Here is a 72,089-nt window from a genome sequence, read left to right as displayed (position 1 = left end):
AAACTCTCAAAACATGAAAAAATCGACGAGTTTGCCTATCTAGAGTCATTAAGCTAATCAGATAGGGAATAGAGTCGCTCTTTTCGCAGTCCTTTTCAAACTCTTAAAATATGAAAAGATCGACAAGTTTACTTATTTGGACTCACTAAACTAATCAGACGGGAAAAGTATACTATACAACTGCATTCAGTATTAGAAAGTGTGGTTTGGCAGCAGTCATTCCCTTGAACATGGCACTCCCTCAAATAAACCTTCCTTGTGATGGCCTCTCAATATGAATCCTACCATCCTATGAGTTTAACCTAAATACCCCGATGTTCTTGCATCTCTATATCCTAACACTCTTTGGTGTTCATGATTCTAGTGTTGCATGGTTAAAACCATTGTTGTGCCTTCTATTATTCAAGGGTTAACCATTTGTTTCCTCCATCAAGCCATCAAGCATATCCTTTCATCGTGCCCTCTGTCGTTTAGACCCAATGCTAAAAGATTCCTAAAAAAACAAATCATTCTTGTCTAGTTTCATGTCAATTGATGTAGGACACATTATTGCCTACCTTTTAACAGGTATCTTCCTATTAACTTCAACACTCTATCTAGGAAGACAACCCAGAAACACATTCAGTGCCTTGGTACTTGCAAACATTAGTGGCAAGTCACCTTTTGTTTGAGCAGGGGTTCTCATTATTGGCTCCTAGTTAAGCGATTCTACGAGTGTTTGACGACAAGAACATTTTCCACACTCGCTACATTGTATTGTGCATCTTGGAGACCATCACCATTATTGGTGGCCTTCCTCGCATCTCTTAACGGTCTCCATTATTGACTGGTAATCAGACAATTTCGTGCATGTTCGACATCAACGCATATATTCATATGTATCGGTCTATGTTGTTCGGTGAAGCGGAAATCAAGACCTTGGGCAGAGGCTTGCATCACTCAGCCTTGCTTCCTCTCCCAAGTTGCGTATATTGTTTTTTGGAGACAGCTCATCAGAATGATCCTATTTTGACACTGGATCCACATTGTGCTTATCAGCGGCCAACATCATATCTCTTTTATGAGAAAATCACTCTGACATAGCTACTGAGCGTGGGAATTCCCAACACAGGACACAATTTTAGTCGTTTTATATATATGTGTTGTATCAAGTTTCCCGTACCACCTGAAGCTCCGATCCTCTCTCTCTTTTTGTCAAAGAAGGAAAATTACAGTTAAGTAAAGTATTTCAACCATCGTCGCAGCCTCTAATCTCATACTTTAGGGGGCATCTGTTATACAACAAAATGACCCCCTCATCAGCTTAGAGGGGAAAGACATGATAGTTGAAGCAAAGACTGAGATCACAAACCTTGTTTCCACACTAACATTGGCTAAACACTAACAACATGCTTTATAAAGCTTCTCTGTAAGCCTAAACGAGCGTTAGTGACCCTACTAACTCTATTTGTTAGTTTGGGAACAGCATTAGTGGATCATAATGAGCATCTAGAGGTCAAGGAGCGAATTGACTCATAAATATCTCTATATTCCCTCCTAAATCCACTCAGTAAAGCAAGGAAACATATCAAGTCCGACCTATTTATGGGATTTCTAAATCCTAATGAAGGAGGAAAATGGGAAAGAGCTGAAAAGCATGGTAACATGCTTTTACTTTAAGAGACTCATGGAGGAACTTAGCAACCTTAACTCAATTGCTACATAAGAAAATATAGGGCTATGGTGATGGAGGTCAGATCATTTGAAAGGATAGCTTACTTGATTGTCAAGCATAGTCTAAAATATAAGCATAAGAAGTTGGTGAGAAGGGAGAGAGAGAGAAGCTAGAAGGGTAAGGGAAGGCTGATGCAATAGATGGTTGTAATCACTCTTCTGACATTAATATAGAACTGCAGTTGTATTGTTTACTTCGTGGTGTTGGCACTATCATTCATTTAGTTGTTTGTCCAATACCTTTTAGCATGAGTAGCTTAGTTATGTGTAACTAGATGTATTTTATATATTCATGTATTATTTATCAAGGTTGTATTATGTGATTATGCTTGTCTCTTCTATGTGCAGGACTTGATCTGGAGCCAACTCAGGGGACTTCCACCTAGCTGCATTGCGCTCTCTAGAAAATCTACACGGAGGCTTGAGGTAATCAATCTATTTTGCTTTGATAGTTAGTTATTGTTTATGGACATGCATGTAACTTTGTGACAGCTGCAAATAACCGATCCGGGTATACTATTAACCTTTTGTCGCACTCAATTAACAACTATGACAAAGGGACCACCCTGGAGTCGTTCTTTACGATATTTTCAGACTCTCTAAATATGAAAAGACCACCGAGTTGTCTCGTCTGGACTCATTAAATTAAATAGACAAGACATAGAGACGCTCTTTTTACGATCCTTTTTAGACTCTCAAAACATGAAAAAATCGACGAGTTTGCATGTCTGGACTCATTAAACTAATTAGATAGGGCATAGAGTCGCTCTTTTCGCAGTCCTTTTCGGACTCTTAAAATATGAAAAGATCAACGAGTTTACCCATCTGGACTCACTAAACTAATCAGACAGGGAAAGTGGACAATACAACTGCATTCAGTATTAGAAAGCGTGGTTTGGCAGCAGTCATTCCCTTGAACATGGCACTCCCTCAGATAAACCTTCCTTGTGATGGCCTCTCAATATGAATCCTACCATCCTATGAGTTTAGCCTAAATACCCCAATGTTCTTGCATCTCTGTATCCTAACACTCTTTGGTGTTCATGAGTCCAGTATTGCACGGTTAAAACCATTGTCATGCCTTCTATTGTTCAAGGGTTAATAGTTTGTTTCCTCCATCAACCCATCAAGCATATCCTTTCATCATACCCTCTATCATTTAGACCCAATGCTCAAAGATTCCTAAAAAACAAATCATTCTTGTCCCGTTTCGTGTCGATTGATCTAGGACACATTATTGCCTACCTTTTGATAGGTATCTTCCTATCGACTTCAACACTCTATCTAGGAAGACAACCTAGAAACACATTTAGCGCCTTGGTACTTGCAGACATTAGTGGCAAGTCACCTTGTGTTTAATCATGGGTTCTCATTGTTGGCTCCTGGTTAAGCGATTATATGAGTGTTCGGCGACAAGAACATTTTTCACACTCGCTAGGTTGTACTGTGCATCTTGAAGACCATCACCATTATTGGTGGCCTTCCTTACATCTGTTAGCGGTCTCCATTATTGATTGGTAATCAGACGATTTTGTGCATGTTCGACATCAATGCATATATTCACATGTATCGATCTATGATGTTCGGTGAAGCGGAAATCAAGACCTTGGGCAGAGGCTTGCATCACTCAGCCTTGCTTCCTCTCCCAAGTTGCGTATATTTTTTTTGGAGACAGCTCATCAGAATGATCCTATTATGACACTAGATCCGCATTCTACTTATCGGCGGCCAACATCGTCATATCTCTTTTATGAGAAAATCACTTTGACATAGCTACTGAGCGTGGGAATGCCTGACTCAGGACATGATTTTAGTTGTTTTTATATATATGTGTTGTATCAGGTTTCCCGTACCACCCAAAGCTCCGATCCTCTCTCTCTTTTTGTCAAAGAAGGAAAATTACAATTAAGTAAAGTATTTCAGCCATCGTCGCAGCCTTTGATCTCATACTTTAGGGGGCATCTATTATACAGCAAAATGACCCCCTCATCAGCTCAGAGGGGAAAGACATGATACCTAAAGCAAATACCACATTCACAAGCCTTGTTTCCACACTAACGTTGGCTAAACACTGACAACATGCTTTATAAAGCTTCTTTGTAAGCCTAAAGGAGCATTAGTGAGCCTACTAACTCTAGGTTTTAGTTTGGGAATAGCGTTAGTGGATCCTAATGAGCATCTAGAGGTCAAAGGAGCGAATAGACTCATAAATATCTCTATATTCCCTCCTAAATCCACTCCAAAAAGCAAGGAAACATTTCAAGTTCGACCTATTTGTGGGATTTCTAAATCCTAATGAAGGAGGCAAATGGGAAAGAGCTGGAAAGCATGGCAACATCATTTTTTTTACCTTAAGAGACTCATGGAGGAACTTGGCAACCCTAACTCAATTGCTACATAAGCAAAGCTAGGGCTATGGTGATGGAGGTCAGATCATTTGAAAGGATATCTTACTTGATTGTCGAGCATAGTCTCAAATCTAAGCATAAGAAGTTGGTAAGAAGGGAGATAGAGAGAGAGAAGCTCGAGGGGTAAGGGAAGGTTGATGCAATAGATGGTTGTAATTATTCTTCTGACATTAATATAGAACTACAGTTGTATTGTCTACTCCGTGTTGTTGGTACTATCATTCATTTATTTGTTTGTCCAATACCTTTTAGCATGAGTAGCTTAGTTATGTGTAACTAGATGTATTTTATATATTCATGTATTATTTATCAAGGTTGTATGTTGTGATTATGCTTGTCTCTTCTATGTGTAGGACTCAATCTGGAGCTAGCTCAGGGGACTTCCACCTAGCTACATTGCGCTCTCTAGCAAATCTACACGGAGGCTTGAGGTAATTAATCTGTTTTGGTTTGATAGTTAGTTATTGTTTATGGACAGGCATGTAATTTTGTGACAGCTGCCGATAATCTTACAGTTCGCCAAAGGTCTCGGGAAGACCTTTGAGGGTATCTCTATTATCCATACATTGTGTATTTCATCCTATAGCAATCTCTTCTTCTATTTTGTGAGCCGGTGCACAACATTTGGTATCAGAGCTTTGGATTCTAAGGTTTCACTTCTTTAAACAGGCCATCTTGGAATTTTCGTTATAACTTATTTTATACGGGGCTTCAAAAGCTGAAATCTTTACCATGTGGAGCCGAAATATCATATAACTTCTTATAAAAATTTCATATCTTGGTTCGCTATATTTTTGAATATATGCTCTGGGGAAGATAGGGTTTTTTTCGGGCTCCAGAATTCTGTCTCAAACAGGTCACCTAGGAAAAAGCATTATAACGTTTTTTCTACGAGGCTTCATAAGATGAAATTTTTACCACATGGAGCCACAATTGCAGAAAACGTCGTGAAATTTTTTTAGATCTTGTTTCGCTATATTTTCAGATATATGCTCTAAGGAATTTAGGGTTTTTGTGGGCTCCAGAATTCTGTTGCAAACAGGTGACCTAGGGAAAATCATCATAACTTTCGTTTCAGGCATCAAAATTGAATTATGTAAAAAGTGGATGAAAGTGCCTAGAATGTAGTTTTTCGTGTAGAAATTTCAGGGCCGAAGGTCGAAACAGTGACACATGGAATCCCGTACAACTTCGCTCTACTGAATGACTCAATAATAAGGTCATCATTGGATATTTGGCATAACTCTTTCTTGAAGACTCCAATCTCGATGAGACTTGTGGGGTTGGAAATAGGACTTAGAGAGCTAACACGGGAAGAAATTTTAGAACTTGGAGATCCATTACTAAAGAGTCACAATAGTTTCAAGCTTGAACTCCTAAAAGCAAGAAAAAGGTGTGTATTTGTTTTTAAAATTGCATAACTTTTGTTTGAAAAATCAATTTGAAGTTATTCAAAGGGCATAGTGAAGCATAGTTATCATTGTTTGATTTCAAAATTCCTCAAAGGAAGAAAATGGAAACACCTAGTAAGCAACTAGAAATATCTACTTTGACGCATGAAGAAGAGGAAGAAATGCAACATGATATATCAAAATTACAAGACCAAGTGCAACAAATTTCGCTCTCACAAAGAGTAACCAGAAATGAAATGGAAGCTAATATAGATTGTTTGAATAATGGTGTGGAAGTTAATATGGATGGTATAGAATAAAAATTGACAGGAAACATGGAATAATTGAATAATGGTTTAAAAGCAGACATGGAAGGTTTGAAGGAAGGTTTGACAAAGTTGCTACAAGAAATGTTTCCTAATGGTGAAAAGGTATTAGACGAAACTCATGATGAGAACAAGATAAATGTTAATCATGATTTCATAGATTCTAACATTGGATTGAACACCCACTATATTCCAAAGATCAATATGGGGAAGTTTGATGGCAAGGATTCAGTAACATGGATGTACAAATGGAGCAATATTTTGATCTTCATAACGTGCAACACACACAAAAGGTACGCATTGAAAATATATATTTAGAACCCAATCATTTTGTATGGTATTGATGGATTTGTTCTCGTAGAGCACTTGTCACTTGGTAAATTTTTACGGAGGAAATGATAGCACGTTATGAGGATTAAAAGAGAAACACCTTCTCTATCCAATTGATAGATCTCAAACAAAAGGGTTCAATTGCAGAGCACATTGAGGACTTCCAAAAATTGAATATAAGGGTAAACAATATTCCAGAGGAGCATAGGATTGATGTATTCATAGAGAATTTAAAGGATGACATCCAACATGAGCTTCACCTTTGGGGATCTGATTCATTAGAGAAGGCATTTAGGTTGGAAAGAAAAATTGGAAACAAAATTATGGCAACAAGGAAGCCTACCACTCACAACTATAAAGATGGAAGTGTTGTTGCCCCTAGTCTTCCACAACCTACAACGTTGACACCACAGCAATTGGAAGAAAAAATAGAAAAATGTCTTTGTTACAGTTGTGATAGCAAATACACTAAAGGTCATAAGTTAGGTAAGAAGAAATTAATTTACATAGATTGGGAAGAGGAGGAAGAAAAGGAACAAGAAACATCAAAATAAGAGGATATACACCAACTTGAACAAACCCCAGATAAAGAAGAAATGAATCCGACCATTTCTTGTAATTCATTGATAGGAATTACCACTCCTCAAACTCTCAATATAGAATGACATATCAAGAAGAAAAATGTAATAGTGTTGATTGATTCAGGTAGTAGCCATAATTTTATTCATTGTAAGATAGCCAAGGAATTGAATTGCTTCCTATATCTAGCACCAGAGTGTCAAGTGATGGTTGAAAATGGAGGAACCATAAATTTCTCTGGAAAGTGTCATAATATCAAGCTATCCATGGGAAAATATATATTGAATATTCCAATTCTTTACATTCTAATGGGTGGTACTGATGTTATGTTAGGAGTCCAATTATTACAATCTTCAGGTATGATAGCTTTTAATTTTCAAGAACTTTTCTTGAATTTTTTTTGGGAAGGAAAGGAAGCTGAATTAAGGGGTATCGCAGGGAAACCATGAAATATAATCAATTCTAATGGTGTGACAAAGCTCCTAAAGAAAGAACAACCAGGCATAATGCACAATTATGTTAAGTAGAGGTTCAAACATCGAAATCAGATATTTCTCCAGATCTCCAAAAAGTATTAGACAATCATTCTAAGGTTCAAGTAGTGCAAGTTCACATCAAGCATCAACAACAAGTTCTCTAACTCTTAAAGGATAACCTCACTTTGGCGCAGAATAGAATGAAACAACAAGCATATCAACATCGCAACTAAAGAAGTTTTGATGTACGTGACTGGGCATTTTTACGGCTACAACTATACAAACAAATTTCCCTCAAGCAAGCTAAGAAGGATAATAAATTAAAACCAAAGTATTATGGTCCTTACAAGGTGTTGCAAAAGATTGGTACTATGGCATACAGATTGGAGCTTCCTACATCTTCCTGAGTGCACCCAGTTTTCCATGTTTCATGCTTAAAGAAGGTTATAGGTGACAAGCTCCTAGTTCAAACAATATTTCAAGAACTTGATGAGGAGGGAAAAATCATATTGGAACCTAAAGCAGTCACGGAAACAAGAAATCAACAGCTACGAAATAGATCAATTTCAAAGTATGAGAACTCCACATGTAAGGATGATAATTTTATACAGAAGCATTTGTAACTACTCAAGCGTTGAGGACAACACTTTTTTGAGGGAGAGGGACATGTTAGCTCCCTATAATACTAGTTTATCCCCTCATTGTTATTGTCAGTGTAGCCCCTCATTGTTCTTGTTGGGCCCATGTAGTCCCCATATTGTTATTATTGTGCCCCATAGAAGCCCACTATTATTATCGCTTTGCCCTTATATTATTATTGTTATGTTGGTTTTGATTATATTGTGACCCCTTAGACTCCTATATATAGAAAGGAGGTTTTTTCATTCGAATCATCCAAGAATTCTTCATTTTTGTAATGTAAAGGAGGTTGCCCCCTCGAAGAGGCTAATTTTGAAGTCATTGATCTATCTCTTCTTTTATTTTGTGAGTTGGTTGCATAAAAACAAACATAACTACAACAAAGAGGTAGACACACAAATAATGCTTAATGAAGCAAACAAGTCAACAAAGTTATGGAAAATGGCTCCCTTTATTGACTGATGGTGGTAGATGATGAATACAATAGAAGAATAATAAACACTTGAAGAGAATTCTTTGAGCTATGGTGCTCAAAAATCCTTAGCAAGAAGGTTCCTTTCCTAAATCTTTTTGCAAGCTTATCCTCTCTATCAAAGAAGTATCAAGCCTCTCTAAATGGTGAAATCCTCTCCACACTAGAATGATGGATTATTAAGAAGAAACTCTTCCAACATAATAGTGCTCTAATTCTTCTGCTTCAACAATGAAATGAAGGATTGCTCTGATAGAAATTTTGCGAGCATAACATTATATTCCCTTTGGTTCTCCCATGGCCTATTTATATAGAATTTTTTTAATCTCTCTTCCCTCTCTTAGTTCATGAATGAAAGTGACTTATGAGTAGGACAAGAGGATTCCTTTGAGTGATTCATATCTTCAGGATGACTCGAATTCGCCTATCCTTGACTAGAACATGTCAGGGAATCATCTTCCAAGTGTGGGAAGTGGTCTTGAATTTGTTGAGTCAGCCTTTTCTTCATATGTGCAGCGTTCGAAGGAAATTTCATGCAATTGTAATTTATTCCTAAGAATAAGATGCGTAGTCCAATTTTATATATAAGACCTTAGAAGAAATTAAATTTCTTGAACTTGATAATGTCTTCAGCTAGAAAATCTTCACTTGTACGTTTTGCTAGATGACTTTGGGAATCTTTTGGATTGTACAAATCTGTGTACGATTTTATGGCGTTAACAGTTTCACCGTGATGTATGAGGATAGGAGAAAACGTATAGCCAAAATACATCACATTTTCTTTTTTGACTAAGAATCTGATCAACTTTTTGATAAAGAGAATAACATGTTGCAGAGATGAGTAGGGAAAAAATTGAACTGAGAATAAAAGACAACCATTCTCTGAAAAAAGTGCTTATACAAGTCAGCTATGTCCCATGCTTGTTATGATGACTAGTGATTATTCATTATAGTCAAATACGAATTATTCCTGTCAAATCATTGTTGGAGTGGCTAACATGTTGATGGTTGATGATGATAATTGCTTATGCCCTCAAGGGCACTTCTGACACATAGACGAAGTCAAGTGCCCCCATGCATCAAGAAAAGGTGAAGCACTGCTAGGATGAGGCGCTCATGGATGCATGGTTCTTTGACTAAGGGTACCTCCCACACATCAAAATGTAATAAATATTGTGTGAGGTGCTAAGCGATGCATGGGCCTTCGACAAAATGAGAGTACTACAATGGTCATGAAGTACGATACCTCCTTGACATGAAATCTTATGTTGGTGTCAAATGTCAAGGCGACTGATTACATCAATGGTAAATAGTGACTCCCACTGTGCCACCTAAGGATTTCCCTTAAGGGGGGGAGCACCCAAGGTACTACTTCGATCCTGGAAGATGGGTGTTGAAGTCGATAAGAAAGAAGCATCAATCGCCCAAGATGTTGATTCGAGAAATTAATATGTGGAGTGGAAAAAATTGAAATAAGGTGGATCAACAAAGCATGATAATGAAAGTTGACGATGTGAATGGATATGGTCAACTTACCCGAGGTTGGAGTTGTAATGTGGGTGGTGGCAGTCAAAACAATTCTTCTGAGAGGAGTAGCCCTGGAGTCGGTAGGACATCTAGGGTAGGTGTGAGTATGTTCTGACTGGCGTGAAGAGGGTAAATGAATGTGGATTATGTGTGAAATTTGACCTAGGGCGACTATGGACTGCCACCAGGTACAAGGCATGAAAATATGGGTGGGAACAATTTCCCTAAAAAAAATTGTACGCTTTCCAAAAGAATCTAAAGGTGGTTTGGGATGTACATACACGGAGATAGGTGCCCCTTTAAAATGGTGACCTACATGATGATGGAGGTAAAGTGTTTTTTACGGAGGGCAGAGGCCCCATTGGTTAGTCTCGGTGCTGGGTTGATGAGGCGGATGAAGTGACACAAATGAGCTTATGTTGTATGGAGGGATGATAGGCCCAATGTAGAATGTGGGGGTGTATTCGTCTTCATCCGTTGCAAATGGATGAGGTGGCCTGGGATTAGGGTTGGTTAGCAATAAGTGAAGAAGATAATAATGAGGCTAATCTTCAAGGCATGCAAGTGAGCTGATTCCCAAGCTGGAGTAGATGGTCATGGATTAAAATAGAATGTGGAGGTCTATAATATGATGTGATCCATGAGTAGGGAGGTTCTATCGACCGGTGTGGATGTTTACCACATGCAAGGGGAGGTGGTGGTAAATGTGGTCAAGATGATGGAACCTATGGTGCATTCCAGAAAAATGATGTCAAGATATGCAAAACTTTGTAGGAAGCCTATCATGTTGAGTGACGAATGATAGTTGCTCTATCGATAGCCACTGTGGTACTAATTCTAATGGGAAGTTGCCAATGTACCTGCAACCTCAACAACCAATAACCCAAGTGAAATCATCTTGATGAAAATATATATAAGCTGAAATCGGTTGAACAAGATGAATCAAAAAACAAGAGAAGGTGCACCTGAAGTGGTACTCTGAGTGTGCAACGGGCCCAAAAATGAGTTTGGGGTTGAAATGGAATGGAGGGTACCATGAAGAAGATTATGTGTTCCTAATCCTTGTGTCTCTTATGGTTTTGAAATCGGAGGTCTTGAATTCCTATACTGGTCTCCTGAAGATGAAAACAAGGGTGATATATAAGGCAGAGTGGGCCATATGCCACCTCATTTGTACTTACTATTTTGCGATATCAGAGCTATTCCAGGAGCTATTTTCTACCATTGTGTTCAGCTTGTGCACCTGGTAAGCACGCGAGGAGAGATAGGTTAGAGCACATAACCCCAACTTTGTGATTTTGGTAGACTAGGTTAGGTAGGTCATATAGGGGTGACCTATACGGACTATTTTAGGGTAGAAAAATTAACTGCATGGGCTACCGAAATTTAGTCATGCGATACCCATGGGTTTCTTAGGTACACCCATGGATCCTCCACGTGGTTCAACTAAGCAACTGCATAGACAGTGCATCTTAGGGGGGAAGCTAGGGTCGTCAAAGACCAAAAATTCGCAATTTGTGCACCTATAATGAAAACAGTTCTGTGAACTACGCGTTTGTTCAAAGAACAGACACACAACTTATGGACCTGTGTCTCTATGTCTTAGTGACAAACATACACATAGATTATGCATCTGTTCAAGAAAAAGACACATAGAATGCGTGCTTGTTATGAGAATAAGCATGCGGATGAGAAAAAAGGGATTCTTTGAGCATAAGAGGCTGATTTTTAATTTTGGACATCCTTATTGGTAGGACGGGTATGATGTGGAGAGAGCATGATTGGGGGCCTCTTCATGCAGCTATTGCTGGATATGTTGTAGCTAGTGCTACATTAGTAGGATGGGGGTTACTAAAGTTTGTTCATAACCCCATTCTGAGGTCACGAGATGCATTCCTACATTTCTTGATCTGATGTTGGGATGTGGAGCAAGAGGTGTTCTGCATCAGAGGTATAGATCTATGTATTTCCACTACTGTAGATTTATATTTTGTTACTGGATTAGTGGCTCGTGGGGAGGTCTTGCAAATGCCCCTTCCGGCGGGGCAGGTGGATATTCATGTATGGGGAGGAGTCACTTTGGACCCAACATAATTGATGAGGGTAGCATCTAGGTTGGGGCTATTTTGGATCTCACCATGATGATTGTACGATTTGTTGGTTCAGATACCCCTCACCGAGTGTCAGCGCCTCATATTGTACTTTTGGATAGGCTACAGGTTAGCCACTTCTTTGACTAGGCTGGCTTTTTTTACAGAGGGATGTTGTCACAGCTAACATAGGTGTGTTATGGCCAGTCACAGAGTTTTTCCTATGCAATCATTTTGTGTAACATTTTGTATGAGAGGGTAGTGATGTTATGTCCATTTGTGGCAGTGCCACCAAGTCCCACTAGAGACCCATGGATTAGGTGGTGGGCTCCAGTGATGCCACGAGATGGTGGCAGTGATTTGGGGCAATACTGGAACACCATGGTGGAGGGTTGGTTCAGACCCAACCCTCAAACAATCCTAGAGTACCCGTACCATGGTGTGGACTTCAGGGGTGATCTGGACACGGGGATTCTTCCTGGAAATGCTTGGGGGCCAGTAGGTACTTAATTTGTGTGTTCTTACATGTATATATATTGTATATTTATTATGATGTTGATATCATGTATGTTTTCTTGTAGATGTTGGTCCATGTAGACAATCGTTGGCCTACCTAGTAGGAAACGACCCTTGAAGGATGGGGATAGCTGGTGTGATGGTTGTACTGCAATGATGGAGAGATGTCAAGGCTCAGGAGGAGCCTGAGAGGTCAGCGCAGAGCCATCAGATAGAGATCAGTGGTCCCTATAGAGAGGGAGGCAACTCCTCTGCCTTAGTGGAGATGACCAGGTTGTGGGAGCGTACAGATGTGGCAGAGGCTCGAGCAAAGCTTATAGAGGCACAAATAATGGATTCAGAGGATGCAAGGGGTCGAGCAGTCACCTCGTGCGAGGGATGCCTGAGGAGGGGTGGGATGGACTGGGGGAGGAGAAAATATGGGTGGTTATGTCACGTGACAGAGCACAACACCTGACTCTTCATCACCTCACCATGGAAGTAGTGACTGTACATCCCATTCTAGCACCAAATGAGGCAATTGGACCTCTAGGAGGGGGCATAGGGGGTGGAGGTACACAACCCTATATATTGTTGTTGTATGTACCAGAGAAAGCACCCATTATGAGGATGCTCCCATGTTTGATGACTTACTTTTTTGGCCTTGAGCCAGCGGATGTATATTTTTGTACACAAATATGTATATGTATGTATATATATATATATATATATATATATATATATATATATATATATATATATAGATATAGATATATATATGATGTGATTTTTGTGGCTCTTATGATGTGTCCTTATGTGCATGCTTCTATACATGTGATGTATTTCTACATTTATGTGATGGATATTATGTTCATGATTTATGTTTCTTGATGGCGATATATATGTGATACATGCCAGTCTAGGATTTGATTAGTTATGCGATCAGTGATATGATTTTGATTTCTTGGTATATGTTTAAATGTGATATGAGAAAAGCCACAAGCTAACCTTTGTGCATGTAGATATTTCCAAAAAAGACATGGATCATGAACTTTGAAGGTTTTGTTCAACTGCGATACAACAAGCTAGGAATCAAGGAATACATGTAGGTGATTGATACCTAGAAGGGAGGCATCTACCAAGAGACTTATGATAGAGTCGTATTCAACTTGATTGTTGATGGCTGACCCAATACATAGTCCATTAGTGAGACATGGTGTGAGGTCAAGAGAGTATATGGCTAGGCTACTGTAGCACGGTTTTGTGACCATTGAGAAGCACCATTAGTGAACCCATGATGATAGGTTGGTGGATGATCCATTTGTGACACATGATGAAAGAGAGGTTTAAGTGTGTATCCATGATGAAGTGATCATCATAAAAATAAGTTATGTTGCATACAATTACGTTCTAGGGCTACTTGTAATGTTGTGGATGTAATTTTTTAAGATATAGCCCATTGACAGGATCTTTAAGGCAAGTCCCATCGGGCTCTACTAAGATGTATGCCCCCTTGAGGAGGCAATGTTTGACAATGTACGGGCCCTTCCATAATGTCTCGAATTTCCCTGGTCCTGTCACTTCTTTGAAAACATCGTAACGAAGTACTAACTCCAACTCAGTAAAGGCCCAGGGGGTGACATTGTGGTCAAAAGAGGCTTTAGTCCGCTTTTTGTGTGCTTCTTTATGTTGGAGAGACTCTCGCCAACTTTTGTTGACATGTTCCAGCTGCACCAACCTTTTCTCTAAAGGTGTAGTGTCGGTGAGAATTTCAATGGCCGAGTGCAAGGTAGGGATATCACACTCAATGGGGAGGACATCTTTGAAACCATAAACTAATTGGAATGGTGTGAATCCTATAGATGTTTTGACCATAGTGTGGTACGACCACAGAGATGAAAACACCATGTGTTTCCAATTGGTTTTTTGATTATTCACCATACGCTGCAACATTTTTTAAGGACTTTGTTGACAGCTTCTACCTGGCCATTAGACTAGGGGTAGTATGGGGAAGTAAACTCGTGAGAGAAACCAAGGTGTTGGGATAACTCCTGAAATATTACATTCTTGAAATGTTTGTCGTCATCAGATACCAACTCCTTGGGAACACTGAACCATAACATGGTTAAATAAAATCGTGCAATGGTTTATACGGTGTTATTATATGTGCGCATGGCCTTTGCCCAAATGGTGAAGTAGTCAACGACAACCACAATGTACTTATGGTTTCCTGATGATGGGGGGTTACAGGTCATGAAGTTTATGCCCCATTTGCAGAAGGGGTAGGCGATGATGACCAGATGTAGGGGAGTTGGTGGGTCTCGCGCATTATGAGTGTATCTTTGGCACCGCTCACATCTCTTGACTGCCTAAATATAGTCACCGAAAAAGGTGGACTAGAAATAACTGGTACGAAGGACTTTCTGAGCAGTTTCCATCACTGAGAGGTGACCACCACAAGCCCCGTTGTGACAATCATGTAAGACCTACTCGTCATGTTCATGAGTGAGGCATCAACGGAGGATGGTGTCGATGCCCCGTCAATAGAGGAAATCACCTAGAAGGAGGTAACAGGGGGCTTGTTGGTGTATGTGCCTCTGGTCATCTTGAGTAAGCTGAGGTTTTAACTTTTGAGTTCGTAAAAAGATGAGGATGTCTTCATACCAGGGGTCATCTGTTGATACCAAGAACAGATGTTCATTAGGGAAAGCATCATTAACGGGGGATCCTTGGGTCTCTATTGGGATATCAGTGATGAACTCAGTGAGGATAACGGTCTTATTTCTCTTGGGGAAGGCAAACTGAAGATCGAATTCTTGTAGAATAATGACCCATCGAGTCTATTTGTGGTACATCATACGAAAACTAAGAAAATATCGCATAGGGTTGATATTTTCTACTACGATGGTGGTTCGTAAGATTATGTAATGTCGAAGCTTCTATACAGAGTGTGCAAGGGCTAAGGTCTTCTTTTCCGCTGGCTCATACTTCAATGCAAGCCCGAAGAGGTTCTTGTTGGTGTAATAAATTACGTGCTCTCTATTATCAAGTCCTTATTATACCAATACCCCAGCAATGTCTATGTCAGCTATTGATAGGTATAGGGTATAGTCATTGTTGTGGTTAGGAGGGATAATCAAAGGTGTCTAAGATAATGTGTCTTTTAGGGCTTCAAATGAGTTGTGTGCCTCCTAATCCTAGTGGAAATGGAGATCCTGACGAAGCATGTGCAAGAAGCCTTGTGCACAAGTAGCGTAGTCAGGAAAAAAGTGATGTATGAAGTTGGCCTTACCCTACAAGCTTTGGAGTTTCTTTAAAGTTTTGGGAGGGGGTATTTCCTTGATGGCCTAGAATTTGAGAGGGTTGAATGTAATACCTTGCTATGAAACAACAAATCCCAGTAGTCATCCTGCGTTGACGTAGAAGACACACTTGAGGGGGTTCAAGCAAAGGTTATATTGTTGACATCTTTGAAACACCAGGTGAAGGTCCTCCAAATGGTCATCACGCTTTTAGATCGTACAGTGAGGTGGTCCAAATAGGCGAGAATGAGATGAGCCAGATCATATAAGATATATTCATGGCTCACTAGAAGGTGGAACCAACATTTTTAAGGCCAAATGGCATCACTTGGTATGCAAATGTGCCCCATGGGGTTGTGAATTATTTCTTATGTTGATCTGTGGCGAATCTGAATCTGATTATACCCATAGAACCCGTCCATGAAGGATAGGGATTCATGACCAGCACAAGTGACGATGACTTGGTTGATTAATGGTGTAGGTTAATTGTCCTTGGGACATGCTCCATTCAGATATTGAAAATTGGTACAAACACAAATGGTGCTCTGTTTTTTCTTGATGGGTACAGGGTTAGAAACCCAAGAAGTGTAAGCAATAGGATAGATGAAACAAGGTTTGTGGAGTTTCTCAATTTCCTTCTTGACCACTTATGCCTTAGAGGGATGTAGTTGACATTATTTCTGCCTAACAGGGTGGGCGTCAGGCCAAGTGTCAATATGGTGTTCCATAATGGTGGGACTGATACTTGGAATCCCAGAGTAAGCCCATGCAAATATATCCCTATATTCTTGGAACATGGCAGTGTATGAGGCCACCTCTTCTTGAGAGCAAGCTTCCCTTAGCAATATCTCTTCAACTATGCCAGGTTTGTTTGAAATATTGCGCTTAATGGTAGGTGAAATATTCGACATTTTCCCTTCCTCGAGTGCATTTGGTGTCGAGATGGGATTCTTAAACCAATCTACCTATCCTAGGGGTAGGAAATCTTTTGATTCTATGGTGCAAATATCAACGCTAGGTGCGTCAGTAGGTACAAACTCTTTTTCAGGTAGAAATAACAAATGATGGTGCATGACGTCCCATGGACATTTGGATTTCGTCATCGCCTCTAGAATATATTTGTCTGAGTGAAAAAGATTATCTAATGCTGAATTGGGTTGCGTGAGGCTGTGAGGGTGGAGTTCAAGCCTAGTTGTGCTAGTCGACAAGAAATAATATGATTTGGTGGTTGATGTCGTAGAACCTAGCGAAGTTGACAATGTGCAAACGGGATGGGTATGCGTCGTCGGTGGTGGTACCACCAGTGTGGTGGGTTTAGTAGTCTTGACACCAAAAAATGATGAGAAGACAACACAAATCATGGTTCCTATGGACGAGGAAATGAATCATATGTGATGTTGTGTGTCATCAGCATTAGGTGGTGGTAGAATTTCTATAATGGTAGGTTGATAATGAGTGGGAGGAAGTTCTTACAACCTGGTTGGTGTCTGAGGGGAAAAAGTGTCTTCCTCAATAAGAGGTTGAAGCTGAATCGTAATATGTCTAAATGTTTGTAACATATGAGATGTATCAGAACTATGAGAGTTACTGGTGCAAATATTGCACAGATAAATAGTGCTAACATAATAAATGGTGTGTCTGTCAATATAATCCATAGTGTGTGACGATGACACCTGGTTGGTGTCATGAGGTGGGGCATTCTTGGGTGTTGGCAGCCTCTAGATCTTATTATCTGTATGAGGTGTGCCCCCAATGTGAGGTTGTGAAAATATTTCTTTGTTGAGAGAAGATGTGACACTGATGGCACGAATGTCTAGCACGGGTAGGTCACAAAATATGGACCAACAAGCGAAAGATGACTTGAATCTTTCCCAATTCCTGGCATTGATTTACCAGGTGGTTGGGTCTATCGCATAGGGCGCACGTGTGGGGTGATTTTGACAAAGTGGCTTGAGGTCGTTTTGTCTTTCTTCTAGATCCAGACTGATGGTGGTGGGGGTTGACACATTGATGGGTGCATGACTTTGTCTCAGACAATGTTTTTTCCTAGAATACACAAAATATAGACCTAGATCTGTCACCCCTACTGATGTGTTGTTATCATGGAATTAGGTAACTGGTTCAACCAAATCTGAGTTCTCAAGGATCAACTGACGCATGAAAACTAACAATTCTAGGAATTGGGGTAGGTGTGGGAAACATCGTATGATGGTTTCATACACAAATGTGGCAACTATGACATCTACATCTGGGTATGTTGCTCGGGTTGATGTGTAGGTTAGAGTAATACCTCCTAAATTCTCGTAACTTGGGATATTGGTTTATGAAATGGTCTAGTTCATCGCATAAAGTGCACATGGAGGTATGTTGGAGTGTAACTGATTCTGGTGGTCTCTGTGTATAGTGAGAGGTTGGGTGATTAGAAGAGGGATATGAGCATGAAGCTTCTTTCCTCGTGACGTAAAAAATAGTTTTAGATCCATCATCTTCCATTGGTGTGGCTGGTAGTGATGGTGTCACGGTATTGGCTTGGGCGAGTGTACCTAAAGAAGCTCAATATCAATGGATTTCAGGGCAATGATGAGTGTAGTACATGTATTACATGCATATGGTGCATGCATGGGTGGTGTGAAATGCCTTATTACACACAGGTGTGGTATTTTCTCCAGTAGTTGGAGGAGGGTTCACTGGCATTTTTGGGGCATGTAGAAGATATTTTAACATAGGGCACATATTAGTAGGGTTCCCAACTACTTCACACAAAGCACAGGGTGGAGGTACCCTAGAGGAGGAAGTGTTTGAAGCTTCTACCTTCTTTCCTTTTTGCTTATCCCTTTTTGTGGCACCGGTTGGTATCGATGTAGGCATTTCTTGTTGTGGGGGGTTATCCTGAGGAGGCGCTATACGAATGACATCTATCGATGTGATACCTGAGTTTGTCGACATGGCTTGAGGATCCAGATACCAAACCGGTATCACCAGAGCCGTATTGGGAAACATGAGTGTTGTAATGACTCGGTGCGAGACAAAACCAGGTGGAGAGAATAAGAATGATCCGTAAACTATCATGTATATCCCACTAGACAGTTCATCACAACATATTTGATAATAATATATCTAAAATCTGAGATTCTACACTATTATAGTTTCATTAAACGTTAAGTTATATATATTTAATTATAATTATTACATGCATGTGAATGGGAATTATGCATAAAAGTAGAGAACGAAAAAATAAGCACACACACACACACACACACAAGACACAAGATATGCTCTCTAGGAAGCCCTTTCGAGACAAAAACCCATCTGGAAGGTGAGGTTGCTTCACTCTCTTTCTTTGTCTAGAAATATGGCTGTCGGTACAAAGAAGTCAATTATATGGCCCGTGGGATGATATAATTCACAGATCCTCTTTGTGTGCTCTACCTCCTATCTCTTCTGGCTATCTATGCTCAACTATGGAATAAAATTCTCTCGAAAGAATGGAATGCCTCTTCCTCATAGTGGCCCGGTTATAACACAGACTGATAGCCTACTAGTGGTTAATTTTGACTACATCAACTCTTAAATATAGTTATAATATAGAATCTTATATAGAATTTTACATCATAATCACATCGCTAACCTCTTTTTCCATCAATAATGGGGGCTTATGCGGCATCCTCCTAAACTATAGATGTGAAAATAGGAAGGCCAACTTCTGAGTGGCGTAACTTTTGCATATGGACTCTGATTGATGCTCTTCTTATGTCATTGGAAACATCTCCTTGTGTAGAACAACATGAAATTGTTCAACATTGAGGAGGAAAATTTTTAGCCACAAAAAATGTTGTTTGATGCCTCAAAATTCTCCCAAAAGGTTTTAGACCTTGTTTTGCCAAACTAGGTCCCGCTAGTAAAAACAGTCCCATGAGATTATTCCTCCACTTTTTCCACTCCAAATGCATCGATATGGATGAAAAATAATATAATGATCCAATCTAGATCAAAGAAGGGTGTTTGGGTGATAGCATATGATAAGAATGAAGGATCAGCAACTACATTATTGTTGGTATATGGATTGGTTCTTGATCGTAATGGGTGTTTGATGAACTCATCATGCACACCAGGGATCTTGTGGCTAGAGGAGTATCCTCTATCATTAGTAATTCTCTTGGGAATGTTTTGAGGAGCATCGATGATTTAAATTTTCTAGGGTCTAATTCAGTGTAAGTTGTGATCAACTCGGGAGAAGATCCAAAGATCAGGGGAATTTAATGTCTTCTTCTCATAGTATGTGAGTTGGTCAATTGGAATAATTTTCCTGTCATGGGGGAACATCATTAGACTAAATACAGAATATTCTATTGCTTACATTACATACCTATAACTTCGTCCAAGAATATTATAATCCAACTGTGCATGCAACACTTCGATGTCTATGAGCACAGTTTTACGTGAAACTGGTACTGGAATGCCTTGGTATAGACCTATGTGAATAGAAGGGCACTCATCGTATTCTCTAAGAGTGATGTTAGATGGTTTGAGTTTAGGAGATCCAAGTTTTTCCCAAACTATTTTGGACATAATACATGTGGATTCCCCCTCATCGACTATGCAATGGTGGATGGTGATATTCTAGATTGAGACCCAAATTCAAAAAGCGACAGTTGATGGAAGATGTGGGGTGGATTTATCCAAGTCAAATACCATTAAAGAGAATTGACAGTATATATCGCTCCTAATGTGAAAAGTAAGGCTTTTCGTTGGGTTAGTCATGATTGCAAAACTTCCAATGCTAACACATTTGAAGGAGTTTGAGCTAAGTCATCAACTATGTTATAGTTGTGAGCATCCTTTGAGTTCTTTCCAGCTCATCGTAAAGGACCTTTAACCATCTTTTGGATGGGTTCCATGGCGTATCGATGGATTTTCAATGGTGTTGTAGGTGCGGAAATAGTCTAGGTGGAAGGATTGGTTTCGGGTGGTGTTATGTATTCTCAGTTGCACGTCTGCAGGAGAACTTCTTCCCCGGCCATGTAAATGTCATAGTTTGAGTTACTTTGGGAACTTCCTCTAGGAGAGATTTAATAGTTCCGGGAGGGTTACTGTTGGGTATTTACCACTCCTTGATGGGGGAAGGGATGTTGCAATATTGCAGGTTGTTGGTCCGCCTCCCCCATCCCCCATTGGCTTTCATCCTTTTCAACTCAGGGAGTTGAGGACAATGATGGGTGTAATGACCATATTCCCCGCAAATGGAATAAGCATGATTATTCGTAGACTCGAGTTCCTGTATTTCCTTTGTTGGTTGGTATTGGTGTGTCCCTAGTTTTGATTTAGGTTAGAGTTGCCCCCGATCGGTGCCCGCGGAGGTTGTTGTTGGTTGTTTCCCCCCTCGCCAGGCTCTCCCTTTGGCTTGCTCTTTGATTTTTTCTTAGAAGCGTTAGGTGAGTTAGATGGGTTCAGTTGTTCAACCAATTTTTGTTGTTGAGCGAGATAGGGTTGCTCTAGATTAACCCTTGCATTAGTCCGTGCTAGTGGGTTATTATGTTGAGGTGCGGGGAAAGGGAAACACTGATTCATTTGTCCCTGACTGGCATATGATTTATGGGAAGGGGGAATTGATTCCACATTCCTATGGGGGTATTTATCGCCCTATGTGTGAGGATATGGGCCACCCTGCATCGTAGGGTATTGGCCACCCTACGTAGGCTAGTATTGGTTGACCTGTATAGCAAGATTATGCATAGGCATAGGCTGGCCAGGGTAATGCCCTGTATGATGTGGTGGTGGTGTTGTAGCACCGAATGGTTGGCCACTATAAGTGTATCCAGGCTACTAGAAGGTGTTGCCAAGTTGGTTCTGGGCTATGGTCCCAATCAACCCATCGGTAGCATTTGGATGTGCCTCGTGTCTCTTATTTAAAAGTTTTCAGGTGGGGGGCATCTGGAAGAACATGAAAACGTTATCCAGACTGTCTGTAGATGAGCTCTAATTGTTGAGATTTGATAATGGCCTATTCCTCATTTTGTGGGGATGAATTTGCCATATATTTTGAGATTTCCAATGTGAGGGATATCCAAAACAGGTCAAGGAGGATTTTGTCTTCCAAATGTGCTTTGCACAAGCTACAATGTTTCCGCCATTCATGGATTTGATCTGATATGTGTGTAGTAGGTGTTTATTTGAAATGGGTAAGGAGTTCCAAGCCCGAGTCCTGACAGATCGAGAACTAGAAGAACGTAAGGAATGTTGTCGCTAGGGAACTAAATTTCCCATGCGACCTAGAAGGTTGGTCTATGTACTATTTTGTTGTAGGCCCTATGAGGAGGTATTGAAACAGTCGCAATCGAATAGTATCGTTTGTAAAACTATTGGATGAACACCAGTAAAAGGTCATGAAATGATTTCTTAGGTCTTCTCCTTGTTTCCCTTCTAATTTTGGAACATCCAAAGGGAGCTTGGTGGGCATGGATGGCCAATTTTGGTCATGTGCAATTGATTCATTGGTTAACTTGCTTAAATCAGGAAGATTTAAAGATGCTAAAAATGAGATTTGTATGTTGTCCGTCATCACAAAATGATTTTGAACAGTTGTAATTAAAGGGGTTTCCTAACGAGAATGGTTACCTTAGTGAGTATCGTGTGGACTCCTAGGATGGGAGTTGTGTGGCCTCCTCTCAGGTGTTGCGTGAGGGGTCCCCTGAGGGGTGGTGAATGGGGTGCGTTGACGATGAGGGGTCGCAATTAAAGTTGCACCAGTAAAGGAATATCTTATAACAATGGTTGTGTGGTTTCTTCTATGCCTAAATGGTGAGAGACCACGCACACCTCCTGGTAATGAAGGGAGGTTTTGAAAAAGTTTAGTTCGATGAGGAGCCAAGGGGTCACTTATGGTGTCGAGTAGAGTGTGTGTTACTTTGTGTGATTGAGGGAAGGAGATAAATATCAAAATAAAGTGAAAATAAAATGATTACTTTCCCTTTAGCTTATGTTATGTGATCAATCAAACAAAAAATGGTTTTCATTTGTTTTTTTCATATGATAAAAGATCCTTTATAGACCTATTCATCCTTGCCACTCTCAAAGTAATTGAGCCTTGCAGAGATATCTTCTGATGGGTACTGGGGCAACGTCTCGAAAGAAGCGGCGACACTTTCTAGCAACTGAAGAATCAACCAAGGTAACAGATGAGGCTTTAGTGTTGTCCGCGCCTCCACCTATAGGGATGGATGCCCTATATTTTGGCCACTAAAGAACCTTCGTCCCATGTGTTATCACAATAAACTTTGTTTTTAAATGTTTTTTCATAAAAGGCTAACAGTTTTAGTGTCAACTCTTTTGATGTAATAAACAAGGAAATTATTGATAGTGGGGATATCAACGTTTTAGTAATATGATATCGTCTACTATAGAAATTTGCTGACAATGGGCTCATCAACAATTTCATTTTGACTGACAGGCCAATTTTCAGCACCAAAACCAAAGTTTAAATTTAAAAGTAGCGATTATGATGACCACATCACCGTCAGCGATATCATTAAAACATGTCGTTATCCTATTCGAAGGGGTAAAAAAGTACTAGTTAATAAATTTTCTCCGTCGCTATGAGTGAATGTTATTATAATGAGTTTACCATACAATACAAATTCTATTCGTAATCATCACCTCAAGCTTTGGAATCATTCACTTGCACAACTATAATATTCCACTCCACGTGTCAAGATATTTTACCATGTCCCGTCAATAAATTTTGTTTTTCACTTCGGAGTTAATCACACTTGGCATTGAACCCATTTTACTCACATGGATTCAGGATCGAATCCTGAGAATACCATACAACGTGATGAGAAAGGGAGGTAAAGTAAATCGTTATGAGCCCAAAGCACCGATTTGCTAGACATATACCCTTATATCTAGCAATTGTTTTAGCAAACTAGTTGGAGTGAGTTTTTCCATGGCTGTACCGAATACCACGATGCAGTGGCTCGGTCTTTTGCTCAGGGATTTGATGGAAATTGTGTGGAAGTTGGAGGTCTATCGTTTTTAGTTACAGAGTAGTCAATTGTTGAGGCCACGACTTTACCAGCGAATGGAGAAAGGATTTTTCACAGTCACGTGTTGGCAGGGATCGATGTCCCTTTGTTTTTCAAAGAAGAGTTCAAGGGGAAAAACTGGAGGGCCAAAATTTAGAAGGAATGGTTACAAGACAAATGGAACGTCCCTCTTCACCTTTGTCAACAATACTTTAGTTGCGAATGGAGATTCAATCAGGTAAACTTCTACCACTTCTACTTCCTTACACATCTAGCTGGTCAAATTATAATTAATACCTATTTTTATCTACTAAAAAGTATTAGGCATATGGAAGCTAGGTTTAGGGCTCGAACAGAACCCTCCTCCCATTTTATATATCACAAAGTTCTTATCAAAATCCTAATCGAAAACCAACTAGCCAGGGCAGAAAGGACTTGGAGCCACTTCCTTTTTTTGGGAGTTTTTCAACCCCAACCCCTTAAAAGGCAAGGAGGAAGACCAAACACTGCTAAAAGGGGGGGAAATCCCAAAGGAAAAGCCCCTATTGAGCCAACTCCTAGCCAAGAAAACATAGAGGTCCCATCTACATCCTCTAGCCCTAAAATCCCCAAAGTCTACTAGAGAAAAAGTGTCAGGCTCAGTAAACTAGACCCTGCATCCCCTATAAACCTACCTACTGATATCAACCCTCCCCAGGTTGTGAGTCCACCTATTGAAGCCTCCCCTGCAGACACAGCTAAACCAGAAGTTATTAAAGGCAAAGAAGTAGAGATTGAGACCCAAGAGGATGAAATGTTGTTTGAAGTTTTTAAAGGTGGAAAAAGACCCCATACAAGGCCAACAAACAAATTACGATACAAAATTAAACTTAGAAATAACACAAAGTTGTCCAAAGAGGTTATTGATATTGACAATATGCCACTGAAGGACCTTATCATCAACAGGAAGAAGGCTATAGGATCTAAGAAGAGCAGAGACAAAGAGACTGTGAAGAAGGGTCCTATGGAGATAAGATAAAGTAAAAAACAAAGACTGGAGAAGGTGGATGTACTTCTCAGGGAAGTTAGTACCCTCAACTAGGAGGCTTGGGGGAGTAAACTTGAAATTTTGTTTATATATTTCACAAAACAAGGTTATTTTTTATCGCTGACAGTCAGCCTAATAATTTTTTACATACAACGAAATAATCGGGAAGCTGACATTTCCATTGTCAGCGTTTTTTATGAAGCTGAAAGGTCCATTGTCAATTATTTTGAAACGAAATTGTATATCCACTGATAGAAGATGATACAGGGACGAAATATGACATTCAATCTGTCAGCGATTTTGAAGCAAATATGGAGCGCTAAAATCTCCGTTGTTAGCGAAATTCAAACAAAAGGAAATGCTGACATTCACACTATCAACAATTTTGAAATTGACAGAAAAGAAATGTTGACAGACAGTTTGTCAGCGAAAGCTACAATTTAGAAAACTAATGAAGCTGACAACGACGATATTAGTGATTTTCACCAGGAGATTTGAATGAAAGAAAGGATAAACAGAAAGGTAGTTTTGGTGGAAACTTGATCCAATTTTGCAGGGGGGCTGTTTTTCCAGTTAGGATGTTGTGCTATCAATTAGGGACCTATTTCTATTTTTGAGGAAGATAGTTTGAAAGATATTTCACTTGACCTATATATCAACATATTTTCCAGCAGATATTTTTAGGAAAAAACTAAATGTATTTAAGTTTTTATTCACATGCATGAACTTGAAGATATTTAGATATTTTTAGATTATTGTAATTAATCTGAAGACTATTATTTTGTAATCATTTGATGTAAGGTCTATAAAGACAGTTTATGAAGAATGAAGAAGGGTTGGATTTTACTGAAAACATTTGCATTCTGGTATATTTGAGCAGTCTTAAATATATTACAGTTTTTTATGAGCATTTTATAGGAAATTCATGTGTTGTAGTTCCTTGTCAGTTTTCTCTTTGTTATAAAAACTTTCTTTCATGTTTGAAAAATGTTAGTATCTGAGATTGGGATTCATTGATGCTCCTTTCTCATATTTATCAGCCATTAGTATTTGTTACCTCAATCAGCTATAAACCTTGTCTCACTTCAGTTATTTTCTTCCAAACTCTCAATTTGTCAAAGGATTTGCTGCTATCATGCTTTTTGTAGCTTGCTCATTAGATTTGTAGCATTATTTGTTGGAACTGGACTCCATGCCCAATGGTGTGCTTTATAAACAGTCCAACCAGTTTAATCATATGAACTAAATCTGGCCACAGAAATCAATTGCAAAACCTACTATTATAGTGACCTAGTGTAGTTGAGTTTTAGGGAGAGATCCCTCTCCAGGTTGAAGGGTCGGCTTTCAACCTAAAAGAGGTTCGAGGTTATCTTGGAGGTTTTATCGTAGTCAAGTTTAATCTAAGTGATAACACCACGTGAGCATTCGAGTCTTTAGCTTCTTGGTGTTCAGTTATTAGTACCGAGCACTAGACAGGTCAGGTAGCCCCAAATAGTACCGCACGCACTGGACCTAAGTCGAACCCCCTCTGAATCAGGTCTCTTCCATGCTCAGGTATTCTTTTCCGTGGGATGATTGAAGGATTTTAAGCACCCTAAAATTCAACTTCTATGTTTCAAAGATGTAACATGACCATGGCATCTTATGGGATTCCTACCCCCAATGATCCTAACCTAAACTATTAATTCTTTTGTGGCCCTTGTGGGGAATTTAGTTGGTTCAATTTATGGTTTCTTTTAAGGGTCTTGATTCTCTTAGGGTGTGAGATGTAAGCCAAAGCAAGATAAGTACAAAAAGCTTCAGAAATTGGATGCCTTCTTATACAAAGCTTATATAAGCTTAGTGTGTAATGTGTAATTGTGTGCAAGTGGGGAAGTGAACATACAAAGTGTGATAAGATGTGGATATGTGATGATCATTTTCAATATCCTCCTAATTTCACTAAGTTTTGATTGTTCCTCGCATGAAAAAGAAATAATCCATGGATAATGAGCCACTTACTCTTTTTCCTATTACAATATTTGAGTTTCAACAAATGGAGATGGAAACTTAAGTGCTTTAAGAAAGTTTTCATATGAAAGCCCAGGTTCGTCTAGGAGATGCAAGGGAAGCAGAGATTACTTACTTTCTATAATAACACTTAATCGTAGTCCCAAAAATGAAGAAAAATAAATGCTTTGGTTTGTAACAAGATTTATGGATGATGGGCCACTTACTCCTTTACTAATTAAGATATGAGAAAGATGTAAAAAAGAGAAAAGATAATCTAATTAACCTACTAATTGTGATTAGTAAAGGGGCTACGTAATCTAAACTGATTGGGGAAAAAAATTGTAGAGGTGAAGGAAATTCACTAAAGGTTGAAAATCACCTGAGAAAAGTGAAATTACAATTATTTTTATGCTTTTTGGAGACTACGCGGGTTTTACTGTGCACAAATGCGCCTATGCGTATATCTAAACAAAATTCACAGCTACGTGTCTATCTGAAAGAAAGTCGTGTGGTCAACAACAAAAAAAGTGAACAGACAAGTTTTTTAGACGACAACAAGTCCAAAAGGTCTGGCAAATATTCAAGAGAGAAGTTGAACACCCAGTGAAGTGATAATGTGCAAAGAGGGTCCTGCAAACATAACAGTTAGAGTAAATAAAAGAAATTAGTGGAGTCGCCAATTACTGTAGTAGTGTTTTTGTGGCAATTAGGTACCAAAAGACACCTTCTTAGCAGTTGGTTGTTCCCTGCAAAGAAATACAAACAATTTGGTTGTTGTTAGTGGACAAGCATGAAGAAACAAAGCATTACAAATGGTGATAACAATGCATATACAAATATAAACTAGAACAAAGAGGTAAACACACAAATAATGCTTAATGAGTAAAACAAGTCAAAAAAATTATGGAAAATGGCTCCCTTTAGTGACTGCTATTGGTAGAAGATGAATATTAAATACTTGAAGAGAATTCATTAAGCTATGGTGCTCAAAAATCCTCAGCAAGGAGGTTCCTTTCCTCAATCTCTTTGCAAGCTTCTCCTCTCTATCAAAGAAGTATCAAGGCTCTCTCAGTGGTGAAATCCTCTCCACACTAGAATGATGGATTGCGAAGAAGAAACTTTGCTGACACAATAGTTCTCTACTTCTTTTGCTTCAACATTGAAATGAAGGATTTCTCTAATAGCAATTTTTCCAGCATAACATCATCTTCCCTTTGGTTCTCCCATGGCCTGTTTATATAGAATTTTTTGAATCTCTCTTCCCTCTCTTCGTTCATGAATGAAAGTGATATATGAGTTGAACAAGAGGATTCCTTTGAGGGCTACATATCTTCAGGGCGACTTGAATTCGGTTATCCTTGATTGGAACATGTCAGAGAATCATCTTCCAAATGTGGGAAGTGGTCCCAAATTTGTTGAGTCAACCTTTTCTTCAACCGTGTGACTTTCAAAGGAAATGTCACACAATTATAATTTATTCCTGAGCATAATCCGCGCAGTCCAATTTTATACATAAGACCTTAGGAGAAATTATATTTTTTGAACTTCATAATGTCTTCAGCTAGAAAATCTTCACTTGTACATTTTGCTGGAAAACTTTGGGCATCTTTTGGACTGTACAAATATGTGTACGATTTTCCGGTGTTAACACTAGTATAGGCTTATTATTTTAATGGTACTAATAGATGTGTGTTATTTTAGCACATAATACATTCTAGAAGTGAAAAGAAAGATAAGGATGTCCGGTAGAAAGACGCAACTTAGAAGAGGGAACATCTCCTAACCTTATTGAGATGGTGAAGAGTTTGAAGCAACACGTTCAGAGTTGCAAAGAAGAAAATGAAAGGTTGATCAAAGAATAAGAAAGATAGGTAGAATTGAATGTAGTTTTCTTGCAAAGTTTGTCTAAAATTCAAACGCAGTTGCAACATGGACCAAATGTTGTTAATGATGGAAAAGACCCATCATATAAACGTGATATCCCTTCACAAAACCAGAAGCATGAATTGACTATCAGTGATACAACAAAGAGTGCATTGAATAAAATACATGAAATTAGGAATGTGGTTATTTCCAATGAAAACTCCTCCTTTGATTCCTCTCATGATGGGACAACTAACTCAGATGAGATGAGTCATAAAAACTCACATAAGGAAAATAATAATAATCACTATAAAGTTGCATTGTATGAAGTATTCAAGAAGGAAAAACCACCCACCCTCAATGGTGAGATCAAGAAAAGTGAAAAAGTTGAAGCATGGCTATTACAATTGAAGAAATACTTCCATGTGCATGATTATTTAGTAAACATTAAGGCAAAAGTAGCAATATTTAACATGCATGGAAAGGCATCCATATGGAGGGAAGATCTGAAGAATGTGAAAGGAATATAAGAGAAGGGCATCTCTTGGAAGTAGTTCAAAAATTCCTTCAAAAAGAAGTACCTATCAGAAAGTTACTATGATGAAAACATCAAAGAATTTCACAATTTAAAGATTGGACAACTCACTATAGAAGACTATGTGAATATAATTTTGGAGTTGTTACACTATGTTCCCTATATCAAGGATAAGAAAATGAAGATTTAAATATTTCCTCAATATTACTAAGACCAGATAGATTTTGATGAGCCAAAGACTATGGAGGACACCATAAGAAAAGCTAAGTTCTATTATGAACATTCAAAGCATAAAGAAAATTATAAAAAGTATTGGAAGAGGAAAAACAAAGATGGTATGAAGAAAAAGAAGTCAAGATTTCAACTTCATAAAGTTTATGATATCCCTTCACAAAACCAGAAGCATGAATTGACTATCAGTGATACAACAAAGAGTGCATTGAATTAAATACATGAAATTAGGAATGTGGCTATTTCCAATGAAAACTCCTCCTTTGATTCCTCTCGTGATGGGACAACTAACTCAGATGAGATGAGTCACAAAAACTCACATAAGGAAAATAATAATAATCACTATATAGTTGCATTGTATGAAGTATTCAAGAAGGAAAAACCACCCACCTTCAATGGTGAGATCAAGAAAAGTGAAAAAGTTGAAGCATGGCTATTACAATTGAAGAAATACTTCCATGTTAATGATTATTTAGTAAACATTAAGGCAAAAGTAGCAATATTTAACATGCATGGAAAGGCATCCATATGGAGGGAAGATCTGAAGAATGTGAAAGGAATATAAGAGAAGGGCATCTCTTGGAAGTAGTTCAAAAATTCCTTCAAAAAGAAGTACCTATCAGAAAGTTACTATGATGAAAAAATCAAAGAATTTCACAATTTAAAGATTGGACAACTCACTATAGAAGACTATGTGAATATTTTTGGAGTTGTTACACTATGTTCCCTATATCAAGGATAAGAAAATGAAAGATTTAAATATTTCCTCAATATTACTAAGACCAGATAGATTTTGATGAGCCAAAGACTATGGAGGACACCATAAGAAAAGCTTAGTGCTATTATGAACATTCAAAGCATAAAGAAAATTATAAAAAGTATTGGAAGAGGAAAAACAAAGATGGTATGAAGAAAAAGAAGTCAAGATTTCAACTTCATAAAGTTTATGGAAAGAGTTCAATTAAGACTTTTCAAGCAAGAAGTAAGCTTCTGTGGAACTATCCTCTGCAAAGTGAGATGAAGCCAAGAAAAAGTGTGGAAGGAAAGATAGGGGATCATAAAAGGATTCCTTTGGAATGTTGGGGTTGTGGAGGAGAGTAATTACTCCAAGATTGCCCCCATAGGCAAGAGGAAAACAAGAGAAAGGTGTACCAAGTACAAAAGGCCAGTATAGTCCATGATGTAGCAAGAAAAACCTCTAGGATTCATGCACCCTTGGGCAATTGACAAGCAGATCATCAAGCATTTGTGGTTGACATAGAAGGTACAATTGCTCATCACCCTATTTCCATCTTGATTCATTTTAGAACTAATCTTAGCTATATTTCACCTCAAGATGTTGATGCAAGTGTTCTTCATAGAAGTAAGCATAAGAAATCATGGCTAGTTCAGCTAGTTACAATCATAAAAAGGAAGGTAATTGAAATGGTGGAAGCATACCCAATTGTTACGAATGGGTATCAAACCCAAGTAACTTCAAACATATTTTCTTTAGGGGCATATGATGTTTTAATTTGCATGGATTAGTTAGAGGAATATCAGGTTAGGTTGAACTATTGTCATAAGACATTGGAATCTATGGATAGGAATGGGTAGCCCATAACTCTGAAAGGCATAGAAAAAACAATGACTATAAGAGAAGTATCAACAATACAATTAAATAAATGTTACTGAAAATGATGTTAGTTGTATATCATACATGTGTTGGAATTAGGAGGCAATGCAAAAGAAACACTTAAAGACATCAAAATTTTGCATGAATTTTAGGATGTATTTCTAGAGAAATACCAAGACTACCACCTAAAAAAGAAGTAAATTTCTCCATATATCTTATTCTAGGAGAAGTGCTAGTGTCCAAAGTACCTTACAAGATGAGTACTCATTAATTGATAGATTAAAGCTTCGGTTGAAGGAAATGTTGGACAAAGGGTATATCAGACCTAGTGTCTCCTTGGGGAGCACCATCTTTATTTGGGAAGAAGAAAGATGGCACTCTTAGTAAGTATCTAGACATTTTTTTTGTTTTCATTGATGATATCCTTATTTATTCAAAGACAAAAGAAGGGAATGAGAAGCACCTTCGAATGTTATTATAAAGGCTATGAGAGCACAAGTTATATGCCAAGTTTAGCAAGTGTGATTCCTATCAAAATGAAATCCCTTATTTGGGACATATAATTTTAGAGCAAGGAGTTTTGTGGATACTAATAAGATAAAGGCCATTAGAGATTGTCCTACCCTAAGAAATATCACGGAAGTGATATCAATCATGGGACTTGCTACTTTATGTTTGAAAAATTCTACTTTACTCATTGGGATAGAATATATTTCAATATAGAATATATTTCAACATAGAATATGTTCTCAATAAAAAAGCAGATTTCTTGCATTGCTTAAATATGAATACATTCGCATATTCTTGTTATATCTGATTTAGTGTTGAAAGTATATTATACAACAGATTGTTTAAAGTGTTGTGTGTATAGTTGTAAAAAATAAAAGTTTGTGTCACTTAAGATGAAACATAGAGTGCATTTTAAATTTGGTATTAAAATTAAACATAAAATGTATTGTAAATTTGGTAATGAATTAGATTTGAAAATAGAGCTACAATTAAATACTAATCTCAGAATTTTAATGTGATTGTATAGCAGTGAAAAATAAAATTTTGTGTCACTTAAGATGAAACATAGAGTGCATTGTAAATTTGGTATTAAAATTAAACATAAAATGTATAATAAATTTGGTAATAAATTAGATTTGAAAATAGAGCTACAATTAAATACTAACCTCAAAATCTTAATGTGGTGATTGTACTCCCAGAGACATGAAATTGAATTTAATTTATGTAGAGTACTTACATAAATGAAAGTTGTGTGCTATAAAGTCTCATATTTATTGGAATCAGAATGGTTGAATTTGTGACCTTGAAGCCTTTCCTAGCACTTTGAGGAGAAGTAAGGCCAAAATAGCTAAGGCAGTGAAAATAGAGAGTCTGATAGAAGGCTTCAATGTGCAAATCCAAGAGGAGAACCAACACTTGGAGGGGGTAGTGGAGTTAAAAAGGGAACTTGAGACAATGGGCAAGTTACTTATATTTGTTCAAAAGACCAAGGAAGTGCAAACACTTTTCATTGCTATTATATAAGGTAGCACCACAGAGAGTCTGATAGAAGGCTTCAATGTGCAAATCCAAGAGGAGAACCAACACTTGGAGGGGGTAGTGGAGTTAAAAAGGGAACTTGAGACAATGGACAAGTTACTTATATTTGTTCAAAAGACCAAGGAAGTGCAAACACTTTTCATTGCTATTATATAAGGTAGCACCACAACAGTGACATGCATGTTAAACTCACTTTCTATGGATCTTTCTCAATTTTGAATAACATACCAAAGACACTTGAAGGAGAGGATTGGGATAAGTACCTAGTTGTCCAACAGACCAAGGAAATGCAAATGCATTCCATTGCTATTGTATAGTCTAACACTGCAACTTGACAAGCATGGTAAGCTCATTCAACATAAATCTTTGTCAGAATATATCAAAACCATAGATTCCAAACTTATATGGCAAATTGGCTACAATGATAAGAGCTAAGCAAGAGAAACCAAAAGATTGTAAACCCCCTTATATTTAAGCATAGACTCAAGCATGAAAGCCTACGTAAACCAAAGGATTGTAAACCCCCTTATATTTAAGCATAGACTCAAGCATGAAAGCCTACGTTTGAGTGGACGAGAGAAAGCAAGTAAAATCTCAGCTCAAACTAGGGGCATCAATATAACTTTGGTCAAGACAAGAGAAACCAAAGAAAAATCTATTTCGAGTGAAGAGAAAAGAAGTGAAAATTAGAGTGCACAATCGACCATTTCAGTGTGTTTCTAGAAGCTTGAATGAGCACTGTACAGGGATGTTTTTGCCACCTAAATCTACACCCACACTTGGAAGACCAAGCAAAAGCATTGACGAACACAAACCCAGACCAAAGAGGTATGTCAACACATGTTTGGTTGGTTTGTTTCTGCTACAAGAAGAAAGACCACGAACACTGATGTTTAATGGTTTATTGGCATTATAGTTTATGTTCCTTCAATAAGTAGAATGGGAAGAAACTTTGCCAAGGCAACAGCAAGTTTAGAATAACACAGATAAGAAGAGAATGCTAAGCAAACCTTGCATTAACAAGATTTTTTTTGCTAAAACTAAAAGTTCACTGGACATTAGTGAGCCAGCCAAGTTTTGGAGAATTCATCAGAAACTTCATCCCAAGTACTACACATCCCCAGAGAAGAAAATTTGGAGAGCTGGTGGTAAGGAAAAGGAACAAGGAGCAATCACATCATCTCCACCAATGAAATGGACAACAAACTTATGCCAAATGTAGTACCCACTCGATGAAATGTAGTATATACTCAATGTTTATGTGCCATTCTGCAGTGGAAGCATCCACCAATGAAATGGACAACAAACTTATGCCAAATGCAGTATCCCCTCAATGAAATGTAGTATATACTCAATGTTTATCTTCCATTCTGCAGTGGAAGCATCCACCAATGAAATGGACAACAAACTTATGCCAAATGTAGTATCTACTCAATGAAATGTAGTATATACTCAATGTTTATCTTCCATTCTGCAGTGGAAGCATCCACCAATGAAATGGATAACAAACTTATGCCAAATGTAGTATCTACTCTATCTTTATCTTCCATTCTGCAGTGGAAGCAACCATTCTTGGAGATTTGTCAAAACGTGAAAAAAACAGATAACAGGTTTTGGTTTTTTAAAACTCCATAAGAGCCAAGAGACAGCTTTGATCTGCAATAAGAGAGGAGGCAAATATGCCGGTAGAAAAAAGAAGAATGAAATTTGAATTGAAGTTTTTGGGGACCAAAAGTTTGTAAATGGGGAGGTGTAATCCAAAATGGTTCCACAATATGCTTTTATTCCAAATTTCATAATTAAATTTTCACAAAGTTTGAATTGGCAAAGAGATGAGAAGATGAAACCACCTAATTTGATTATTGGTCTTCCAAGCAATGCTATTAAGAAAAAAACAGTCGGAATTGATGGGCAGTGAAAAGGAAAGAAAGAGCACAAAGAGGAAATGAAAAAGAAAAACAGTACAGAAGCATGAGGAGCTTGGGAGAAAACATTTGATTAAAAATTGAAGGTTGTCTCTCAGCGCATTGAATGTTAGTTTTCCTATTTGAGAACATGATAAAATCTGCATTGAATGTTAGTTTTCCTATTTGAGAATTTAATAAATAAATTGAATGTTAGTTTTCCTATGTGATAACTTAATAAAATTTGCATTGAATGTTAATTTTCCTATTTGAGTTTCCATATTAGTGAGAAGGAAGGAAAGAGAGCGAAAGAGAAAACGAAAAAGTAAAAAAGAAAAGCAATTATAGAAGCATGAGGAACTTGGGAGAAAAGATCGATGGTTGTCCCTGAGCCAAAGCAATCTACAGTCTGCAATTTTGTGGATTTGACAATACACAGAATTTGCATATGACTCACCTTAATAACTATTTCTTGAACTTAATAAAATCTGCATTGAATGTCAGTTAAACAAGCTTTCCTGAACTTAATAAAGTCTGCAGTGAATGTTTCATATTATCTAATACGTTTGAGCATACATGTGTCTGCATTTTCAATTAAAACGCCCTCCAAGTCTTTGTGATTTGAATGCTTCCTCCAATATATTAATGAATGGGTAGAAATTTTTTATTACTAGTAATTAGAAGGAATTCTATGTAGGCACGTTCAAACAGCAGAAATGCTTAGACAAACAGGTCGGCACACTGGTCACCATCCTCTTTTAGATGGCCGAAGATTTTCAGGCATATTTTAAAAGATAACATTTTGTCAACAGAACATCTAAATGCAAGAATGGTGACTTGATAAATTAGAAAGGAAATATAGATTTTAATTACAATTCAGCATTTCCAAGCCTATTCTCATACAAAGCCAGACAGTGCTGGGAGAAATTCAGCTTTGAGGAGTTTTAAAAAAGACCGCTGGAAAACTCACAGAATGGTAGCATGCAACAAATAATGCATATAAAAATCTTCCCCCGTCTCTCCCTTTATGGGCGACAATTTCTCTGCTCCAAATAGGACAATTGCAAAATGATGCAACAGTCTCTTCAATCCCTCGCCTACATAAGCCAAATACTGGCCTGAATTCATATCATAATTTAACAACTGATCAATCGAGATAAAGTTCTGCAGTATTACCAGTTTTATATTCCGGTCCATGACAACTAACATAGTACAAATACTTCACATACAAAGAAATACAAATCAGGGAAAAGATACTGTCTACATCGATTGCATCGGCTTCTCCATTAAGTTTAACTCATCTGTCAATCCTATGACCCACGATACCTCTCATCAGGTCTCTGCAATGCCAATTCTCCAGCCTGACAAAATAATGGACATCCACGGAATAGGTTTCTGCAAGGCCAATTCTCCAGCCTGACAAAATAATGGATATCCAGGGAATGAGGTAAAGCATCGTTGTATTTCTGCAACACGAGGGTACAACACTAATTCCGTACAGGTATCTGCATATTCTCATACAACTCATACATGAACTTTGTCAAATCATCTCACTGCCTTTCAGTCAGTAGCGGTTGGATGATTGATCCTGCGTTACAGAGATAGGAGGGTATTAGGTAACTCAGTGTTTAATGTCCAATAAACATTGACTAATGGGGCAGGTTTTTAGATAAAAAAATAATACACTACAAGGAAATCCCTGCAACAATATCTCATGTGTACTCTATGAAATCGAACATTGCGACTCCACAAACTATTTAGATGATATACAGATCTAAAGAGCCTGTGTATTAGATGATATATAGATCTAAAGAGTGTGTATTACCTGCAATCTCTCGTTGTGCAGTCCTTTCTTTTGCCTTGGCAATCTTGTCCACAAACTCTGCCACAACCAAGCGGGTCAAAAGAAGGCCAGAAATTAAAGATGAAAGCGTGAGCATAATGAATACACCAGTCCATCCATCTGTAGAGATAAAGCCAGTTAGAAGTGGCCCCAAGGCAGCCCCAACAGACCCAGTACCATCTATAATAGCCGTAACGGTTGCCAAAGCTCTCGAATTGCCCCTAAGCGAGCTGTGTGTACCGAGATCAGCTGAAACGGCCGTGGTAATTAGTGCATAAGGTCCATTAACAAACAGTCCGGCCATCATCATCAACATAATATTGGCAAACATTGAGACACCTCCATAAACCCGATATAAAATGAGAGCTGGAATTGCACAGTACATGAAACTAGCTGCCGTGATAGCCCTGGCATCAAGTCTATCAGAAATATGGCCTGCGAGAATTCCACCCACTACTCCTCCCAAATCGAATAAAGTTGAAAGGTTTCCAGATGACTTAACAGACAAATACTCGCCTCCTATAGCTGCAATATCCGGAAAAAATCAAAAGAAATTAGAAAAGATTCAATAATTTAATAAACTCCTAGAAGATCTTCCTCTCCCAGATCATTTCCAAGAAAGAGCTTAGTAAAGTAAAAGGTTATCATAATGCCCTACTTGTTTATGAAATTTCCAATAATATATTTGAAACAGAAAGTGTCACATAGACGGGTTGAAGATGAGATGCGACTAACATGCTAACCATTTTGCAGATTTAGTCAAAATAGGTTAGAGATAATAATTGCACAGATTTAGACAAGAGAGGTTAGAGATAATAATTGCACAGGGTTAGTCAAGAGAGGTTAGAGATGATAATTGCGATTTCGGTGCTTTGCAGATATGATACAGGAAAGTCTCACATAGATAGGTTGAGGATTAGGTGCAACAAAAACTTTTCTAGTAGTTTAGCCTTCAGGTGATTTCTCCAACTAATGGAAGATGGTTAATTCATATCCAGGAGATGTGTTGACTACAAATGCAATTAGAACAACTCCAATGAATCAGGCAGAGACTAGAGCTGCTAAGGAATCTCGGCGGTTAACCACAATGGGAATTCAATTATGTGTTTCTCTTCTAAGGTAGAACAATTTCAATTAGAACCAAAACATCATTTGGAAAAATTGAGTAATTAGTTTAAAGTTCTAGCCTTCAGTAACCTCTTAAAATGCTCAGAAGAGTCAGTAACTGACTAAAATTTCACCTGTATTACTGATGTAAAATGGTAACCAGTATAAAAATGTGTAAGCTACAAGCTTAGCAAAAAAGAGACAAAGAGCAAATGGGGCCACTCCAGGTATCTTCCATGCCTCGATGAATCCAACGGCGTTAGATGCAGTTGAATCTGTTTCGTTCATCTGATCCTCTGTCTTGGGTCCTTCACCGTCCTGAGAATCTGCTTCAAAAACGATGGCCGTTTTCTCAGTAGGGCCAACTTCCACGTCCTCGGTAACGACTTGTTTCTTTTTCCTCCTTGGGTCATAAGTTGAAAGGAGCCCAATGTCCTCAGGAGTGACAACCAAGAACAAGAACACTATAATGCCTACAGAGGCAATAAGGGCACCAGGAAGAATGAATGACCATCCCCAACCATACTGTAAAACACCCGCTGCAATGAGGGAACCACAAATGTTACCAACAGAAGTATGGGCATTCCAGATACCCATTATCAGTCCCCTTTTCCGCTTTCCGAACCAATTTCCAACCACTGCAACAACAGAGGGCCATCCTGTCGCCTGAAACATCCCTGCCACCATTTGCGTGAACAAGTAATAGTAGAAATTGTGTATGTTCCAGAAATAACCCATACCAAATAGCGCGACAAACAAGCCACTGCCAACCATTCCCACTGTTAAAAACACCCGGAGATCAACCCTGTCTCCAAGATGTCCAGCAAAATACATACCCAATGCGTACACAGATAGAAAAGCTACATCAATTTCTCCAAGCAAGGCTGTTCCATCCTTTCCATTGAAAGGAGCCCATCCTTCAGAGCTAGAATAAGCTTTTCTGCTTGAATTAGTGGGATGTTTAACAAATATCATATTAAGCAGCCATGACTGGCTGTGATCACTAATTCCATAAGGCAAGTTGTCACTAGTGCTGTCTGGATCCAAAACACTCTTTACTATGCTATTAGGCTTACGCGAGGCATGATAACTAGCATAGGCAATGAAAGTTATAAAAAGTACAGAGTATCTATATGTCCGGCGGCTTGCATCCCTGCCTCTCAGTGCTCTTATCAGCTTAATACCCGGCGGAGGACTTCTAGACCTTTCCCCTTCTTCTGAACCCATGGCTACCTAATATCTGTCAAATTTATAAAATTATGTGCTGAAAAAAAGCTTCAAGCTCACCCTCGCTTCTAGGTTTATATCCGCTCACAGGCACACAGAAGAAGACCTGATGAAAACAAAGCATTCATTTGCATTAAAATTTGTCCGGAATCACACAAATTGAACGATAAATTGTCCGCTTTCGGTTAAAGCTCAGCATCATGTACATTATTACTTTTTTCAAATATATGCAAAATACCAACCTTTCATGAAGATAGTCCTCCGCATACAACCAAATATCTTTTGCCGGATCAAAACTCGGTTTTCTTCAAATTCTAAACCCTTAATAGTTTGTAGATGCATTTTCTTCAAAATCAACATAATATTGGCCTCTCATGAACAGTTTCCTCCGCATACAAGAATACATTTCCTTGACGGTCATCAAATATCAGTCCTCTTCAAATTCCTAAACCCTCAACAGCTTGCAGATGTATTTTCTTCAAAGTCTACAGAATGCTGGCGTTTCATGAACAATCCCCTCCGTATACAATGAAAACACAACACATATCAGTGTCCTTCAAATCCTATACCCTCAAAATCGATTGAGTACTAGCCTTTCCTGAACAATCTCCTCCGTATACAACCAAAAATACATCAGATATGAGTTTTTCAGATCATAAACTCTCAGCGTTTTGTAGATGTATTTTCTTCAAAATCAACAGAATACCTGTCTTTCATGAACAATCCCCTCAGCAGAGAATCAAAACACATCAAATTTCCGTCCTATTTAAAGCCTAATCCCTCAACAGCTTCAAGATATGTTTTTCATAAAACACCGTAGCACTAGCCTTTCATCAACAATCCCCCCGAATACAACCAAAACACATCAAAAACTAGCATTCTTCAAAGCCTATATGCTTAACACCCCATATATCAGCATTTTCTTCAAAAATCAAGCAAATACTAACCTTTCATCCATAATTTCCAATTTCCTCCCCCCAACAAACCAAATATCTCCTTCAATTTCATATACTATGAATTTTCTTCACAACTGGAAAAGAAATCGCAGCCTCTTTTAATATCGGCGATCTTGAGAGCTACTCTGCTCGCTCTCAGCTCAAAAATCATTCTTGACTCGACTCTTCACACGAACACCCGCGTACCTCAATCTTTGGATAAATTCCCCGTAAATCGGCAAAAAAAGCACACCTCTGCAAGAATTTTCCAGCCCTTGAGGTTCCGTGATCGATCCTTTAAAAGATAAAAAAAAATGAACAAAACTTTGAAAAAACAAAATCTTTTTCAAACTGGCCCCCCAAACTGCACTCGCACACCTCGAACACATAAAGATCGCTTCAAACATGCATATTTTCAAAAAATAAAATAAATGCAGGACAAGACGCCTGACGAACTGCAGATTTTCACAATCTCTCCACGACGAGACTCCGGAAAACCGCCAAAAATTACAGAGCGAGCAATCCAGAGCCAGACCGCTCAAAAGTCGACAAAAACACAATAAAATCACAGATAGGGATCGAGTCACGAGTGCAACATCAGCGAGTTTCCATACAAGCCAGAAATTCACAGATTTCAATCAAATCGGTGCACTAAATGCAGGAAAAAGAACCCAAAACTTCGAATTTTTTAATACTTATACGTCTCAGACCCGGTCGAGCTGCTTACAACCGATACACCTCGTTTCAGCGTGCAGTTGACACCCGGCTTCCTCGTCGACGTGTCAGTCGGTCCATCTCGGAAATTGCTTCTAAATTACTCCCCCTGTCCTCCTGCGTCGCATCTCCAGGATGTTTAATTCAACGTGAAACCTTCATATTCATATGCTGAAGGTCATGGATTTGGTAACGAGGGGAAAATTCGCAGCCGCTGAGTATATTCCTAAAGAATATTACAACAGGGGGGACCATGCTGTGTCAACGGCTGCCTCTTTTTCACGTCATTTTATAATTAAATATAAAAGATTCTAATATTGGAATGCCAGAAGCATATTCCTTGAGTACATTCCGTATCTAATACGAAACCGTGGTTAAACTCGTGTTAAGTCCTTAATCACGCCATGCATTTTATGGGTAAAGGGAGTTACGAAAGTTTGATTTGGGGTCGCGTTTCTGATTTCAAATTTATATTAATTTGTTTTAAAAAGTTAGTTTAATTTTAATATTGTTGTACGTTTACTAATATTATAAATATTTTTATATTGTATGTTATATTGATATATTTTTAATCTCAATTGAATATTAATTTTTTTATATTTTTTGTTTAATTTGTTTTAAAAAGTTAGTTTAATTTTAATATTGTTGTACATTTACTAATATTATAAATATTTTTATATTGTATGTTATATTTAATTTATAATTTCAATGATGATATATTTTTAATCTCAATTGAATATTAATTTTTTATATTTTTTGTAATGGTAATTGAATATTATTTTTTAATGGTAATTAAATATAGTTTTGATGGTTATAATTAGAGTTGTTATTTTTTAATTTAAATTTAAACTTCATTTTATGATATATTTATTTTTAATGAGTTTTTTTTTAATTTGGAATTTAATAAGTATTTAGGAAATTTTTCATAATCTAGATTTTAATAAAAAATTATAACATTAATAAAATTTTATTAATAAGGGTGATGATTAACACTTATTAAAATCGAAATAGTTTTTTAAATTTTAAGAAAGCAAGAAATTACTTCGAAATTTTTTTAGTTAGAAATGGATTAAAGACGCATTCCAAGATTATTTTAGTTTCGCTACTTCAAGAAGGTTGAGATTGGTAGTGTGAAATATTTTGAAATTTAGATTTAATGTAAGTATGACCCTGACACTCTAAAACATTGTTTTTCATTTTTTACTTTTTTCAGTGTCACAAAGGTTACAAACTCTTTCATCGTATGGAATTATCTAATGCTCAATTTATTCTTTAAAATAATTAAGACAAAAAGGTATTTTTTGATTTCAAGATTTGGGTTCATCACTTCTTTATAATATCTTAGCTTCATTTTTCTCTATAACTTATCGCCCTGCAATTTCTTTTTAAATTTTGATGTAATAATATTTTTAATATTATTTTTATTTTACAAAACGATCTCCTTTATATCTCAATAATCTAGCTAAAATTTAGTATCCATACGCTCTCTATTTGAATTTAAAATGATGATTTTAGTTAGAGATGAAAACAATGGTAAGAACTTCTTGCCTTTTATATATTTTTATATGGTGGAAAAACCTATCATAACTAAGTTGTCAAACCAATAGTGAGGACAGCCATCTTTGGGTGTTAACCGCTAATGCAAGGTGACTCATAACCATTATTCAAGGAAAACTACGCCACTTGGAATAACCCCTTGTCAACCATCTCTGGTTGTTAACTGCTAATGCATGCTGACTCATAACCGTTATTCAAGGAAAACCACTCCACCTGGAATAACCCCCTAATAGTTCCTAATGGGGTTGGCTTTCACTCGTGCCATAACCCCCTTTTCAACCATCTCTGGTTGTTAACCACTAATCCAAGCTGACTCATAATCGTTATTCAAGGAAAACCACTCCACCTGGAATAACCCCCTGATGGTTCGTAATGGGGTTGGTTTTCACTTGTGCCAGATGTCTCTGGGTCTTGGGCCATTAACTTGAGCCCCTAATGGTAATAGAGTTGGCTTTCACTCGTGCCAGATACCTCTGGGTCTTAGGCCATTAACTTGAGTTCTTAACCAAACAAAAACAATTTTAAAACATATTAATTATTCTTATTTTGATTTTATTTTTTAAATTAGTTAACTGTAATATAACAATAAAAAAAATTAATTTAATTTCATAAACTATTAATATATTTTTTTCCTCCCATAACCAAAAAAAAATCCTATTTTATTAAATAGATAAAAGGAAAATCCAATCAAGATTGTCCAATACTTATTACAAACTCCTTTAACCACTACAATTGAATCAACCCCTGATGGTAGTGAAGAAGCCAGTGACCCTTACTATATCTCAAAAGGTACTCCCTTCTCATTGGATCCCATGCACAAAAGTCTCTTTTAAATGATGATCCATATTCCAATACAAGTCAACATAGTACAATGTATTTATTCCAGCCAAAAGAAAAATTATTATGCTTCTGCTCAATGGATTTAATTTTTGTCATGACCGTATTAAAGAAAAACAGAGTATTATATTATTAAGGAAAAACAGATTATTGAATAACTAAGCAAGGAAAAAAACACAAATAAAATACTTGATTTATTATTCTCCTGCTTAATGGGTTTAAATTTTTTTAATTGACCATATTAAAAAAACAAATCACTAAATAACTAAACAATCATAATTAAGAAAAATAAAACAGAAAAGAAAAGAAAGAATGAAAATATATACTGTAAACAAAAACATTATAGTGGAAACCCATGCGAAGTAAAAACTTTGATGATCTTATTCATGGTTTACAGAACAATTATATGCCTCTTCTTTGATGTTTTGGATTTCATAGGGCTACAAGAATATTAATATTTAAATGTTGGGTTTATAAGGTTTTTTAATTTTGGGCTCTTTTATATAATAATTTATCATTATTTTTTTATTTAAAAACATGGGAATCAATTATTTGATGTTTTTTTATTATAATTAATTTTTTTATTTGGAATTTTTATTAAATGTTTTTTATTTTTGAGAAATAGTGATGTTAGAATGATAATTGTATGAACTTAATCAATTTAGTTTCTTAATTTTTCAATTTTATTTTGCATACATAATGAGTTTGTGTAATGAGTTTTATGGAATTTATGTAGTAGCTAAGTATTGTTGGTTTTTGATCTTACTTGACCATGGTAAGTGTTTCACAAGAGTGGATTCTCATGTTCAATAAAATATTGTCAACAACTTTGTTGCTTGTGTCATATTTGTTGATGTCTTTGTTATTAATGCCATGCTATGTTCAAAGTTACTTTGTTTAAGGGAATCTTGTCATAACCTTCGTTGTTAAGAGAGGTTTTATTGATGAACCTTTCATTAAAAACTATTGTATCGAGAGATAGGTATTGACAGCATGCTTTGCCGAAATCTCTATTGGTGATGGCAAGCTTGTTGATAACACACTTTATGTCAAATGCTTCTATTGCTAACCATGTTTTTCCTACTCTAGAAGTAGTACCAATTTCACACACAATGAATAATGTGTTTTCACTATCAAAGCATTGTCTCTATGCCAATGTGCCTTACTAAGATCAATCCTCTTATGCTTAATGATTCACCCCTTATCCAATGTTTCCTATGTCCTTAATTCTCTTGCTTAACAAACCTCTTCCTTTGTTTAACAAGTTGCATATTTCCTCAATAAGAGTGTCTTTCAATGCATTTCAATCGATGTCCTTATTCTCAATCTAAATTTTAGATCAAATGATAAAGAATATACATCAATTAGATTCCTCAAATCATGCAAGGAATCTAGTGCTTTATATTTGACTAATACAAAGAAGCAATTCATAGTTATCAGTATGTCCACATTGAACATCTTAGAAGCTAATTACACCACAGTTAGGAAAATTCAAAGGAAAAGTGCAAGCATGGAGAAGTGTAACTTTTAATTTTTTTAAATGTAAATATATGGTCTTATTATTCAAACAAAGACAAACAAAATATTATACCTTAAATAATTATAACTTTAGGTTAGGCAAAGGGGTCACAAAAAATGAAAATCAAACCATGAATCAATAGTGGTCAAATCAATGATGTTGAATATATCAATGGTTTTGAATGTATTCCTCATGCAGTACCACCTTTTATGAAGGGATATGAAATTTTAGATATGTATCTTGTCATAGTAGATTTATCTATATATTATTTTTTCAAAAAAGAAATATTCTTTAATATTGAAATATTTGTATTAATGTGTGGAAGATATATATGTACTTAAATTTTAGGCTTTGTGACTATGTCAATATTCACAAATTTCATTTTATATTTATAAATATTTGATAATATCGATTTATGATAGAGATTCATAATAAAAATACACTCTTATTCCTTGATGTCCTTATAACTAGAAACAGTCAAATCAATGATGTTGAATAAACCAATGGTTTTCAATATATATCTCATGTAGTACCACGTTTTATGAAGGGATATGAAATTTTGGATATGTGTGTGTCTTGTTATAGTAAATTTATGCATATAGCATTTTTTCAATATATATATATATATATATATATATATATATATATATATATATATCTTTAATATTGGTATATTGGTATCAATTTGTGGACGACATGTATGTACTTAAATTTTAGGTTTGATGACTATGTCAATATTCACAAATTTCATTTTATATTTTTAAGGATTTGATGATATCCATTTATGATAGAGATTCATATTAAAAATACACTCTATTCTTTAATGTTCTTATAACTAGAAATATAAGTGATTCACTTTATATTCATATCTAATTGTGCTACCACAAAACAAATTTATAATTTTCATTAATATTTTAGTTAAGTTTAGAACTTTTCATCACTTTAATGAAAACCATCTAAATTAACCCAAAAATATAAAATCTCAAAAAAAATATATTAAATAACACTTAAATTAATAAATTCTTCAACAAAACAATTTATATAAATGGTCACTATCACTACCAATCCCAAACCACTAGTGCCAATGTCCACTTTTCCTTTATCCAAAAGCTCACCAACAAAATTGTTAAAGATTTTATCAAAATGAACTTTTAAACTATAACCATATTTCACATAATTCTCAACACTCCCAAACCACTGCTGCCAATGTCCACTTTTCCTTTATCCAAAAGCTCACCAATAAAATTATTAAATATTTTATCAAATTAAACTTTTAAACCATAACCATATTTCACGTAATTCTCCGCACTTTCAATGATGATGAAAATAAATTGAAAATATTCTTTTATTGAAAAGTATATAAAATATTTTATTCATATATTAGCCAAAGTCCCAAACGATTTTGATACATTAAAAAACAATAATCATAATTTTACTTTTAAATTAATAATTATTAAAATTTAATTAACCATTAAAACAAAATCCTAACCTAACCTTATTTTATTAAATTTTGCACAAACTTCTAAAATTGAAAAAATTCTAATCACATTAATCGTAATTATAGTTTCAAATCAATAATTAATAAAATTTAATTAACCATTATCCAAACAAAATCCTAACCTAACACTATTTTATTAAACTTTTCAAAAAATAGAAATTAAAAAATTATAATCACATTAATTGGGTAGAATGGCAGGGATGTGTATATTGGATATGATTATATCATGGTTTTGCGGGAGAATAACATTATTGCTACATCCATCATTATGGCTTTTCATCGAAAAGGAATCTTCACATGGAGTCAACTAATTGCAGAATGGCAGGGAGGCATTCCTATATGGAAGGACCTACAAGCTTTGGGTCTTAGTGAAGAACTAGCTCAGCAATGGGACAATATCATGATGTCTATGAGAAGCTCTGGCATATGCAGATCTGAAGGAAAGGACTATCTCACATGGAGGGGGATAAAGGGGTGGGATGATATACAGGTAAAAGATATCTATTTAGTTCTAGTAAAAGAAATACCTCTCCCTTTCCAAAACATCTTTCTGTTGTCTCTGTGGAAAACAGGGGTGCCAAATAAAATTATTCATTTCTCCTGGCTTGTTTTTCACAACAAAAATCTTACTTGGGAGAATCTACAAAAAAGGAACTGGTCAGGCCCAAGTATATGCCTATTATGCAAAAAAGAGGAAGAAAATAATAATCACATATTCCTCACCTGCAGCTTCACTTATCAGTTATGGAGGGATCTAGCAGTTTTCATTGGTTTCAGTTTGGTGGATCACACAGCTATACAAGAGGCTTTATGCTGGTGGAGCTCGCAGAATGCATCTTTTAGATCAATTCCTCTTCTCCTCTTATGGACAGTTTGGAAGCAAAGAAATAAAATAATATTCCAAGACGGGAGAGAAGATCAAAAGCCTGTTTTTGAGCAGATCATAACGTTGTATAATTCTATCCCTAAGAAGTTGTCCTCAAGCAAATCCAAAATTTCAGAGTATTAGAGGAAGATTTTGATGGTTTATCCGTGAGCTTTTTTTGACGGAGCTGCACAACAGGGTTTGTGTGCTTGTGGTTATTTCATATCTATGAATGAAGATCAACACTTCTCTATTTATTGGAATGGTGGTAATGGTTCAAACAATAAGGCCGAAGCTATGGCATTGGCGGGCCTCCTTCAGTTCAGCTCCTTTCTGAATATTCAAATCCTTCAGATATATGGGGATTCCGCAACCATAATAGAACAGGCTTCAAGGAATTATCCATTAAGAATCCTTTGTTATCTGGATGGATGAACATGATTAAAATGTTATGGAAAAAAGGATTACTCAATCAATCATGTGGACAGGTCACAGAATTCTCGGGCGGATGTACTGTCAAAGAAGGGCCTCGCAATTCAGCCTGGTTCATGGAAAATGGAGATACAAATGGAATCTACAACATATCAGATAGAAGATTTCTCCCTTCCGGGTACCTAGTTTACTTTTTGTTTTTTTTGTCTTCCTATGTTCCATGGTCTATTTCCACTTCATAAAAGGTATGTCGGTTTTTCCTCCTTGATTCTCTTTTTTGATGGGATGGCTAATTCTGGGATGGTCCAGTACATATATCCATGAGTTTTTGGCTGAACATTATCTGTCTATGCTATTGATATCTTCTTTATCTAGAGAGTTTAGATACTATGCTTTCTGCTATGTTCTGGTTACAGCTAAAATCCTACATATGTCTGCTATAACACTTATTAGTTTTTTCCTCTATGTAAATATCTTTTACATGAACATAACTCATGTTTTTTTTCATACTGAGGAAAAAAAAAAAATTACAAATTCATCAAACCCTAAAACTTAAATATAAAAAAATGATCACCATTATAAAAACTCATCATTTAATTTCAAATATTTTTTTAATAAAATATTGATCTCCGTCATCATACTTTCCTTTTTTCCACTCCTTTTTCTTCTTTCACCTTTTGATTCCCTTCTTCTCCCTCCCTCTCATATATATATATATGGTAGAGATTTTAAGATAATGAAAGGACAATGTATATTGTGCATATATAGAGTGAGTAAATATTTTAACATAGAATCAAAGACAACCAATTATGTATATATAGATATTGTAAAGGTGAAGATATAGATACTATAAATGTGAATGAGATTTTTTAATATAATTATATTGTAATGGTAAATATTGTAAAAATGAAGTTTTTTTTAGCTTAATTATCTATCATATATATATTGATAGAGAGAGTAAAGGTAAATATTGTAAAGGTGTAAAGGTGAAGATATAGATACTATAAATGTGGAGTTATATATATATAAAAAGGCAAAAGAGTTTGTAGAATTTAAGTACATAAATTTATATGTAATATTTTATTAAGAATTTGGTTAGGTTAAATATTTATTATATATTTTTTAATAAAGTTAAATTATAGTTAAAATTAATATTTTGTTTTATAGAGATTTTAGGGTAAAATGGAGTATTATGTATTACAAGATTGGAGGTTCAAATTCTCTCAACTTACTCATGTTTTTGCAAGGGGCATACGTAGGCACCTAGAGGTTATGGTGGTAGCAATCAAAATCAACCTCATGTCATGCAAGTATGAACTGACCTAATTGTCGATTCCTCCAGTCTAAAAAAAAAAACTCATTTTATAGATGAAATTAAAGTTAAATATTATTGATCTTAAATGGAGTGTTTGGCACATGACGGGTGGAGGTGCATTGTCATCGTCCCAACAAGGCACTCAGGAGGATGGATGTTGCAATGTGTCCCCCCAAAGACATTTATGAATCATTACTTCCCTCACATGGTTCATTATGTCACATAACCATCCTTTGATGGTGAAGGCACTTCATTTCAACATTGGTTTAATGCTCAACATCATGTGGAGATTCATCAAATCTTGGTTGGGAATGTTAAATCATCCTCGACCACGAACAATTCAGTCTAACCAGACCTTCCCATGCACATTGATCATCTCTAGAGGTGGAGGGTACTCATTCCACTTAGTGCTACCACCCTTCACATGTACATTGATCATCTCTAGAGGTGGAGGGCACTCATCACACATAGTGCTACCAACCTGCATGAGAGGAAAATTGATTGGAACCTACAAGGAGAATTACGACAAGATTTATGGTTCTTCATGGTAAGGTTCAGCTTAATCTAACTAGTACCAAATCATGTAGCGACTTGAGTTTCTTTCATGCATCTTCCAATTGTAATTTTTTTACTATATAGTCTATCTAACTCTTCAGCTAGTCAATCAACCCTTCTACTATTTATTTTCCTCTATTGAGCAAGTTACGCTGGCTAGATTTGGACTCTTATTCCTACTACTCTCTTTCCTCGATTGTGCTTCTTATTGTGCCCACCTCCTTAGGCTTCTTATGTGACATAGGCTTCTTATTCAAGTTAGTTATTTGTATTATGGATAAACATCGGAAATTTTTTTATTTGGCTACTGCTAAAATTTAAGTTTTGTCTCTGGTCTAGTTTCCTCGATGGCAGACCAAGACAGACTTCCCACTGTTATAATGTATATTTTTGAATTCCATAAATAGAAACTTATCCTTGCAAAAAATATGGTTAAATATTATCAAAAAGTCTACGGTTCCAGTAAAGGTAGTTTCAATGATGACCATAAGGGGTAATGATTTTGTTTTTTTAAACTCGAATGAGTAGAATTTATATATATAAAGATGTGCCCATTCACATGCAAAATCGAAATCTTACAAGGTATTTTCAAACCTACTAAGAGTTGTTGATACAAAATTTGTTCTGCGTTCCTTCTATATGAGTTTTCACTATGGTTTTCACAAAAATTCCTCACTCCGGAGAGCCTTTAACTATATATTCGACAAACTGGAACCGTAAATATTTACATTTGAAGTGTGTCATTCAAAAACAGTAAGTAAAATGAGAGGGAGTACAGAATAAACATCCATCGGCGGTGGATTGTTCAGATCCAGGCCAGTGGAAACTTCTTCATTGCTCCTGTTTAGATCCATCCTGATGGAGTCTGCTTCGTTACTCTTGTTGCTTTCCTCCACCTTGAGCTTCAACAGTTCAATTTGATGATGTAGAGCATCCTCATCTTCTAATTGGAAAATTTTTCATTCTTCTCCAATTGTCGCTCCTGCATGGCCAGATTCTCAAGTTGTTGATGATGGATGCAACGTTGCAGCCCAACCAACCCTTCTCGAATCTCCAAGTGATCTTGCACACATTTGTTGCAGGTTTTCCTATTGCTACCTCCATCCAGAGAGTTTCCCACTCACAGCCCTCTTGTCCTCGACCTGCGACGGCCCCATGATCCCGACAAGGAGCTATCTGCAACGTTGTGCACTTTTTTATCCATCTTCAGACTACCTCCAACTAGATTCTCCAGAATGCCACAAACCCCACTATCGTGCCCTCTCGACTCCAGGATACCCGTGACCCACGGCTCCAGGAACCCACCGTCCTCCAAACCGGCCTCCAAATCTAAAGAGTCCCCGAGGTTCTATTCCAAAACCCCCTCCCAGTCAAGCAGAGTATCAGCACTTACACCCGTAGCCTTCACACTAGAGGTCGCACTCAGACAGGCATCCCTCTAGATTTCAACACTTGAATTGTCCCCGAGGTTTTGTTCCAGAACCCCCTCCTAGTCAAGCAAACTAACAACACTCAACCCAACAACCCTCACCCAAGAAGTCGCACTCAGATAGGCAACCCCCTAAAGTTTAATACTCAAATACTCAGGCACACCATAAATCGCCTTGAGATCCTGCACTACAACCCAGACCCAAAAGTTGACCCTCAAAGACCTTAGCTTTAGCCACCTGGCCTTCGCAGAGGCCACCTTATCAGAAAAGAACCTTAAACCATAAAAACTGAACATATTGTTATTCCTTAAATAGCAAATGTAGGACTGTGTGATGATGCAGTATAGTGGAGAGGTACATCTAGAGTTTTAATCCCGACGAACTTCCATAAATTCCAAACGGTCCGCCATTATTTCCCAGCTCTACTCCTGGTCCGTCATTCTCATCCAAACTTTCCTCCCACGAGCGATCAGAATGTTTCTTGATGCTCTGATTATGGCCTAGGGCAACCCTTCCTTCCAGACTTGGTCCAAAATCTAAAAAACAGTGTTTTATTCACTATACACTACTTTGCCCTGTGATAAAAGAGTGTACTCGTGGGTCAGTATATACCCAACTAACGTACATGTGTTAAAACACTTTTAAAAAATAAATTTCCTTAATTTTGAGCGGAGTTCATGGGTTTTACCTGTTACTCACCTCCTATAGCTAGTGGCCCAACTATTTCCCAACTAAAGAAACTAATTTGGAGAAGTCTAAATAAACCTCCATGGGAAGGCCTTAAGGGAGAAGAGATGAGATATTGATACTATAGTGAGATTATTCATGATCGAGTCTAACAAAATCCATGTGCCTCTTGCACTCCCCAAAGTTTCAGGAAACCCTTGTTTCCTTGTTGGAGATATCCTTCATCTTTCTTGAGATATCCTTGTGTTGGTGATGGAGGAAGATTGTTGAAGCCGGGAAAGGACAAGCGAACAGGGTGTTTCTGAGCAATAGAATTGATTGTTGATCTAAATTCCCCATTAACTTGCAATCACCCGAGATGGTGTGATGGCCTTTGCACCATGATCCAGGGCGTGGGAGTTGGGTACTCGCCCTTTGAAATCTACCAGGCACAAGTGTTGTACCAAGGTGACGAACACAAACACCTCGCGACTGCAAGCAAAGGAATCCCATGCCATGAGGCCCAAGGATAGGCCAGGTCCCACATGGTGTGATGTAACAGGGACCAAGGTCCAAGGGAATGAAGGAGTTGGGAGAGGGGAACATGGCGGAAAGGAGGGAAGGAGGGACGAAACAGAAGAAGGGAGCAGCAGGAGAGAGGGAGGAGAATGGTAGGGGATAGGGATGGGAGGATTAAATAGGAAAAAGGGAAAATGGAGGGAGGGGAATGGGGGAGCAAAAAGAGAGGGAGGGTGAAGTGTGGGAGGCGAACCAATAGGCTAACTTCAGAAACCAAATTGCATAGTCCCAATTGCTAATATTTGCTAACTTCTTAGCAAGACCAAGAATGTCATCCTCAACCCAGAACTTGAATCTCATTAATGCAATTAGGGGATGCAAATCGTTCCCTCAACCTCGTTCACAATTCGATTATCAAAATTTTATGGGGAAAGAAACAATCGTTTTTTGTGATGCAACTCATGCTACTTCCTGGTCTTCCTGATTATCGGCTTCTTGATTATTCCCTCTGAGAATATGAAAAAAAGACACTAAATCAAAGGAGGGGATCAACCCTTGGGATCTCTTGATAATTTGATTTAGGATAATGTTTTTTGCTGATGAAGTATAGTTCATATGCCTAATGATCAACATGGAGTCCCCTAAGACCTATATTATTTTAATGCCCTTCTTTTGAGCCAATGTTAGACCTAGAAACAAGTCATAAGCTTATGCTTGGTTGTTTGTATTCCTTCCAAGCCCCCAAACATATCTATCTTCTATGATTCCTTAGGGATTTATGAGGATCCCCCCCCATCCCCCCCCCCCCCCCCCCCCCAACCCCTCGCTCCTACCACCCAGGGTAATGATTTCGTTATAAATAGTATTTAGTATGGAATTTTTTTTTTTTTTTGGATTAAGATCTAAAATTGTTTCGATTTATTACGAGCACAACTTCCTTGGATGTAAGGAAATAAAGTAAGAAGCCAAACTTAAAGGCATTTTGGTAAAAAATGAGATCTTCACATTACAAATTACTAACAAGTTCACATTTTCCTTGAATAATGATCATAAATAAATCTACATTTATTGCACGCGAGTGCATGATACGATGCTTGGGGCTGTCAGTTGCCACGCGCCCCACCAGGTTTCGATCCCCAACGCTGCGCAGCAGCATATATTTGCTACAATGTGGTTTGTAATGTGAATGTAAATATGAAGTGACAGTTGTCAGCTTGTCTGACACGTATATGTACTAAAAAGAGGGCCCATAATGCTTCTTCTGGGAATTAACCCCTCCCATTTTAAAATTAAAAATAAATCTACATTTATAAATAACCATTTAAAATAATTATCCTTATTATTAATGAAAGTTAAATTATAATAAATTTTATTATTTGAAAAAACTAAATGTCTCTATGTGATTTATTTTATATTTTTAATAAAATTTAAAATTTTATCTTTATTTAAAATTGTTAAATCTAAACATCAAAAAACTTTTCTTAAATTTAATTATTTAAATTTTATAATTCAATAATCACTTATAACATTGCTTCATTCAGAAAAGCCATGAAAAAAGGAAATAGGAAAACGTGAAGGTTCACTTTTCGCTTGCGCTGATGGGATTACTCACTATCATTTTTAAATATTTGAAAGTTGTTCATGTTTTGAGGAGAATTTTTTTTCCTTTTAAATTCGTCAATTGTTTTTTTTTTTTTTAATTGATATCCAAAACCATATTACATATAATTAACGATTACACGTGCAAAATGCATTCAGCAAAACATAAGTCTTTTTCTTTGAATAAAGTTTTGCAGCTAGAAACTAGAGGGATAGGAAATAAAATGAGGCTTACTCTTAAAGAGTAGCCATTCAAAAAGTTGTTATCTTCTATTAGTAATAAACCTTTCTTAACATAATAATGGTGGAGCACAATATGATAATCAAGTAAAATGAATAAAATGAGATTGTCTATGTCTAATTTTCTATCATAAAATCAGATTGGCAGACTGTTGGAAAGAAAAGTAAATTAAAGTAGTGTTTGAAAAATTATTAGAAACCACTTAGTCCAATATTATCACTGGCGAGGACGCAGATGAGTTCGCTTGAGGAGTTGCCTAAGTTGGTGCATTGATGACCCCCAGTATCTCTTATCACTCATTTAATTTTGTATCATAATTGGAGACAAGGTAACGTTTAATGTTGGACAATTGAACTACAATGTCATCTAGGTTATATATGATGTCTCGAAGGATAAGCTTAGTGTCTTCTTGACCTGCAAAGAGTTTATAATTGTCAATATGTTTATCTCTTATTACCATACTGAGCAATGTTTCCATTTTCCTGTGATGAGTGATAGAGTGGAGGAAGTGTATCTGTCTCCTACGATAGTTCCCTGGGTCAAGGACCCATTTGAGACTACTCCCTTCAATGTCTGTATTGGAGAAGTAAGCTCTATCACCAAACTCCTTTGCTTCTAGCTGGAGAATCTCTCTACGAACTTCCAAAGGTGCTGCATCAAAATAGTTTGCTATAGATTCCCATCCAGAGAGTCTTCTATGATGCAACGATGAAGGCCTCGAAGATCTTCCCCAACGACTAGAAGCTCGTAAGCGAGGTGCCATTGGAATGTAAAACCTGCAAACGAAGAATAGAAATGAGAGACGACAACAGATTTGAGACACGACAACGCAAGCAAGAATGTGAGAGTTGGGCGAGAAGAGTGAGACGGGAACTAGAACGAGCCCTTTTAAAACCAAATTGAAAAGGTACCAGAATACCATATCCCCCCCACCAAGACTAGACAATAGAAAGAGATACCAACGGTGTCCAAATTGTTAGGGGTAGCTGAAGGGAGAACTGACGAGTTCAAAAGATGGACCAGACTCCGAGTTATGAATGAACAATACGAAGAACATTGACCTTGTCAAAGGTTATTCTCCTAAGTATGAGGTTTTCATTAAAATGGAAGAGGAGGAATTGAACTGAGGTCTTGAGGAGAAACCTCAACATCAAAATATAAGCATCCTTGCACAAAGCTTTCCTCTCAATTTTAATTACACATTATTCTTCTATGTTTTCTTTCCATTATATTTGTTTTACTCATTGTTCTTCTATGTTTTCTCTCCATTATCTTTTACTTTAGGGTCACTTTCATGTGTGGTTTAGCTAGTTAACTTTATTATCACTTTCATGCATGGGCTTGGCTTCTTATGAGGAGAGTTTGTAATGTAGTTATAATGTTATAGTTTTTTAAAAGAATTTAAATTTTAAAAATAAATGGTAATGTAATTAAAATGTTTTTAGATTAAATTTTATGCTTTTATATTTTAAAATTCCAACGAATATTCTCAAAAAAGATATTAAAAAAGAAGAATAATTATTTGGAACAAATTTTATGAAGAAATGAAGCTTTAATAAAGAAAGTATGTTACAACCTAAATTTCCACGCACAACCAAAAATAAAATAAAAAATGTAATTCTTCTGATCCTAAACCATCCTATCTAAATAACCATCATCCAATTATCAACCATAAAAAACATCACTATTGTTTCACAATAAATCATGTTCTTAATTTATAACTTACATAATAAATATACAACCAAATTATAATTATATATATATAGATATGGATAGATATATAATTAATTAATTTCCTTAATTATATTTTTATTCTTAATTTTTAATCACTTTTTGTTTATCTTGTATACATTTTTCGCTCAGAAAAAAACTTAAGGCTACAACCCTGGATCTAGAAGGATCAACATCATTACCATTTAAAAAACTATGAGAAGGCACTGAACTATGAATAAATAGACATTGCCATTTCTCCGTATCGAGACACCCAAACTGACAAGGAAAACAAACTCTAATGCCTGAAAAGGGAACTTGAGGAGAAGATAAAAAGCTCAATCAACCATTCATAAGCATAATAAAACTTTGATAATGTGTTAATAAAGCAATGACAAAGATAATCCTCTCTAATATATTTGTAATGCTTTAGCTATAATTAAAAGTAGCTAAAAATGTTTTAAATGGCATAAAAATATCGTGCAAAATTGATAAAATTATACTGCAGGTTTATGGTATATTATTAAAATTATGAAGAGTTAATTTTTTATTATATTTTGTTTAAAGGGAAAAAATTGGAAGTAACTTTATTTGGATTATTCTCCTGATGAGTAGTGTTTGGTTGAAAATCATTCACACAATAAAACGAAAAAGAAGTAGCAATATATCTAATTGCAAGAGCTTTTATATTAAAAATAAATTAATTAAAAAATTATTTAAAGTTTTAAGAAAATTTGGTAAATAATTTAAATTAGTAGCATTAAATATAGGAGTTTTTATATTTAAAAAAAAATAAAAAGTTATTTAAAGTTTTAGAAAATATGTTGAATTGATTTAGATTTAGGAAGGAATGAAATAAAATATATATTTAAAGAAAAATATAGAGATATAGTGAAACAAAATTTTAATTAGTAAATAATAATTGTTGAAAATTGTTTACATACAAAATAAACAAACTAGTTGAAGTGATGCTAGTCTATCTTTGAGAAGAGATGTGACGGTTACATGCATTCTAAACTAAGTTACAATAAGGCTCTGATGCCTTTTTATCATGAAGAAACAATGAGAAATCCTAAACATATAAAAACCTAACCTAGGACATGAGGCGCTAAAAGTTTGTGGGCTCTAATGGGTTTAGTTGGAATGTCAACTTCCCGGGGTCGCAACTTTGGCATACGATCTTCGTTTGGTGTGCACAATACCAAGTTAGAAATACCTATCTGAGGACAACAATTTTCAACCGCAAAGGGTCAATCATTGGCTTCTATTTACCTGTTATCCCAAAAAACGTCATTTAGGGCCTCAAACGACTTCGGAAGTTCAGGACCCGAAATACTGCTAAAAATATAAAGTATGCTAGAAAATAGCAAATTGGTAGGAAACAGTGTTGGGGTCCAAGTGGAATAGGCGAATGGCCACCATTATCCACCTAGATGATAAATAATTTGAATTATGAGCATTATAGAGAGATATATGGAAACACACTCTTTACTGCCCAACATAAATGGAGGTATCTTGCTATTCGGATATAAAAAGATCACATTTTTAAAAAACACCTCAAATACAAGAGAAAAAATTGTAGCATGATGATTGATTATGAGGGGTAAAAATGTTGAATCTATAACCTAAACCTTAGAGGATGACTATGGATACAAATGCACACCCTTACTCTAGGTGTGCATTTGTGTATTGCCTGTCAGCTAACATAATGGAGGCACTCTAATATCCAAATTGAAACAACTCTTACAAAAAGGATAATTCAAATAAATGAGAGAGCATGTTATCACATGATAATAAATTGATCACCTAAATCTTCAAACTCTTCAAAGATTGCTAGGGACACACATAAATGCCTTCATCTCGTACCACCCACCCTCTAAGAAAATGAAGATGTACATTTATATACCTATGAAATATTTTTAAAAACCTATAAGATAAACTTGTGAAATTTTGATAAAGGATTGATCATGACATAAATAATCCTACCAATAGTGAAACATGATGTCTAGAATTAATCGTAGGAAATTTTAGTATTTGACCAACCTAGATCTATTTTAATCATGATTTATCAATCATTGAATGTGATCCACTAAATACAATTCATAACTCGTAACACATATAATTTTAGATATATGAACACAGAATTTTGATTATTGTTAAGATACTTCTCTCAATCAAGGTTGGCAAGTGCAAGGGTTATTTTTTATCTTGATGAAAAACAAGAAAAACCTTTGAAGGGGGGTTGGATCTAGCCACTAATAATTGGGATGAGGCTCTTGCTTTATATCTGAAACATTATAACAATTTAATTCTAGGAAAAATAGAAACATCAGTGATCGGAGATTATTAGGCTTATGCATAAGTCATCCATTTCAACTGATGGAAAGCTTGTACACGTATACATAGAGTTCAAAAAGAGCTTCATCATTTGAGACATCAAAATTCTATCATGTTTTAAAGGAGTATAACAAGTTCATTGATCAATTACCTTACTCATCATCTTGTTTAGATGAAGTCTTAAGAGAAAAAGTAAGGTATCCACCAAACCCATTCCTTAGGTTTATTTAATGGTTTTGCTAATCAATAACATGCTCTCCACATAACACTAAATAAGATAGCATGAACGAATTTGCATGATCAAGTACTAATGGAAGGCTTGAAGGTGCTACCCTTGCATACTTTGTTCATAGCCATGAATTGGCCTTTTGAAATGTGGAAGGACATAAGTCTGTATGCAATTAGGATTAGAAGCATTGATGTGAGGTTTGTCAACTTAACAGTTGACTTCTATGTTTGTGACCCTTCTTGGATGTTTTTCTTCCCGTATTAGAGGAAATTTCAGCCTAAAAGTGGTCTCTTAAGGAAAAGTAATAAAATAAGAGTTATGAATTTTGAAGGGAAAAGAAGAAAACTATTTTTTTAATTGTAGTTTTGGCCCTATCTCCTTATAGGTTTACTCAATTTTCAAAGGTAGACACTCATTGGATGCAGAATTTAATTTTGCATCCAACAAGTGTCTACACTTGAAATTTGAGTAAACCTATTTAAGAAAATAAGCAAAAAAAACAATTAAAAAAAAAAATAGTTTTACTTTCTCTCAAAAACATTTACATGTACCTCATTTTAAATTTAAAAAATTTTCACTGGTTTACATATCATGACATGGAAATTACATGAAAATTTCATGGGCACTTTCAGGCTGAAATTTCCTCTAATGTTTTTCTTTGTCACCTAGTAAGTATTAGCAACTTTAGATCCTATCCCTTTGAGATTTGTAGTATTCTTCTTGAACTGAAGTGGTTATTAAAATACAACTAGGTCGAGAATATGAATTAAGGGGAGCAATCCTACCTAGATGGTTTGGTCATCCTAGTCATTGTTGGTTATTTATTTGGGTGCCTTTGGGTGTGTTGTGCTCATTTATGGTTTTGATGAATTTAATTTCCTTTGAATCCCTATTTGTGGTGATTAAGGAAATGTCTCTATGGAAATGCTCCAAGATTGTTTTGTGTTGTTTCTATTCGAATAGGATTATAGGTAAGTGTATTTGTTATTTGGGCTACATGAATACTTCTAGTAACTTTCCCTTCCAACAAAACAACACTCTTCACAAAATTCTCCTATTGATGCAAAAGATTCTCAACTTGTATGAGAGTCTTATCACTAACAACAAGGTTCTTTTGTTCTTTTTCACATGTAAATTACATGGGCATGAGGTAATACATAATAAGAATTATGCACTATTAATGAACAATGTTTTATATCAAAGCAAGAAAATATAGGCTTTTGAAATTGAGTGTAAAATGCTTAGACAATAGGTTTCTCTTCATAATATGTCTTTGTGATTTGTCGCTTCAAATATTGGATTATTTATGGGGTCGACTTTGAGGGAGTTTAAGGAAGGAATAGTTCATCAAGTATGAAGATGTGGAAATGGGTGTGCAAGAATCATAACCTTTTTATGTTGGGTATGATGACAGTGATAACAACCATGTGTTTCAATAAATTCCAATCTTGTTAATGTTTTGCAAAGTAGCATTGATATTAGGATTTTTTATAGAAGACCATCTTTTAATTTCGTTAAAACAATTATCACTACTCTACTTAACTTCAAAAAATATTTGTGTTATATAATGCATTTTCATATTTTGTTATTGACCAATGAGACCACATTTCCATTTTCAATTTGTGTATATATATATATATATATATATATATATATATATATATATATATATATATATATATATATATATATATATGTATGTATGTATATATGTTTATTTATTTATTTATTTCGCAATGGGGGTAGTAAGTGTGGTAGATCGAGGTGTTGGGGGGTGATCCTACCACCCCACCACCTTAGGCAACATTTAAAAGGGGGGTGGCATGGTCTGCCCCCACATGCACAATGCATGTGAGTGTTTAAGTGTGTATTAAGATGCCTATTACTATTTGTGTTTGGAATTTTGTCACCAGGTAATTGAGGTGAGGGTCTAGCAGTATATAGTCTTCTCCTCTCTAACGCAGGCAAGTTTGTGGCCAGAGAATTGCAATGGAAAGTTTCCATTCAAAGGGAATTATCTTGTAGTTTCATTCCAAGTTAACATTGCAATTCCAATTTTGGTTCAGTGTAAAATCATTTGTGGCACTCTAGCAGTAATGTTCTATTCTCAAGGAACTCGTAGACCTAGTGTCTGTAACTATGTGGCCAGATAATTGCAACGACAAGTTTCCACTAAGATGGCATTATCTTGTAGTTTCATTCCAGGTTAACATTGCAATTCCAATTTTGGTTCAATGTAAAACCGTTTGTGGCACTCTAGCAGTAATGTTCTATTCTCAAGGAATTCATGGACCTAGTGTTCTCCTCATTGTGGGAGGAGTCTGAGATTAAGTTGCATTGTTAGTCCTTTGCGTGTTGGAGGGTTGGTTGAGTATTGGTCTCCTTCTTCAACTAGTGTAATGACGACCTCAGAAGTCTACCTCAATTTGTTTCCTGGAGTACATTGTGTGCCCCTCTTGGCAATATTGTCTACATCCATAATTTTGATTCCTCTTGCTTCTAGAAGTTTTTGTATCAGTTTTTTCATAATTAGAGGTTCTATGGTTGTTAAACCTTGTGGCCAAGAAGGAAGGCTTGCATCTATTTTATTGAGGTTTGGAGTGTTGTCCTCTCTCCTCCTATTTGCCTCCATCCGCTAGTCATGCTCTATTTGCATTCTTGTTTGTGTCTATCTCATGTGCATGCCTCTATTTTACCCTTGTGTTTTCTCTTTTCTTGTTGGTTATTTTGTGTGTATTTCATCCCTAGTTTCTGCCCATTATATGTGCCTAACCCCGACAACTTATGTGCAGCTACCAAGGGTGGTAGGGTGAATGTGGAAGTGAGGGTGGCCATGGATCTCAAATTCAAACCCACGCCTAAGCACAAGCTCATGAGGCTATGGACATCTATCATGCAATTCTTCCACCAAAGATTTGAGTTGAGATTAGACATCTTGAGACCTTGTTTGCTGACGAACATATTGTTTATTTGTATTCTAATATCATTGAAGAGGTTTCCCACAAGGTTCTCAACTGTGGTCATACCAGGGGAAGACATAAATAATATATTAACTCTATGACTCTTCACTTGCAACTCAAAAATATACTTGGAAGGGTACTAAAGGCGAAGCAAGAGGAACAATATAAGACTTATGTTGCCTCGAATGACATCAAGTGTGCTTAGAGGCTTTAGCGTTCATATCTAGAAAGCTTGGATACTTGGATAGCTCACCTTGAGAGCCACCTCTAGTGCATGCCTAAGATTGTGCTCCTATAGGTTCCAACACCAAAGATTTTGCATTGTGACCACCTCAGATTCATGAGCTCTCATGATCTTCAAAGATATTTATCTTTTTTGTGCTCTAGTTGATAGGTTGGTTAACTTTCAGTTACTTTCATACATATTTGTCTTTTTATTGAAAGGTGGTCAATAAATCTAGTTTCCCTAATAGCAGATTGAGACCACCTTCAAAATACTTCAAAAAGCATGGACAAATGGCATATGTATAACGAATTTTTATTTTCTAAAATAATACAATCGTAAACTTACAAAAATATATATATTTTTTATTGAGAAAATTTTGATTATTATTAGTCCTTTCACTATATTAAATATAGTTTTAGCATCTATGTCAAACCACACTAGCTTTTTCATTTGAAAAAGGAAAAATCCAAATTTCGTTTAAAAAATAAATAAAAAATCCAAGTTTTATAAAAACAAATTGTTAAATGTATTTAATTCAATAATTTAAAGATAAAATTTTATGTTATGTTATTTTAAATACTATAATCTTAATTTTTTAATTGGTTATGGAGGTTGATATGACAAATAACCCTTAGTTTAGCACAATTGTAAAATTATATATATACACTATTAGAAAATGCCATGTAATCTTTCACATTAATTTTGGAAGTTATGTCTATTAACTTGGGAAGTTATGTTTATATCCTCATTTCATGTGTTGATAGTCCGTAGTGATCTACTCACTCATTCGCTTCAAGCATAAATCATTCAAATTGATATGCTCAGTTTGTGCATTGATCTTATGAGCATCAAACTTATGTTTTTTTAGCATCAATTATGTCCATTTCACATGCTACCTAGAAGAATTCTCTCAATTCCATTATATGTGATGTTGAGTTCTACATCATCAATTGCATCTTTGCTTGTTATCCACCTAGCATTTGTTGCAAGGGGCAGCTATGCCCAAATTACAACTTATTTAATTTTCTTAGAAAGTCCAACAATATTTAATTTTGAATTTAAGTATTACGGGTTTACGCAGTGCATTATATTAGATATCGTTTTTTTTTGGGATTCAACTGTGTTAAGTAAGTCATTAACGTATGACCATTTCCATGAGAGGAAGTCGTAACTGACTAATTTCTCATGATTTTTGAATTGTTCACTTAGCACTCATTGCATCGGGTGATGCTCACAGGGGTGAAGAAGTGGGATTGAAACTAGTGAAATGAATCACATAGCATCAATCGTCACCTCCGGGGCTTGCACCCGGTAACCAGGACTTCCCGGGACTTCAAAGCTGCCAAACTTTTGATGTGAAACATTAAAAAAAATATTTGCAGATGGAGGAAGGCTACAAGGAGAAGAGAAGTAAGGCATCTTTAACAGGACAATTTATAAGATCTGAGGGGAATGACATTTTCAATAGGAAAGTTTATTGGAACCATTCTTATTGATTTCCATAGGTAGGTTTTGATAGTAATAAAGTACTTAACCATGAGTTCAAAGCATGGAGTTGGTTGAGGGAGGTGAAAATTTGGGAAAAAAAAATATGATGGAAACATGTTATATTGGGAGGCTAGGAAGAGATCAAATTGTGGGGATTTCACATTATTTTCTAGTGAAAGTTATGGTGGCACTAAGCATGATATGTAGGAAATTCCAAGAATTGATGCAATCTAACTTTGTCTGGGCATGGATTTGTAGATGGGAATAGAGATGTTAGGTTGTGAATATCATCAGTAGACAAAAATTGGTTTGGAACTAGAAGCACCTCTATCAATAGATGTGTGCTTTGAGCATTGGATTTTGCCATCAATTGACACAAAAAGGGAAGGTTGCAGCTTTGGCCAAAGCTTCTCACTAATAATATGTCATCTCTAGTACATTGGTTCTCTTTGGAGGACGTTGTTAAAGAGGTTTGTCTCATGAAAACAATTATCATTCATTTACCCTTCCCTTGTATTTAATTGCTTATTATTATGATTAATGAATGGAACAATGGTAGGGGTGGCAAGTGCTAAGGGATATCAATAATCCTATGGGAACAAAAATGTATACCTTTTCTTAGAGCTTAAGGGTCGCCATTAATAACATGACAAAAGTATATGTTAGGTTGCAAGGGATAAAACTTAAGAAAGAATCCAAAGTTTCAAATATGTTAGTGATTAGGGGCTTTGTTCGTTCTTGACAACCTTACTTCCCATGACTACCAAGCAGAATCCATCCTTGAACAAATCGAATGAGAGAAAGACTCTCTGGTCTCAATCTCTTGCTTCTAGGTTCTCAAGCACCAAAACAAAGAGGCGAAAGGGCTAGAAAACTTAGCAACAACTAAGAAAGTGGGGAAAATTACCATCAACACCAAGGAGTATGATAAACTTATTATGTAAGTCCACGTCAATATTCATTAATTTCACCAATGCAAGTCACACCATGGGTCAACAAATGGAAAATTAGTATGCCACAAACGAGAAATGGTTGACAAGAACTACCCACCTCTCCCACGCAATCACCAAATCCACCACCCTAACTCAATATCAACTCCCCACATGTTGACAGGATGAATGTGGGTTTTATCCCATGGCAGCTAATGCAGCATGACATCCACCACACTCTCTTATTTCGACTAACTTCTTTCTTGGTTATGTCATTCTCTGGCTCTGGGCTTAGGCAATCTCTCCTCTTGTTAGGGACTTTTTTTCCTCATGTTGACATGCCCATAGCCACTTTTACTTTGATAAGGCCTCCTTGGTCCCTCTAAGCACACCATCTCTCTTTCTCCAACTACATTTTCATTGTTGGTGGAGAATTGGTGGCTTCCTAGGAACCAATTATTTTAGGAGCATGCAAGATGGTCAAAGCTAAAGCTTAACATAAAGCTTTAGAAAACTTCATATCAAGAAAATTTAGAAATGTCTCTATGCAATCTTGTTCAGTGCAATTCCCTATTTCAATCTACAAAACCTCCACTAGTAACTAGATATTAAAGGAACTCCATTTTCTAATGGGATACTCTAAACTTCGCCAGGCAAGGAAAACTCTAGAAAATCATGAACAGAGAATCAATAGCCTCAAGAAATAATTATAGGATCTTTAGGTAAAATTCGAGAAGAAGGATTCCCAATCTCACTTCTTAACAAACAAATTTGTCATGTATTCTCAAGTGCAACAAATTTCTCGTATTTCAAACATGGAGAAGGAAATTCATGATATTCAATATCACTTGATCCACACATTAATTCCACCCTCAACCACCTTAGTATCAAGGGAATCCTCTCTTAAACTCATCAATGTATAGTTGGAGAAACATCTTAAGGAAGAAGGTGTTCAACGACAAGAAATACAAGCTCAACCATGCTAACTTCATGTGGATGACCCAATAATAGACTCAATAGATAGAGCAACCACTAATGAGTGATCCACTCTTTTCCTTTGAATTTTTATTCACTATAAAATTTCTTTACTCTTTTGTAAAACCTATGCTTTTAGAACTTTTGAAATTTTAAAGTACTGGAAATGCTTCCTCCTCTTGCAAGCAACTCACATGAATTAGATAGTCATGCTTCTTTCCAAGTGGGGATCTCGTTTTAATTGTACTCTCGCAATGTCCCCATGCCGACTCTTTTATATATAAATTTCTCCTGCTCTAGCTAGAAAAACAAAATCAAGGAATGGAACAATGGCAAAGAATGCCATACTCTACTTAGGTTTCTAAGAAACCATAGTCCATCGAGATGGGTAGGCAAAAGCTATTTAGATCTCCTACCAACAAAATATGACAAATAGTAAGACAATAAGAACTGAATATTATAACTCCTTCACAGTGTAATTGTTGATTGGCGGATTGCGAGCTGGAGCTCTGGAGCTCGTTTGAACTTCCCGCGCGCCTCTGCCCTCGCCCCCAGGCTCTGCCTGGTCGGGCCTCTGTGCATCGCATCCCTGAGCCTGTCGTTTAGCGCGGACCCCACCATCGGGGACCCTGCTGCTTGACGGTTTGTCCCCCTGCCGCTCTCAGCGGGCCTGCAATGGCAGGATCCGCTTCCCCCCATCCAGCTTCAGAGAACCAAGAGGAAATTTTTGCCTCCCTCTTGTCAGAACCATCAGACGCCAGACCTCGCCCCTCACTAACAAAGTTCATAAAAAAGCTGGATGAAATACCTGAGGTGAATCTCCCTCCATCCCTTCCAAGGAAATCGGCAATAGCTCTAGCAGAAAGAGGCCTTGTAGGCCAGTTTACTGGGCTCTGGCCATCCCCAAGAACTGTTCAAAAATGGGTGGAGCGCAACTGGAGCACAATGATCCAGGGAAAGATCGCCATTAGATTCTGCGGTCGCGGATACTATACCTTCCTGTTCGAGTCGAAAGAAGACAAGAATCTCATCTTCCGCAATGGTCCTTACTTCATGGACACAAGAGGTCTCTATCTGAACAGATGGACCCCGGACTTCGATCCGGAAATGGACATTCCAAACGCAGTCCCTGTTTGGGTGCGCCTCCCTCATTTGCCGCTCCACTGTTGGGGGGACGAATCTGTTAAAGCAATCGGCAATGCAGTTGGAAAATACATTGACAGATCTGAACCAAGAGAGAACATGCATGCGTGCGCAAGGATCTGCGTTGAAGTTGACCTAGGGAAAGGACTGCCTGAAGCCATCAAGATAAAGGTGGATCAATGGACGCACATCCAGCAGCTGGACTACGAACAGCTACCCTTCAAATGCAAGGTATGTCACGAGTATGGTCATTTCGCAAATAGATGTAGCAAGTTAAAAGCAAAGGAAGTAGAAAATAACGAGGAAACCGCAGAGGGAACATGGGAACAAGTAAAAAGGAAAAAGTCCTCCACTAACCAGGGCCCCAGTTGCACAGCCCCTCCGGCAACAAGCCTCCCCCCCCCCTCCTCCTCCTCCTTCCTCAGCCTTCCCCTCATCCTCCAACCCCTTCGAATCTTTAGCAGCTGAAGTCCCGTCCTCCCCTCCTCAATCCCCTCGCCCAGCCTCTCCCTGTTCAAACCCTCCTCCCTCTCCCCCTCCCACCATTGAAAGAATCCTCACCAGAAACAAAGCTAAAGAAGCCAACCAGCCATCCGACCCTCCGAGAAAAGTTGGCAGGAAAACGAATAAAGAACTCAGGGACGAAACAACAGCAAAGGAGATGGCAACTGGAACTCAGCAACCCATGGATTCATATTTAGGCAGGTTAAAAGGGAGCGGCGAAAAGGCAAAGGAGAAGTCCGGATCCCACCCCACAGCTGGTAAATAATGAACTTGGTCTCTTGGAACTGCAGGGGGATGGGCTCTTCCTTAAAGTTGAAAGCAATCAAGGATCTACTAAATCAGGAACAACCAGACATTCTTCTAATCCAGGAGACCAAAACCACCGAGCAGGACTTTCTTCTTCAAACCCAACGATTCAAAAATTTTACAGGTCTATCAAAAGGTTCAGATGGGGCTTCAGGAGGTATCGGAACATTATGGAACAAAAACAAATGGGAAATCATCAACTCACATCTATGCAACTGGTGGATTAGAACTGATTTAAAGAGTAAAAGCTCGCAGGAAGTTTATCACATTTACAATATATATGCACCCAATCATTACAGGGACAAAGCTAGTTGTTGGAATACCATAGAAGCGGATCTCACCGCTCTTCAAAGCAGCTGGATAATTCTTGGGGGAGACATGAATCTTATAAGGCATGTGGAAGAAAAATATGGTGGAAGCTACCACGTAAATCCCTCAAGAGACAAGTTAGAATCTATCATCCAGCTCTTCAATTTGATCGACACCCCTCTGTCAAATGGCAAATACACATGGTCCAATAAAAGAACAGGTTCACACAATATCAAGGAGAGGCTGGACAGGTTCTTAATCCAGGAAGGTGTAGCAGGTAACTTCCAATCAATCAGGAGTCATATAATCCATGGCACAGCTTCGGACCATAAGCCTGTGGCCCTCATTTTGGACAAAGGAACAAATCTAGGCCCACTTCCTTTCAAATACAACAAAACTTGGGACCTCCATGAAGATTTCCGCACCCTTATACAAAATCAGTGGGCCAAAGATGTATTAGGGTCGCCTTACTTCGTCTGGGAAACAAAGCTGAAACAGCTTCGGACAGTTATAAAGCAGTGGGCGAGGGAGAAGGCATTATCTGATAGGAAAAAGAAAACTGAACTGCTAGCAGAGATGGAACGTTGGCACAAAGAAAAAGAGCAAACTCAATACACAGCTGAGGACCTCGAGAAGGAAAAAAATCTGTTTAAGGAGCTATACCGGCAAAATCGCGTGGAGGAAGAGGAACAAAGAGTGAAATCCCGCTGCCTATGGCTGAAAGCTGGGGATAAAAACACTTCTTTTTTCCACAATAATATCAAGATCAGAAGAGCCAGCAACCAAATAGACAAAATCGAAGTTGAAGGGAGCGAGCTGAAGGAACAAGAAGAAATAAAAAGCGCAGCCTTTAACCACTTTAAGGCTCTTCTCACAGCAGACCCCCAACAAAAAGACAGCGATGCATTTCTCAGTGTAATAGAGAGCAAAATAACAGAGGACCAAAATAACGAGTTGGAGCAAGACCCTACAGTAGAAGAAATCAGAGAGGCTACCTTCAGCATGCAGCAAGACAAGGCTCCGGGGCCGGACGGTTTTTCGGTTGCATTCTACAGGCAACATTGGGAAACTATAAAGAAGGATTTTGTGAGAATGATAAAGAACGTCTTTAGAAACCATAAGCTGGGGGAAAATACAAAGTCCTCTCACATAGCTTTGATTCCCAAGGAAGCAAACCCCAACTCTTTTGACAGATTTCGCCCCATTTCGCTCTGCAATGTCTCATATAAGATTATAACAAAAATAATCGCCAACAGGTTAAAGAAATTCCTTCCCCTTTTAATTTCTGAGAACCAGGGCGGCTTCGTCCCAAGCAGGCAGATCATAGATAATGTTATTTTAATTCAGGAAGCCATACACAGCAGCCTCAATAGAGGAGAGCGCGGAATGATTATCAAATTGGATATGGCCAATGCATTCGACCGGGTGGATCACTCCTTCTTAAGAGCAGTTCTAAAAAAATTCGGTTTCTCCTCCAACTTTGTCAGCATCATCAACGGGTGTATCTCCAATCCTTGGACCGCACCCCTGATCAATGGTCGCCCCAGCAAGTATTTCAGAAGTTCCAGGGGGCTAAGGCAGGGCTGCCCCCTCTCCCCTTTCCTCTACATTCTCATGGCCGAGACCCTGAGTGTTCATCTAGAAAATCTCCGCAGCAAAAAAGAGATCACGGGCATACGCATTGAAAGAGGAATAAAGGAGATAAATCATTCGCTCTTCGCGGATGACACTTTGTTAATTGGGGGAGCCTCCAGTCTGATGGCTAGGAGGTTCAAAAGAGTTTTGGATGCCTTCCTCCTAGTCTCTGGGGGCAAATTGAACAACAGAAAATGTAAAATTTACACATGGAATGTCCCCCTCCAGATCCAACAAAGAATATCACAGACTCTAGACATTCCACTACAAAGAAACTGGAGCTCATTTTCTTATTTGGGTTTGCCTTTGGCAAAAGAACACATCAAAGCAGAGGTCTGGACAAAACATATAGAAAAGATGAGAGGCCTCCTCCAGAGCTGGGGCGCTTCTTGGCTAAACCTTGCTGGCAGAACCATTCTCATAAAGGCTGTCCTTTCAGGCCTCCCAATTTACCAATATGCGGTAATCATGGCACCCGCTAGCACTCACAAACATATGGAACTCATAATGAGAAGTTTTCTCTGGCAGGGAGGAAAACAGGACTCAAAGAAATTCAGCCTCGTCAATTGGGACCAAGTCACTCTTCCTTATGAAAAAGGAGGTCTATCCATAAAAATACCAAGTCTTTCCAATCAGGCTCTGGGGCTCAAGCTGATCTGGAAGATCCTCTCAGGAAATGGCTCGTGGTGGGTGGAGACAATAAAAAGAAAATACCTCAGCGGTCCGAACTCCAACATTCTCAATGAACCAATAGCAGACAGGCCTTGCACCCCGATGTGGAGACTTATTAAAAAAGTTCTGCCTCACTTCAGAGAAAATGCCTCCAAAATCCCAGGTAACGGAAAGAATGTCAAGATATGGTCTGACAGAATAATGGGCTCCAACCCAAGAAACTTGCATCAAGAGCTCAGGCCTTTACAAGACTGGATGGAGGAACGAAAGATAATCACTCTGTTTGACATATCTTCTTGGAACCAAAATAGATGGCTCGACTGGAAGGATCTGAATCTTCCTCTGGATCTCAGAGACTTATGGCACAACCTGAGGCTCTCACTCTCTGGCTCCGCCCCAATCAATAAGGAGACTGATGACAGATACATCTGGGACACTTGTGGAGGATGCTTCACAGTGAAAGAAGGTTATAAATCTCTGCAAAATATAACCCCCACAGCAAATTGGAATCTCCACACGGCTGCCTGGAAGATAGAATGCCTCCCAAAGGTGAAACACTTTAACTGGGCCCTCTTAAAAGGGAAAATTCTTACAGTTGAGAACTTGAGAAAGAGAGGAATTCAAGGCCCCTCGATTTGTTGTTTCTGCCGAGCAGAGGAGGAGTCCATTCATCACTCCTTCCTTCTTTGTCCCTTCGCTCAGAGTTGTTGGAAACAGTTAACAAGCCCCTTGGAAGTTAGAGGAATCTATGATCAGGTGCACAATCTACAGAAAAACTGGAAGAAAGATTACCCTCTTTCCAGGAAAGGCAAGAATAACCTAATCAGAATATGGAAATGCATCCCTGCCACTCTATGTTGGAACCTGTGGTTAGCTAGGAACAATCATGTCTTCAACAACGAGCAGCCTAAAATAGACAAGATCATTGCCAAGACAATTGCTGGTATTTCAGAAGCTATCAGCGCAAACTACATAGCTCTCCCAGATCAGAAGAGCTGGGCTCAAGAAGAGAGAGACTGGTACAATAACTTCAACATTAGTCACTCTCAAAGTCCTCCCCCTCAGCCCAAAGTACAGCAGAAGCAACCCAACTGGAAACTCAGGGGAGCTAAAGAAGAGATAAGCCAATGGATTCTCACTCAGAAGCGCCCTCTTCTCCTCTTTGATGGAGCATCAAAGAACAACCCCGGGAAAGCCGGAGCAGGAGGCATAATCAAGGATCATAACGGGAATCCCATTTGCAGCTATGAATGGGGACTCGGGAATGCCTCTAATAACGCAGCCGAAGCCTATAGCCTGTTTCTAGGCACCTCAATTCTGCACAGATTAGGTTTAAGGAATGCCATAATCCTTGGGGACTCGGCCATCATAATCGCAGCCATGATCTCAGGTAAAGAGTTCATCAAAGCAGGCCTTAACAACATTAGGACGAGGATAACAGACAATCTCAGACATATGGGTGAAGTAACCTTTTTGCACGTGTTAAGAGAGAATAACGCAGAGGCGGACTCCTTAGCGAGCAAGGCAGTCAACAGGCAACAAGGACAAGTCCGTGAGAATGATAGGATCTATGAAAGGGCAATCCCATAAGAGATCAAGTTGCCAGACAGCCCATCAGAATAGCTCCTTCAGAATCTGTCATAACATCAATCACCTCATCGGTTCCTCTTCCCTCGATCTTCCCTTATCCTTCACTCCGCCGTCTTTCCCCTCTTCCTCCGATCCCAGAGCAATGCATTCCCAATCTTCTCGTGACCTCCCCTCTGACTTTTCTGGTAAATGTCTCTTCCGCCTCTTCGGAGTCTGCCTATCGAATCTGAAGCAGGATCCGCTCTCAGCTCCCCCAGTCAAAAATATCCCGCCCTCTCATCATGATTGGCCTCCCTCGCCCCTTTATATCTCCTCTCCTTTCCCTATTCTTTTCAGAACTTCCCTGCTACTTCAGAATCAGATAAGTCAAGCGGTGTATCCTGAGCGAGGCAGCTCACTCAGCGGAAGCAAACAGTGTGCTCACAAAACTCTGTTGTTTCTCCTTCTCGACCACCTCTTCAGCAACAAGCGAGGCAGTCATCAGAGCATTGACGATCAGCCGGCCCCTCACACAGCGCTCAGGTATAAAACAAGTCTCTATCAAGCTATTTGTTCACTAACTCGCTTTTCCTCAGTCATGGCAGAGAATAGACAGCAGCCAGAGGCACAGGAGGGAGAGGCGCAACATGCGAATCCGCTTGACAGAGTGTTAGGAAATGACACCTGCACCCTTTGCAAAGAACATTGTTTTATGATTGCCCGGTTCGTTAAGCATCACAACGAACTTCGAGATGATTTCCATGCTGATAGCAGATCCAAGAGACAAAAGCTTGTAAAACAAAAGAAAGAAATCGAGGGCCTCAAGGAAAAGGGACAACATCTGGAGGAGGCCATCAATCATATAAAGAACCTCACGGAGAGCATGCAAGCAGAGGCATATACAAAGGCCAGCCAAAAGGAGCAGCAGAGGGATGACCAGATGGAAGACACAGTGAACCAATTTTGGTGTTAATCTTATGACCAGCAAAGTATGCCTTATAGGTGGCCTGTTCGTCAGACAGTATAGTAGATATCTTTTCCAACATATTCTCCTCAAGTTAAATTCTCAGAAGTCAAGGGCTGCGACCCTATTTTGGACTTCTTCTCTTCTTCCCCTTCTCGCATCTTATGTAACAACTCCTGCTTAGTGCAGTTTTTATAATATATAAGTAGACGATCTTGTAAAAAAAAAAAAAAAAAAAAAACTGAATATTATACCAAAAAGTAGAACAAATAGTTGGACAACAAAGCACCTCAAAGTTGACAATTTCATATTAGCTAGAAGTGGTAGGTAAATTTAGTGTTATAGAAAATTTATGACAATTCTTGTGATATGTTTGAGCAATAGTTTCAAATTTAAAGATTTCCAACCAAGAAGATAATAGTTTTAGCTTCATGATAATGATCTTTTACATAGTATTGAGGGGTTTTTGTAGTGCATCGAGATGAGGCACAATACTTTCCTATCCATCATGAGGCACAATACTTGCTAAGGTTTTGCAAATGGGGTAGCAAGTTAAGTGGGCTTCATTGTGGGGAAAACTCCATAGTTAAGCGCATGCTTGAGCCAGAGGCGATCTAGGATGGGTGACCTCCCGAGAAGTCGTTGTAACCGGGTGCAAGCCCGAAAGCGATGATTGACACTATGTGATTCATTTCACTAGTTTCAATCCCACTTTTTCAACCCTATGAACATCATCTGATACAATAAATATTAAAATTTATTAAAAAATCTCAATATTTTAAACTATAAA

At 37.4% G+C, this 72,089-nt stretch overlaps 1 protein-coding gene across 1 annotated transcript; it reads right to left on the bottom strand.

Moving 5' to 3' along the window:
- Positions 1-35,302: 35,302 nt before the first annotated feature.
- LOC149266808 (putative glycerol-3-phosphate transporter 4) lies at positions 35,303-40,463 on the bottom strand. Its single transcript, XM_089430993.1, has 5 exons — positions 39,794-40,463; positions 38,904-39,745; positions 37,569-38,767; positions 36,310-36,852; positions 35,303-36,072 (listed from the first exon to the last, which is right to left on the bottom strand). The coding sequence occupies exons 3-5, from the start codon at positions 38,659-38,661 to the stop codon at positions 36,035-36,037; spliced, it is 1,674 nt and encodes a 557-aa protein (XP_089287119.1). The 5' UTR covers positions 38,662-38,767; positions 38,904-39,745; positions 39,794-40,463; the 3' UTR covers positions 35,303-36,034.
- Positions 40,464-72,089: the final 31,626 nt, after the last annotated feature.

The sequence above is a fragment of the Pinus tabuliformis genome, chromosome 6 (assembly GCF_031772625.1).
Source record: "Pinus tabuliformis cultivar Carrire ecotype Pingquan chromosome 6, CPIR1, whole genome shotgun sequence".
Taxonomy (NCBI): Eukaryota; Viridiplantae; Streptophyta; class Pinopsida; order Pinales; family Pinaceae; genus Pinus; species Pinus tabuliformis.
The sequence above is the reverse complement of the archived record's forward strand: the minus strand, read 5'-3'. Positions and strand labels throughout refer to the sequence as shown.

Excerpts from the sequence above, each read along its gene's own strand:
- LOC149266808 (XM_089430993.1), bottom strand. The coding sequence starts at position 38,661 with ATGGGTTCAGAAGAAGGGGAAAGGTCTAGAAGTCCTCCGCCGGGTATT. Across the intron at positions 36,853-37,568 it reads ATTTTACATCAGTAATACAG|CTATAGGAGGCGAGTATTTG; the intron begins GTGAAATTTTAG and ends CGGATATTGCAG. Across the intron at positions 36,073-36,309 it reads TGCACAACGAGAGATTGCAG|GATCAATCATCCAACCGCTA; the intron begins GTAATACACACT and ends TCTGTAACGCAG.